Source organism: Arvicola amphibius, chromosome 1, assembly GCF_903992535.2.
Source record: "Arvicola amphibius chromosome 1, mArvAmp1.2, whole genome shotgun sequence".
NCBI lineage: Eukaryota > Metazoa > Chordata > Mammalia > Rodentia > Cricetidae > Arvicola > Arvicola amphibius.
In genome coordinates, this window is record NC_052047.1 from 192,721,758 (window position 1) to 192,793,173 (window position 71,416).

Here is a 71,416-nt window from a genome sequence, read left to right on the forward strand (position 1 = left end):
ACACCCACTATGAGATGCTGAGTGCAGGATACCAGGATGTGCCTACAGAATAGGCTTCCAGATGCCACCAAACCACAGGCCTGAGATTGCCTGACATCTTGTGGCCTTGGGTGACAAGGCTGTCATCCATGATATAATGTGATCACTACAACTCATAGAGCCGATCAGAGGTTCCCACAGACAGGCAGTCGGGTTCGACTCTGTGACCTCCTTTTGCCTTGCCTGGGGCCTCCTAGACCACTGGTGGCTTCTGTTACCTCTTGGTGTCAATGCCAGCTCTCCTATTTTGTAGGTAAAGAAAATGACATTCAGGAACATGCTATATTGGTCATAGTCGAATGCATAGATAGACCTTTGGGAGATCTACCAACTACTAAAATCCAGGCCTTCTGATTTCAGGATATGGTTCCTAGCATCCACAAGCTTCACGGATTAAACACATGGCTTCTTTGTGCAGAGGGTAGGATGGAAAGTGGAGTGTGTAGGGGCCTGGTCCCTAACATGTGCCACTGAGTGAGCAAGCCAGTAGCCTTCTCTGTAACACGTGCCACCGAGTGAGCAAGCCAATAGCCTTCTCTGTAACACGTGCCACCGAGTGAGCAAGCCAATAGCCTTCTCTGTAACACGTGCCACCGAGTGAGCAAGCCAATAGCCTTCTCTGTAACACGTGCCACCGAGTGAGCAAGCCAATAGCCTTCTCTGTAAATAGCAGCCTATCACTTCACAGCTCTCCTACTGAGGCAGCACAACCCACAGAAACAGAAAACCAGTTGGCTCTCTCTAGACAGTGGAGTCGTGAGGGAGATGAATTGTGTGCTAGTCAGTGGCGGGATGCTGAGACAGAGGGCTGTAAATGCCACTCCCGGGATGTGATAACGAAGGCTCTGCATGCACAACATGAGAGGCAATTATTCTGTTCTTCCTGGCACTGGCTCCTCCTGGCAGGAGAGCTGCCCACAAGCCTGGAAGAAGTTCAGCAGAAAGTTCACCAAGGAAGCCAGATGGAGAAAGAACAGAACTTGCTGTCGGGATCTGCCGTCCTCAAGCAGAGAGCTTGTCTGCACTCTCCTCATCCTGGAGGACGTGAGGAGGATGTGACAGGAGGAGGAGGAGGCCTCAGTTGTGACGGAGGGAAATCTAGGCTGCTTCCAGAAGGGTCTAGGGCTGCTGTCCTTCATGACTTCAGATGCCACTGAAATAGGGTGTGGAGGATAGACAAGCCACAGAACTATAACGGCAGCCCCTGGGAGGTTAGAGAAGAAAGTTACACGTTCAAAGCTAGCCTGGGCTACAGAGAAAAAGAAGAGGAAGAGGAAGAGAATAAAAGGGAAAATAGACAGGCAGACAGACACAGGCAGAGACAGACAGGCAGGCAAACAGGCAGGCATACAGACAGACAGGCAGGCAGACAGGCAGGCAGACAGACAGGCAGATAGAAATGAGCTACTGATAGTCATTTCAGGAAAGAGGTGGCCACCCAGTTGTGTCAAGAGCGATGGGGCGATGTGTGGTTATCACTTTGCAGATGTCTGCCTGTTCCCTTCCTGGTGGTCCCAACACCTTCCCAGGTTCCTGCAGGAGACTCTTCAACATTCCGGGAAAGAGGACTCTACCTCCTTCCTCTTCCAGCTAGGATCAGGTCTGCTAATGGATCCGTGCAGGCAAATCCTGTTTCCTCCATCCAGATCAGACGGAGTCAGGTTAAAATAGCGCAAGGTGGGCTGGGGAAGCAGTTCAGTGGGTAAGAGCACTTGGGGTGCAAGCACTTGGGGGGCCTAGTTGGAATCCCGAGCATTCATGTGAAAAGCTAAGCATGGCTGCATGTGCCTGTAACCCCAGCATTGGCTTGGGGGAGGTGAGCAGGGTAGAGAAACTGGGGAAATTGGTCCTGAGCTTGCTGGCCATGCTAGTAGAGATGATAAACTTCCAGTGGCCTTAGGATGAATTGGGGCAAGTCCTGGCAGTAGGAACACTGTCCCAGACCTCATGTAAGGACTGTAGTGACCTAGATAGTCCAGGCTAGGCTAGGAAGCTGACTGACTAGGCCCCAGCTAACACAGGCCAGGTGAGGATTGTGCCAGGGGCTGGAGGGGCTTGGCACGGGACACAGAAGTCATTCCATCCCTCAGCCTGTCTCTCAGGACCCCAGCTGCTTGGCTCCTTCTTGTCTCATGTTCCTCCTGTCGCTTGTCCCCCACACAGCAGACACTGACACCCAGGCAGGAGACTTCAGATTTACAGGCATAAGAACCACCTGGAAAGATTGTCAGAGGCAGCTCTTGGTCCCATTTTCTGAGGTCCTGATCTAGTGAGTTTGAGCAGGACGCCAGACAGAGTGTTTTGATCAGTCCTGGGAGATGCCCACACAGGTGGTTTTTAGACTTCACTGGGAGTGCGAATCTTGCTGTCACAGCTCAGTGTGTGGACTTCTGGAGCCAGAGCAGATTCCAAATATCCCAGCACTGACACTCAGCCACTGCAGGACCTCTAACCCTGTTTCCCCATCTCTGAAATGGCCATGGGACCACCCTCTTCCTCTTGTTGTAAGAATTAAATGAGGTTCAGCAGGGGCCCAGCAGGGGCCTGGGATTCAGCGGCTCCTCACAAGCCTTGGCAACCACTGCTGGAAGAGCCCCTGCACTAGCTGGCCGCTGCTCCCTGCTGGCCGCCACTCTAAGCCCCTCCCATACACACAGGAACTCAGCAGCCATATGTGACTTGGACTCAAAATTGACTTCACACATGCCAGGCAAGTGATCTGTCACCAAATTGTCGCTCTATCTCACCCTCCTCCTTTTAATTCCTTTAAAACCGCTACTGGGATTTGAACCTAGGGCCTTATACATATTACTTAAGCACTCTGCTGCTGATCAATATCCATCCCCAACAGTTTAATTTCATGAAGGGCCTTGGTTTCCCGACACTTGGTGTCACACACAGAAAGCCCCGGAGGAACAGCTCAGGGTTGCTCATGGGTGGCATTTGCTGTGGAGGAAGATATTTTTCTTCAGAAGAAAGGCTGTGTGGAGGGCCTGCTCCTCTTCTCCCTCTGTGTCTCAGGGAAATGACATAGAGCAGTAGTTCTCGGGAGAGTCCAGAGTTGTGTCAGCACTGGCAGACCTCCGGGCTGACTCAGATCCAGGACAGGCGCAGTCCCCTGAGAAGCTAGCTGCCCTTTCAGAGAAAACCCCCTGTGGGTGTGGGGAGAAGGGTAAGCGGTGCAAAGGGGAAATAGAAACTCACTTGATTTTCTTACCTAGAAACTCCAGGGTTTCTGCCCAATTCATTACCAGTTCTCTCTCCAGGCTGCGGGCTCCTTGAGTATTATCTGTTCCTACTGCCACTCTCTGTGCTCAGGGCTTACTGTGCATGTAAAATCACACAGAGGAAATGAGTGAATGGGTGGGTGGGTGGGTAGATGGATGGGTGGGTGGATGGGTGAATGGATGGGTGGATAGATGTACAGATAGAGAAATCTGATGTCTCCCAGGAGGAAGCCAGCCTCAGAAACCTGATACAGCCTGTTATTGGCTGGGAGAAGCCCTAGGATGTGGCCCTTGGGTGTGATCAGTCCCTAACCCCGGCACTTGAGAAACTGAGGCAAGAAGGTCACAAGCTCAAGCTAGCCTGGGCTACAACACAAGTACCAGCTCGGGTTACATACAGCTAGTCCCTGTCCCAGCTCACTCCTCCTAAAGCCGTGAATTTCAGAATATAGGGGCCATAGTTGTATTTTCTAGAGTTGTAGGAATATGAGGGTTATTCTCATTGTTTTTCTCTACACAAGGCAAAGAGAGGCCATGTGTGATCATGTGCCTGAAATCCCAGTGCTGAGGAGGCTAAGCAGAGAGATTTCAAACTCTAGGCTGGCATGAGAGGCTGCCTGAAAGAAAGAAATAAGAAATGAAGAAAAGAAGGAAGGGAAGATAGAAGAAAACAAAGAAAGATCAAGATAAGTAAATAAAGATGCCCGGAAGGAAGGAAGATCCTTTTCAACTGTTTTTGCTAGACAGTGAGTTTGAAGTCAACCCAGGCTACATGAGGTCCTACCAGCCAAAAGTAACGAATGTGCTTTTCTCATTCCTGCTCCGGGTCTGAATCTTGGTTTTGCTACATGCCAGCCCTGTCACCTTATGCAGTTACTTAGGCTCTCTCATTCAGCTTTGAGCTTCCTCCTCTTCATCTGAAAGTTATGTGATGGTTGGACACCAGGAAAGAACACACTTGGGTTGAGACCATTTGGAGTCCTGGCCTCCAGCTGCTCTTCCCTGCTAGAGACCTTTACTTTCCTTCTGATTTGAGTTACTGAAAGCTGTGTCAAAGTTGTTTACCAGCTCTGCTTCACGAGCACGTGTTGCCTTGCCTTGAGGATCAGAGGATAAGGTTTTCACCTGTTGGCCCACCTGACTGTTGGGTATATAAGCCTCTGTGGTGCTACTGAATAAAGGGCTTCTTACCAGTGACTAGAGGTCCGTGTCTCTGTCTCTCTGTCTGTGTGTCTTTGTGTGTTTCAATCTCCAGCCCCTTGCCCGAAGCTCACGAACTGTATGGTAGCACATAGAGCGCAGACAGGTGCTGTGTACTGCACACTTGGATGCTTAGCACAGAGCCTTGCACAGAGTATAGAAATGAGTGACAGCTGCACCATTGATGTGGGAGGGCCTCCTGTATATGTGTTGCTTTTATTGGTTAATGAATAAACTGCTTTGGCCTGTGATAGGGCAGAGTAGAGCTAGGTGGGAGGAAACTAAAACTAAACCCAATGCTGGGAAAAAGAAGGCAGAGTCAAAGAGAAGCCATGTAGCCCTGCCGGAGACAAGCTGGTGAGCCATAGCCATGTGGCAATACAGATTAATGGAGATGGGTTAGTTTAGGATATAAGAGTTAGCCAGAAATACACTTAAGTGATTGGCCAAGCAGTGATTTAAATAATATAGTTTCTGTGTGGTTATTTCAGGGCAGTAGGAACTTCCTACTACATACTGTCCTTATAAAAATGGCATCTGAACAATCAGTCATGAGTAAGGGCTGGCACTAGGAGTGGCCTTCAGCAGGGGCGGAACTTTTCACTGATGTGGCTAAAGGGAGCAGGAGCAGAAGAGAAACCATTGCTCCAGGAACGCCCAGCCATGTCTTTGGTTGCACCAGGAGGACCTACAGCAGGACTCAGGAGAGCCTCAGTGTCTCCCCTAGGAGACTGCAAAGGGCAAGATAGAGCAGAACCGGAGTTCCAGGGTGTTCTGCCAAGATCTGGAAAATCTTCTGAGAAGCCCCTTGCCCTCCACCACCACATCCCATAGCCATCTGCTACCTGTTAATGTACCACGAAGGCACCTCCCATTAGGAAGGGGTCTCCAAAGCTCCCCTTTATCACATGCTTAATCCCATTTCTTGATGGGGTTTGTTTTATTTATTTTTTCTGAAAGTGGGTTTCTTTGTGTAGCCCGGTTATTCTAGAACTCATTCTGTAGACCAGGCTGGTCTGGAACTCAGAGATCTGCCTACCTCTACCTCCTAAACTCTGGAATTAAAAGTGTGTGCCACCACTCTTCAGCTCCATGATGTTTCTTTTTTCAAAGATAGCACTGGGAAGCAAGCTCTTTAAAATTATTTATTTAACTAATATGTGTATCTGTGTGGGTGCATGCATGCCATTACATGCATGCGGGAATCAGATTATTTTTTTCCTTTCCACCTCTGGTTCCAGGATCAAACTCAGGTCATCAAACTTGGCAGCAAGTGCTTTACCTGCTGAGCCATCTCACCTGCTCAGAGCCAGGGCCAGATTTTTTAAGTCTTCTGTTTTGTATTCGTTGAATGCTACAGATTAACGGGACAGGAAGCAGCACTGGGGAGCTTGTTATCTACACAGGTCTCAGATGGAACGAGGTGACCTCATCCAAGGAGCAGGAGGGGATCTTCCAAGGTGGCAGGAGGACTGAGGTTACTGACCTGGTGTAGGAGGGCCTCTCTCTCCACTGCTAACCTGGATTTATGCATTTGAGAGCTGGTGACACCCCCCCAGGGGCAATCCCACTGCCCCTGCTCTGACCACGTGCCTGAGCAGGAACACAAACAACCCTTACATCCCTAGAATAAGTGCCAGCTGTCATTTCCCATGTGTTGGTGCATTTCTTTTTCACAGGGGTATATTACCTTTATTTTGCACATAAGAAAACTGAGGCATAAAGATCTTAAGGAAGTAGCCCAAGAGCGTGTAGTTAGTGGGATCTAGACCCTATGAGCCCAGCATGGCAAGTTGAGTGTTCATATAATTGGCCACTCTTCTGAGGGCCTGTGTGGCAAGAGACACTCATGTTAATGAAGTGGGCATAAAACATGAAGTTCCAGCATACACAAAAGCAACCATGGTAAGAACACCAGAGGTGCTGGGTAGTGTTGGCACGTGGCTTTGATCCCAGCACTCTCTGTGAGTTCAAGGCCAACCTAATCTACAAGAGCTAGTTTCCATGACAGGTTCCAAAGCTACAGAGAAACCCTGACTCGAAAAAAATGAAAAAAAAAAAAAAAAAAAAAAAACACCAGAGGCATTTGCTGAGCCTTAGTCTTAGTTGGTTTATCAACACTGTGATAGTGTTGGTACTACTGATATCATTGAGAAGAGCACCCACCATCCATCCATCTGTGACAGTTTGTCAACTTGACACAACCCAGAATCTCCTGGGGAAAAGAATCTCATGAGGGATTGTCTCCATGGGGTTGACCTGTGGGCGTGTCTGTGGTAGGCTTGCTTAAGTTAAATGATGTGGGAAGATCCAGCCCACTGTGGGAGGCACCATTCCCTAAGCAGGGGTCCCAAACTATATAAGCATGGAGAACTAGAGCTGAATACAAGCAGGTGAGCAGCGTGCACGCATTTCTTCTTTCCCTGCTCTTGATCGTAGATGGGATATGGCTAGTTATCTGAAGTGCCTGCCTTCGCTTCCCCATAATGATGAACTAGAACCTGGGACCACAACCTGAAATAGACCCCTTTAGCTCTGAATTGCTGTTTGTCAGGGTATTTTATCACAGCAACAGAAATGAAACTAGGACATGTCCAGGCAACCATCCACCCACCTACCCATCCATCCATCCACCTATCCATCATCCATATATCCATTTTCATCTATTATCTATCCATTTCTCCATCCATCTACCCACCTGCCACTTCTGGTGCTCACACAGAATGGTTCCTTCTGAACTATGGTCCAGATTCCCAGAAAAACCTGCTCTTCCTTGGCCCAAGTTTGTTAAAAAAAAAAAAAAAAAAAAGGACCTTCTGTTGGCCACTCATTGTAGGTGGCCTGAGTCAAAGTCCCTGGTGTACCTGTGAGCATGTCCTTCTCCATCCAAGCTCTTTCTAGGCTAACTATCCTCCCATTTCTGAGGTCCTCAGAGGAGACGTGTACAAGCCTGGTGAAGTCAGTCTGCAGAAAGAGAGAGCTGAAGATGGCGCATCCAGCTTTAAAGGCTGCCTAGTGCATGCACACAGGGGATTGGTATAGCTACGTCATACACAGATGACGGAGCTCACGCATGTGTACAAAGGCTTACATAGCTGTGTCATACGTAGGTGATACAACTATGCCACACGTAGGTCACGCAGGGCCTTTTAAGGTCCCCGGGGCGGCTAGGTATTTTGCCTGAGCACTTGTTCACACATGCGTGGCTGAGGAACCCGGAAGTGTCAGCCACGCTGTGTGGCTAGAATCATAACACTTAGGCTTTGGGCCAGGGCCAGAAATACGGCCTGAAGAGACTATCACCCCAGCAGCATCAGGGCTCCCATCACCCGGGCTCAGTGTCCCAGTGTCTGCCCAGGAAACTTGCCCTTACTCCCTGGGCAGCCTGGCCCTGATCAGGAGCATCCCACAGTGTGATTTCCGGCCAGCTTCATCTCATGACTGCGACACCATGGAACACCATCCTCCACTCCACTCCTGACCCTGACATCACTTCAAGGCCGCTTCCCTCCTGACCTTCCTGCTCGCTGAGAGCGGTCATTCCCACACAGCCCTTACTCTCCTTTCCTCCCTATCTCCTCTGTCCCTCCCACTCTCCGGAAAGGAAGCCAGGATCCGCGATTGATTAATAGCCTAGCTTCCACTGATAATTCCTCACCCAGGGCCCACAGCGCAAAGCTTTGAGTAAACATAGTGATTTGCTTTAAATAAACATCCTCCTCACACAGTGAGGCTGAACCCTCAGGCCGTCTGACCCAGAGACCAGTTTCACCTCTGTGTCCTGCTCCACGGCATGAGTGTGGGTAGAAACAGCCTGAGAGTCAGAATCCTCCATTCTTTCTGTCTCGCTGTGGCCGCCCTGTACCCCCTTTTCTGCCCGTAGAAGCTTCACTCTGACCTTGCCTGCCACCTATTACATCTCCTCAGTCCTCAGGACTCCTTTACACGGTCCCCACCCCCACCTCCAGCCCCCAGCCAAGGGCAGATCAGACCGGCCTCATGCTCCCCACTTTTGTCCTCTGCCCTCTGGTTGCCTCCATCCTTACTTCAACCCCATTATTTATTTGAACCCTCTTTCCTACCCTGACTCTTGTGTCTTCAGTTTGACAGCATCTCTCCCCTTCTGTGCCTGCCTCAGATGTGGAGTGGAGGCTTGGGAATCTGCAGCGGCACCATGTAGGAATCCATGCAGCCAATGTAGGGACATGGCTATTGAGTCATAGTACTGAAGAACAAGGTGACCCTGTGCTGTGACCCTGTGAGGGACCCTGAAGTCACACTGTCGTCCTGTGGCCTTGTGTTGATCCCATCACATCAGAAGCGGCATGGTAATTCACAAGGCAGGGTATTTTGAAACCTCTCTCTCTCTCTCTCTCTCTCTCTCTCTCTCTCTCTCTCTCTCTCTCTCTCTCTCTCTTCTCCTCTCTCTTTCTCTCTCTCTTCCCTCCATTTCCTCTCTCAGAGCAGAACTACTTTGAGAGCCTTGCTGGGTCTCAAAGATGAAGGACAAAGATGAAGGACAGGTTAGCGATCTGCAGAGCAGATAAACAGATTTACCAGGATGAACACAAACCTTAGGAGTGTGGGGGATGGGGACAGCTTCCCCAGCTCTACTCTGCTCTGAGATCAGCAAGCTCCCCTGGCAGTGGATGGAAAAGTCCCCAGCTGTTGTTCTCCAGACCCTACTTCCTGCATGGTATGTGCAGTCAGTGAGACCCAAGGAGTCACCCCACGGTACAGCGTTAGTGCAGGGGTCCTGGCTTTGAGAGATTCCAGCTCCAGAGGCAGAGACAAACCAGACAAGGACAGTGGCACCTCTGCACACATGGGTAGAGCCTGGTGGTGGTGATGGGGGGGGGCTAAGCTCAATCTTGGTTCAGTGTGCTGCCTTGGAGCATCTTGCAACCTTAAAAAGGACTGGAGATGGCTGACATTTCTACTTTACAGGGTTGGGACTCTGCTGTGGAGGCTGCTTCCAGGCCATCCAGACCCAAAATAATCACACAGAAACTGTATTATTTGTAGTCCAGGCAAGAGAAATTTCTTGACCAAATGGCTAACAAACTCCATAAGGAGCCTCTTGGATGCACATCTTCCTCTTGAAGTAGATTGGTGCTGCCAGGAGCAGATGTGTCTCATTGCCATGAAAAGTCCTAATTTCTTAAAACACTTTAATGCCATATTCTGTTAGTCTTTGAAAGGTTTGATGAATACTTAGCCATCTGAAATATATATCTGTACATCTAGAAAACCTAACATGACTACAAGCTTGACTGTTATAGACAACTATTTATTAACATGTATTTTTAATTATACATTCCATTTTTAAATGAGCTGCACAAACACAATACCTTAATCAAGAGTAGAAATATACATATAACAAAACTGACCTAAATTTGTATCAATAAACCAAGATCTTTACCAATGCAAAGTATTTTATCTCTGTATCCATCCCCCTTTAAATGTACACAAACATTTATAAGGAATATTTGGAAATCTGGGCGTAGTTCTTTCCAAACTGCTTTTTGTTGAGTGAGTAAAGTATTTTTGGGGTTTGCAGAGACCTTTTTTTTTGGGGGGGGGGTCTTGGTCCATCAAACCATTTTAGTCTGAAAGGAATCCATAGGTTCTCATCCTCTGTAGAAACAAAAGCAAACCTCTTTTCCAAAACAACATATCCTTAGACCCAAATTTTGAAGTAAAGATACCTTTACTGTATGTATGTTGGTTTAACCTAGTAGGCCATACAGTAAAATGTCTCTCTGTTCTTAGCTCCTTCACAGTCAAAAAATTCAAAGAAACCACAATAGTATACATAATAATACACAGATTCTCTGTGTAGTTTTCGTTTTTATGTGGCTTACTTTTCTTTACTCCTTTAATCTATCATTGTCTGTACTCTGTCTCTTTAAAGATTTTTTTTTACCATTTACTTCTTTTTATAACTGTCTATATTCTTTTTCTCCTATCTCTTAAGCCTATGTACATTTATCAACACTGTGATCCATTTAGAGATTTTTTTAAATTTGAATCTATCTTTATTGTATATCTATAATAATTTTCTGACCAGAAGTGCTTTAAAATGCAAAGCATCTTGGTCACAGCAGCCCTGGATGCTGGCTCCGCCTCTCTCAGGATTTCAATATGGCAGAGGTAGTTCACTGTCTGCTCTGGGACTGCTGGGTGGGAGCCCATCTCATCACCTCAGCTCTGGGTAGCACCACACAGCCTATAAACCCTTTTTATCTGAGTAAAAGCTAAATCTGCCATGCAGCGCACTGTGTGGCCTGTAAATATCTCTGTGTATGGTGGCGGGAATCCGCCATGCTCTCCTGCCTGTAAAGCAGAAGAGCCCTAACCTTGGGCTTCTGTGTGACCTTTGGTAGCAACACAGACCCCAGCTGCAGTAGGACCACGGACACACACATGATCCTCAGTAGCAGCCTGGGTCTGGATGTCAACACGGCCCCAGTGGTGGTGAAAACCACCCAGATCAGCCTGACCCCAGAGGGGCTTTAGTCTTAAAAAACAAAAAGAAAAAAAGCACACACACACTTGTAGTTGCCAGAGCTGAAGAATTCGCGTTCCATCTAGAGGCTTCCTCCCCAGGTTAATCACTGACTCCTGATGGAATCTGGCAATCTGGTTCAGGTGGTTCCTTCTCTTTAAGAGATGTCTGCAGAGGCATGAAAGCCCAGGCCCTGTGTGCAGCTAGTTCATCAACGTGACACAAGCTAGAGTCATCTGGAAGAGGGAACCTTAGATTGGCCTGAGGGGGGCATTTTCTTGATTGGTGACAGCTGCGGGAGGGCCCGCTGTGGGTGGTGCCACCCCAGGACTGGTGGTGCTATAAGAAAGCAGACTGAGCATGCCATGAGGAACAAGCCAGTCAACTGCACTGTCCTGTGGCCTCTGCTTCAGTTCCTGCTTGAGTTCTTGCCCTGATTTCCCTCAGTGATGGCGTGGGATCAGGACATGTGAGATGAAATAAATTTGCTCCACAAGGTGCTGCTGGTCATGGTGTTTATCACTGAACTAGCAACCCTAACTGAGGCACCCTGCCCTCACTCAGTGCTACTCTACCTCCACAAGGTTATTTTTTTGTATCTTTTGTAGATTTATGTATTTTTTTTTCTTTGCATTAAGATACAACTAATAGAAAACACCTGCTCCTTTGGTCCCCAGTTCGGTGTTTCAGCGTGTTTGCAACCTTGCGCAGCCATTGACTCTAGCTGCTTCCAGAGCAGGTTTTTCAGCCCCTAAGCAAACCCAAGACCATTAAGCAGTGACTCCTTTTCCTTCACCTGTAGACACTAGCCAGCACTCATCTGTTTTCCTAGGATTCGCCTATTCTGGGCATTTTTATATAAATGGAATCGTGCGAAGTATGGCCTTGTGAGTTTGACTTTGTAACCTTTAGCATCGTGTGTGTGTGTGTGTGTGTGTGTATAAAACATTTAGCAGTAGTTCTTTTAAATTTTAAAGTGTAACAGTATTATTATTATGAGATTAAACTACTTTAAAAGATAACCTAGCTATCACAATAGAAGAACAACCACCGCTTTCTGGGACGTGGCTGAGTGGTCAGGCACTCGCTCAGCTCATGCAAGGCTCTAGTTCTAGCCCCAGCACTGCAGGAAGAAAAAAGAGGAAGAAAAATAGTAAGTTCTTATTGAATAACAAGTTACTCTTTTTAAAGTAATTATTTATTTTTTAACATACCAATCCCAGGTCTCCCTTCCCCCTTTCCCACTCCACCTCCCAACTGTTCCTTAGAGAGGTTAAGGCCTCCCCAGGGAAGCCAACTATGACTGTTTCATCCCCTTACTGAGTCAGGACCAAAGTCCTTCCCTTCCCTGCCCCATGTCTAGGCTGAGCAAGGTGTTTTTCCATAAAGAATTGGCTCTACAAAGTCAGTTCATGCCTTAGAGTTAGATCCTGGTCCCACTGCCAGTGGCCACACCAGTGCCACCTGTATTCAGGGGGCCTAGTTCCGTTTATGCAGGTTTCCCAGTTGTCTGTCTGGAGTCAGTTATCATCTACAAATTCAGGTCAGCTGATTAACAAGTTTCTCTTCATTTATTTAGCAGGTGTTAATTTGTAGACAAATTAAACATCAAACTTAAGTTTACACATCCATTTCCCACCGTTTTACTTTTTATTTACTTATTTATTTTTATAAAGGTAACAACCAGTTTCATCGTATTTTTCTCTGTCCGTAGAGTTAGTGAGATTGTGAACAAGCAGTGTGCCATCGAACTCCATGGAAACTGCACCTAATTTTGGGCCCAGCATCTCGCTTGTTCATGTCTGGTTCTCTGGGCATCTGTCAGCACTATGCTTCCCCATGCATTTCTGCGTTCATTGTTCCCTAGATCCTACAGGCAGGGTGTACAGAAGACAGGACGTGGACAAGTCAATGTTCTTCTCAATGTTTGGAAGGATCTGCATTTCCAGGAATGACTTTGAGGTCCCCCTGTTTATCAGAGGAATCAGAAAACAGTTATCAGTATAGTTACCAGCTTCATTGAATACCCTGGGATCAACTATTTATGCATTTGTTGTTGTCTGTCTGTTGCCACAGTGTCTCAAGCAGCTCAGGCTGGCTGAACCTCTGATCTTCCCTCCTCTAAAACCCGTGTTGGGAAAGCAGTCTACAGATTCAATGCAATGCCCACCAAAATCCCAGCGTAATTCTTCACAGACCTTGAAATAACGGTAGTCAACTTCATATGGAAAAGCAAGAAACCCAAGATACCCAAAACAATCCCAGACAATAAAGGAACTTCTGGAGGCATCATCATCCCTGACTTCGAACTCCACTATAGATCTACAGTACTGAAAACAGAATGGCATTGGCGTAAAAACAGACAGGAGGACCAATGAAACCGAATCAAAGACCCGGATGTTAATCCACACACCTTCCAACATGTGATTTTTGACAAAGAAGCAAAAAATATCAAACGGAAAAAAGAAAGTATATTTAATGAGCAGTGCTGGCATAACTGGATATCAACATGTAGAAGAATGAAAATAGATCCATATCTATCACCATGCACAAAACTCAGGTCCAAATGGATCAATGGCCTCAACATAAAGCCAGCCACACTGAACCTTATAAAAGAGAAAGTGGGAAGTACACTTGAGTGCATTGGCACAGGAGACCACTTCCTAAATAAAACCCCAGTAGCACAGACACTGAGAGAACAATTAATAAATGGGACCTCCTGAAACTGAAAACCTTCTGTAAAGCAAAGGACACGGTCAACAAGACAAAACAACAGCCTACAGAATGGGAAAAGATCTTTACTAACCCCACATCAGACAGAGGTCTGATCTCCAAAATATACAAAGAACTCAGGAAATTGGTCATCAAAAGAACAAATAATCTAATAAAAAAAATGGAGTACAGACCTAAACAGAGAACTCTCAACAGAGGAATCTAAAATGGGCAAACAACACTTAAGGAAATGTTCAACATCTTTAGTCATCAGAGAAATGCAAATCAAAACAACTCTGAGATTCCATCTTACACCTATAAGAATGGCCAAGATCAAAAACACTGATGGCAACTTATGCTGGAGAGGATGTGGGGAAAAGGGAACATTGCTGGTGGGAATGCAAGCTGGTACAACCCCTTTGGATGTCAGTGTGGAGATTTCTCAGAAAATTAGGAAATAACCTTCCTCAAGACCCAGTAATACCACTTTTGGGTATATACCCAAAGGATGCTCAATTGTGCCACAAGGACATGTGCTCAACTATGTTCATAGCAGCTTTGTTTGTCATAGCCAGAACCTGGAAACAACCTAAATGCCCCTCCACCGAAGAATGGATAAGGAAAATATGGTACATTTACACAATGAAGTACTACACAGCAGAAAAAAATAACGACATCTTGAATTTTGCAGGCAAATGGATGGAGCTAGAAAACATCATTTTGAGTGAGGTAACTCAGACACAGAAAGACAATTATCACATGTACTCAGTCATAAGTGGTTTTTAAACATAAAACAAAGAAAACCAGCCCACAAACCACAATCCCAGAGAACCTGGACAACAATGAGGACCCTAAGCGAGACATACATAGATCTAATCTACATGGGAAATAGAAAAAGACAAGATCTCCTGAGTAAATTGGGACCATGGGGACCTTGGGAGAGGATTGAAGGGGAGGGGAGAGGCGGGGAGGAGAGCAGAGAAAAATGTAGAGCTCAATAATAATAATTAATAATAATAATAATAATAATAATAATAACTTCCCAATTGAAAAAAAATGTTTCAACATGTGCCACCACGCTGTATTTAAAATAAAGGTGTGTGTGTGTGTGTGTGTTTGTGTAACTTACAGAGCGTGGGTGAGAGGTTATAGAGAGGAACATGGCAACCACAGAGTGGCCACACTGGAAGGTCTGTCTGTAAGCAGCAGGAATGATGACTCCCCATTGACCTGTGCAGCGAGGTGGAGCCTCTTCCTTCTCCCCATCTAGATCTTCCAGCACTTTCCAGAGTCCCCAGGACCATGAGAAATTCGAGGAGAATTGCATATAGTTGATTGGGTTGGGGGCTGGGTACTCAGGTGAGGGTCTCTGCCCCCTCCTTCAACACAGCTGCGAGGATCTTCGAGGATCTTCGACAGGCAAGCCTGGCCAAACTTCTGCAATGGTGGCAGTTTGGCCCAGAGGCCAGTCCTGTACAGCCATCCTGAGCACCTGCTGACCCAGAGCTGGGGTGACAGGGACAACTGCCACTGGGCTTCCTGTGGGTGCCGGGAATACAAATGTTTGCAGCAGGCACGTTACCGGCAAAGCTTTCCCCTAGCCTTTTAAATGGAGCATCTTAAATTAAAGATTTCAGAAAAAAATCCTCATGGGTAAATCTGTTGATATTCCTAGTTCTGTTTAGTCTCAGTACTTATGTAAATAAATTAAAAGTGTAAAAAAGAGCCTAGTGCAGTTTACATGCATTCAGTGTCTAAATTGAATAAATAGCGATTTTAAAGGATTATACCTCATTTTTTCCATCAAAAAGAAAACACAATGCATTTGAATGTAAAGTCTTAAATCTTGTTTCTTTTCAGAGCCCTAATTCACTTGTAACTTTCTTTTCCTATTTTTTCAAACTTTCATTTTAAAAGGTACCACTCACAGCTGCTTCGTTTCTATGGCCACCAGCGTGTGTGAGAATTCCAGCGTCCCCACCTTTCCCAGCGTCTGTCAGTATCTGTCGTTGCTTCACCGGTGGGCTTGAATGTCACTGTGGTCCGGTTCAGATCTGTTCCATTGCCTGCCTCGTTTTACATACTTACTGACCATTTGTGTATCTTTGGAGAAATGTATATTTGAATTTCAGCCACTTCTAAGTTCGGGGTGTTTTTTTTTTTTATTGCACAGTTGTCTGTGTACGTGTTCCCCACACATACTATTTTACTGTTCAGTGATCCATTTTTGTAAGTCTGAGTTCCCTGTGCTACACTTTGGCCAAATGTGGGCAGAGCCCAGGTCTTACTAAACGCCCTCCTCTTTGGCCGGGCGCGCTGCCTGTGATGGCGCCTTGGCAAATGAGGGGGCTGGATACTGGGCTTTTGATGTTATCCTTGTGTTTTCCTCCGAGGCCTTTTTAAGCGCCCACGTTTCCCCATTACCTCTGTGTGGAGGCCCATTGTGCCTCTAAGGGGACTTTCCAATGAAATGGAGCCTGAGCCAAAAAGTTTGAATTCTAGAATATTCTGGAATCCCTCCCTTTCCCCTTCCCCAAGCACTCAGACTCCCCTCTCCTCTTCTCGGTGGGGCTGGGAGGGGCAGGGGCGTGGTTACTACATAGCAATGGTTGCTTTCAAGCCAAGGTGAACACAGCTCAGGAAGGGTTGGTGTCCATCTGCTTCTGGAGAAAGGCCAGATACTTTAACTTGTTTCTGCAGAAGCTGCCAAAAATATTGGTGTCCTCGCAGTACACGGCCACCACCTTGCGCGCAGCACTCTTGTTTGGCTTTGGTGGCTGTCAGGTGACCCAGAACACAGAGCTGGAATCTGCCCCTTTGCCACCTTCCCCAGTCATCATGACCTTCAAACATTCTTTTGTGTTCATACCTGGAATTGCTGGACCACACAGTAATTTCTATTTCATTCCTTTTCTTCCTTTCTTCCTTAAAGAAAAATACTATCATCTATATAGAGGTAGTCATTTTTTTCTCCCGCCAACGGTGCCCAGGGCATCCTACCAGCTCGTACTACCTTTTTTTTTTAAAGGGTAGCTTCTCTGATGGGTGTGAAGCATCTCATTGTGGGTTTGATTTGCATTTCTCCTGTGAGCCATGCATTGAGTTCATGCTTATTGGCCATCTTTATGACTTGTAGAGAAAAACATCAAGTCATTGCTTATGTTTGAGTTGGCTTGTTTTGGTTTCCATTGCTGATGGTGGTGGCGGCTGGTAGGAGTTCTTTGTATATCCTGGATATTAGTCCTTTATCAGATACACAACTTGTAAAGATTTTCTCTACTCTATGTGTGGCTTTGTTACTCCATGTATCACCTTTTAATGTACAAATTTGACATTTTAATGAAATATAGTTTATCTAATGGGATGACTTAAATATTGAAAAATAAAGCCTAAGAAAGATAGCGAAAGAAAAGAACAGCAACAAAGATGAATTCTGTGTTTGTCCCCTTGCGCTGATGAAACATCCTTTGCTCTGGGGAAGCCCCGCCCATGAAAGGGAGTAGCTGGGAACTAGAAACCACGAGAGCTATTTCGAGTCGCAGTAAGAAACCTACCGATACCAGCGCCCGGGTGTGGGTGTCCGGGGAACGGGGGCGGCACTGTGGCGCTGGGGTTTCCCTGAGATCTGTGAGGTGAGTGGGCTCAAAGGCAGGAAGTTCGCTATTGGGAAAGCCGTGGGTGCAGCCACCTGCCTCTCGGGGGCCTCCTTTGCCGTAGGTCTGCTTCCAGCCCCCAGAACAGGTTCCAAAGAACGGCTGCCTGGCTGCCCTTTGCTCCCTGTAAATCTTTCACCGCCTTTATTTTGTTTCATGAGATTATTTTTTCTTCCTGATTCTAAAAATAACTATGCTGATATCCAACTGACCAAAGTATGAGAAGAAAACATCAGCCATCAGTCCACCCCCGGGGTAGCAGTAGCAACAATGATCATTTATTAAACATGATTGTGTCAGAAACTGGGCTTCGTGTTTGCCTAGAGAACCAGCCACCCACAGCCCTCCATATCTGTGCCCAGCGACAACTCTGAGCTCTTTAGGGAAGGACTGGTAAAGAGCAGCTGGGCTCAGTTCAGATCTGTCTGATTTCAAAGCTCATTTCTACTCCGACCTCTATTCTGCAACTGTTAATCTCAGCAACAGTGAGACATACTATCTATGGGTTTGTTTTCTCATAAAATGATCTCATGGGTGCAAAAACCACAAGTTTTTGTTTTGTTTTTGCTTGTTTTTTTGAAACAGAGTTTCTCTGTGTGTAGTCCTGGCTGTCCTGGAACTTGCTCCATAGACCTGGCTGGCCTCAAACTCACAGAGACACGCCTGCCTCTGCCTCCAGAGTGCTGAGATTAGAGGTGTGTGTCACCACTGCCAGCTGCTACTGCCATGGTTTTAACCCATGCTGATGTGTTGGCACCTGCCTCACCCTGCCTGCCAGCCACCTTGGGTAGTCCTTCCACTTCCCAAACTTGTCTCAAGAGGGCTGCTCAGCCAAGTTTGGGGTTTTCAGTGCTTTCTAATGGCCAATAATAAAATGACAAGGGTTTTGTTCATAGCAACCCCCCTTTCCCATCATCTTCTAAAAAGGAATGACAAACAGCTTCCCTAGGGACTGCTAAGAGGCTACCCACTGCTGTACCACACTCCCATCTTCATCTCCAGACAACCCATCTACGCCTGCCTCAGTTCAGAACTAGTGTCCCTACTTGTTAGTCACCCCAGACTTGAGCTGAGAGGGCACTGAGATAGTTAACCTCAGTTGCCAACTTGGTGAGATCTGGGGTCACATGAGAGATACACGTCTGGGCACACATGTGGCATGTGGGAGGGCATCTTGGTTAGGTCACCTGAGATGGGAAGGCCTGCCCATTGTGGGTGGTGCCGCTCCCTGGGCTTGAACCATAAAAAGGGTAGAAAGGGAGCTGAGCACAGGCGTTTGTGGCTCTCTGCTTCCTGACTGCAGGTGTGACCTGCTGCTCCAAGCTCCTGTCGCTCTGACTTCCACACTTGAATGGAGTGCACCCTGCACCATGAGCAGACAAACCCTCCCTTCCTTAAACTGCTTTCCTTGAGTTGCTATCTCAGCAACAGGCAGGAACTGGGGTAGATACCTTGCCTCCAAGGCTAGGGATGAGATCCCATTTGTTCCCTTCCTACATAAATAGCACAGGTTCTGTATTAAAAGGTAAACTAAGATCCCTCCGCAACCCCCCGGCTCATGACCACTAATACTTGTGTTTTGTGACACTTATGCATGTATGTGTTTAAAAAATGAAACCATACCATGAGTGCCATTTTCTTACTTGCTTCTTTCCCTTAGCAAAGCTACTGGTTTCACTGCAGCCACTCGCTCTGTCACCTTGGCCAAATTAAACTCTCTGTGCCTCAGTTTCCTCTCACAGACAGTGGGGACGCTGTGAAGTTAAAGTGATTGGTGTGTGAAACACCCACACCTGAGCCTGCTACTTGTGCTTGCTATTTGGTTCTTATTTTTTATTCTTATTCATTCTCTTCGCTGTTTTTCTATCGCTGTGAAGAGACAGCATGACCAAGGCAACTTATCAAAGAAAGCATTTAATTGGGGCTTCGCTTACAGTTTCAGAGAGTGGATCCATTATCATCATAGCTGGGAGCACAGCAGGAAGCAAGCAATCACAGCACTGGAGCAGTGGCTAAGAGCTCACATCTGGTCCTAAAGTTCTTGGCAGAAAGAGAGAGAAAATGACTGCACCTGGCATGGACTCTTGAATTCTCAAAGCCCACCGGCAGTGACACACCTCCTCCAACGAGGCCACACCTCCTAATCCTTCCTTCAATAGTTCCACTAAGCATTCAAACCGCGAGCCTGTGGGAGCATTCTTATTCAAATCACCTCCCTCGTCATTCTTTCTGTTTTATCTTCATTTTGTTTTTAGATAGATAGGGTCTCAAACTGTAGTCCAGGCTAGCTTAGAACTCACGAACTACCCCAAGCTAGCCTTGAACTCAAAGCAAGCCTCCTGCCTCAGCCTCTTGAGTATTAGGTTACTGGTTTGAGCCAGCATAGCCAGCTCTAAACACTCTCTATCCCCAGACTCTAGCCATACACACCAGCGGCTCTGGTTCTCAGCCAAGTAATTTGTCCCGGAGTCATATGTGGGGACAGTTTTGGTTGTCCAGCAGGTAGGGAAGATGCTTAGGCTGCTAAGTATCCTACAAGGAACAGGCACAGCCCACAAACCCCCACAAACCCCACTGCTGAGACAGAGTGAACCTAGTGATTCTGTATTTCCTTAGCCAGCTCCCTGTGACATATCTTCTTTTTGTGGGGAGGGGGTGGCTCAAGACAGGGTTTCTCTGTATAATCTGGAACTTGCTGTATAGACTAGGCTGGCCTCACACTCACAAAGATCCACCTGCCTCTGCCTCCCGAATGCTGATATTTAAGGCGTGCGCCACCACCGCCCAGTTTGTCGGATTGAGAGTACACTATTCTGCACTGTGAGAGACACACCAGTGGAGATCTTAGGCAAGAACCAGACATGGCCCTGAACGGAGATCTGACAGCGCAGCGTGCATAGCAGACCAAGGTGCCGGGCAGAGAGGACTAGAATATGCACATGGCTGTCCCTATGTCAGCCCGGACAGTGGAGCAGGAAGGAGTCTAAGATTTGTGACCTTCAAGACATCTCCCACCTCCTGTGACCTTTTAGCAACTATAAACAAGGCTCCATTGTGTCACTGGTGGTAAAGTTCTCAGTTAAGGAGCCTGTGTGTTTGCCAGGGAGGAGACTTACTGTCATGCTGGCCCATAGATGTCTGGGTGAGATTAAAGGGTCCTTTATGTCACCCCTCTTCGGTGATCAGAGAGACAGTGGTAGTCTTTTCCAGTTTTGTCTCCAGACCATGAACTGAAAAAACCCTTGAGATTGACTGCTGACCTAAAAACACATTTTAATGACTGGCTTTGTTTACAAAAGGGAGCCGGGTTATCATGGAGAGTGGAGAGGGGTTTTCCATCCAGTTCCAGAGAGCATGTTCTTGCTGGTGAAGGAGGCACTTGTTGCTGGCAAGGGTGGGGAGTGGGGTTGTGCTACTCAGATGCCCCCACCATTGTTAACTACTTGCTGCATGCCTTCTGCAGGACATTGACCCTGCCTATGACATGGGATAGAGTGAGTGGCTGCAATGAAACCAGTAGCTTTGCTAAGGGAAGAAGCTGCTCTCCTGCAGCAGGCACTGAGACAAAGTAAGGAGGGAAAATAAGTAACAGACTCTAGATGTGGAAGTGAATCAGAAAGCCGTCTCCCACCCCACGAGCTCTGCAGCTAGTCAGAGCACAGATCTATCTACAGACCCGGAAACCCCTGAAGCCCAGCAAACCTGGGAGGCTCAGCCTGGCTCAGCTGCTGCAGGGGTCTGACTTGCCTTCCAGTCAAGTGTTCTGACTCTTGCTGTTAGATAGGCCTGCAGTCTTTTCTGTGGCTTCTATCCTGACTCTCTGCAGGACAAGCAGAGCCTTTGCTCTTTCCTCCATGACTGTCCGCAGTGAAACGGGAGGCTGTGCTGTGCTGTCTCAGCTCACTATGTGCTGGGGGGCTCAGATCTCCTAACAACATCCACACTGTGGTCCAGCATCCAAACGATAGACTCTCCCTGAATCTTACTAATGATTTTTCCCAAGAGGCAGGCAGTCTATGCCAGGGCTCTGGCAGTGAGCTGCTGAGGTGCCAGCCTCAGCGTAGAGTTTCCAGGTGTCTGTGAGCCTGGCAGAGTTTCCTGCCTTCTCTTTTAAACAGTGGAGATAGTAGCATCCTTGAGGTGTGCTAAGATCTGCTTCACAGTACTTGGCACGAAAGCAAGGAATGAATGTTGCTACTATTTCACAAGCCCCTGGAAAGTTAGCCTGAGTTCATCCACAGAGTACTGAGAGGAAATTGATTTTCTCAGTTTCCCTCAATGGAACGTGAGAGGAGAAAGGCATTTGGCATCGCTTTGTCCAGAAGCACAGCGATAGTGATGGGCAGGCAGCCTTGTTTGCAAAGCTGGACTCTGTGTGCTAAGAAGTGTGGCTGGGATCCCCGTAAGTCACAGCAGCAGTGGCTGAGGATGAAGTGGCGGAGCACAGCGAAACATTTGAAGATCTGAGGCGAGCGGTCACACACTTATGTCAGTGGAGCAGATCTAGAAGTCCAGTACAGGTGGCCAAGCCTCTCTCTGCTCGCCTTGTCATGGCTTTGGCATCCCGGTTGAGAGTATAAACTCCTCCACTTCCCTAGGCTGAGAAGACATACAGCCCTGCCTCAGCTGTGGGCAGCATGAGCCATGTCTCAGGCCTCTGACAGGGAGCCCCTCATTCTCCTCTTCGTCCCTGCACCCACCCCTGCCTCACTTCCTCCCAGACTCCAAGGCTCTGAAACACTTGGCGCTATTATTCTAACACTCCCCAGATTATAACAAGAGCACTGAGGAATCCTCAGACGCTCCGCTCCTCCGAGGTGATGTCCTAACTGTAGGGACACATCTGTGCTGAAAGCTGCTGTCTGGGAGTGGAGGGCAGAAATGTGACCAGTGATTTTATCTCTCAAAAAAAAAAAAAAGAAAAAGAAAAAGTGGCAGGTGCAACCCAGGGGTTTTGTGCTGCTTCCAAGAAGCTGGCAGCTTCTTCAGCTCTGAGAAGACAATGGACTTGTGGAAGGAGCTCACAGGGGCAAACAGACTCCCCCAGGTGGTGCTATTACCCATGATGAACTGGGAATTAACTAAAGGACAGCCTGAGTTCTGAGACAGGAAATCCCACCCTTAGGGTAGATAATAAGTGAGGCAATGGCCGGACTGTGGAAGGACTCAATTTGCCCATCTGTTTATTGGGCACACATTTGACACCCTGCCATCACGTTCCTGGGAGCGCTTCCTCTTCCCACCTCTGCTGTCTCGGCATACACATGGGTCTCACCACCAGCGCAATCCTTCCACGGCTCACATAAACACCACCATCAGATTACCACACTGTGCCAAAACAGACCCCTGGGTGGGGCTGGGGGGTGCAGCTCAGTGGGTAGAGCATTTGCCTAGCATGCAGGAAGCCCTAGATTTGAGCCCGACCACTAAGTAAACTGGGCAGGGTGATTATACACTTTGGAAGTGACGTCAGAAGTTCAAGGTCATCCTCAGCTACACAGCAAGTTCAACAAAACCTGGGCTGAACTACACAGCAAGTTCAACAAAACCTGGGCTGAACGAGACCGTTTCAGAAACAACAAACTGAAACAACCCCCCAGACTCTTGGAGATAGCTCTTCCCTTTCGCAAACCCCATAATGGACACAGACATATGAACGCACACAGATCAGTCCCACAGACGGCAGAAGAGTGGGTTCACAGACATGAGGGTTGCTCCTGACTTGCTCTCTCTTCCCCGCACAGCCTCCAGCTCTCTCTGCACTCCCAGTTCATTCTCAGCGGCTTCACATGGACCAGCCTAGGTATTCACACTCAGGCCCAGATCCTTCTGGAATGAGATGTTCTGACCCTCCCTGGCATCACCCACCCACCAACCCTGTACTGGCACAGGCTGCAGAAGCCTCAGGCTGCAGAAGCCTCAGAGAACAGGGTGGCCAGCTCATGTGGATGCGCCAGCATCCTGGAACCTCGTTAGTCCTCCTAAAACCCAGAGGTCAGTTACTCTCTGGGGAACTCATTTTGGCCCCCTGAGTCCCAGGAACACCCATCTATCAGCAGTGCACGCCCCCAGGCAGAAGTTTGCTGAGGTCCCCTGAGCAGGCACCCTGACGCCCTGGATGCTGTACTCAGCCGCTGGTCACCACCTCCTCTCTCATCCAGTTTTCTGCGGGAAGAGGATGGTGCTTAGGCCCTAAGGTAATGAATGGGTCCAGAGCTCTCAGCACAGAGCCCGAAGGCTGCGCAGAAAAACCAAGACAGCCAGAGCCTAGATTTCAGAAAACACTTACCCGTGCCTGCTCTCAAGGAAGGACCCCCTGTCTGAAAGACTGTCCCTCGCCAGCTGCTCCACCTTAGGGCTCCAGTGTGGGGGGGTTGACTTTAGCCATCGTGGGCCTTGTCAGACACCCCTCACCCCTGCCCACATCATTCAGTCCCATTCTTCTGATCTTACAAGAGTTGGGAAGCACTGGTCTGGGTCCGTCTGTGAAGGGGAGGACAAAGTCGGGAGCTCAGGAGATGTGGGCAGGAGGGATTCTCTCTGTCTGCAGCTCATCCCTTTCTCTCTGAGAGGACTCTGCCTGGAAGCTGCAGTGGTGACCAACATGGATCCCAGCTCCAGGCTTCCATTCTCAACTAAAGAAAGATATGCATGAAGCCAGCATCTGGAAGTGAGTCCCCTGTCATCTGGGCCAATTTAAGGACAGCTCAGCCCCTGTGCTGCGCCTGGAGCTAGAGATGGAGGAGGGGCACCATCCTCCTAGAGAAAGTAAGGCCCTCATGCTCATCAGAGGCCTGGAATGGACCCACAGCAGGAACGATGCCCCGGAAGCGCTTCAAAGTTGAACGAGTGAACAGATCTCTTGGGGTTCTTGTTATAATATATACTCAGTTTAATAATTCTTGGAGTCAGCTTTTAAAAAAATATACATTTGTTCATTTATTTGTTGGAGGTGGGGGGGGTGGCTGTGCATAAATGAGTGGAGGTCAAAGGGCAAATTCATCCACAGTCAGTTCTCTTCTTCTCTACCTTGTGGGTTCTGAAGGGATGGAACTCGGGGCATGGAATTAAACAGCAAGTGCCTTTACCCACTGGGCATCCCACCAGTCCCCAAGAATCAGAATGTTTCCACCTCTCCATGCTGACACTGCCCACTTGGAAACCACACCCAGGGCACCAAGCAAAGGTTTGACAACAGCTGATACCTCTTCCAGGTGTCTGTAGTGCTTGTGCAGGGAGGGCAAACTCAGCAACTGATGGGACCCAGTGTCCCAAAAGCCTTCCTGCACGCCAAGGCCAGCCGCTCCTCTTAGACGGCCCTCACTCCATTAGACGGCAGGCAGGACAACTGTTCTTCTCATTCCTGTTGTGCAGATGAGAAAATGGGGGCTCAAGTACCTTGTGTGGCTTTCCTGAGTCACCCAGCTGCTTTGAATGACAGTACAGGCGCAGACAGGACTACAACCCAGGTCCTCACCTGACCCTCTCCAGGCTTCTTTCTGGAAGCTTCTGAAGGTCTGCCCAGAGAGAAGAAAGAAGTATATCACCATGTATGGGCACACTTCCCCAGGGTCGGAAATTTCCAGGGTACAAAGTGGAAAGCTGCGTCATCAAGACCTCGTGACCTCCTGGGTGCTGTTTGAAAATCAAAGTCACAAAGGCCAAAGGTCATCTAACGCTCTACCTCCCACTGCTGCTGGGGCTGTTTTTAGCCTCTGTCTCTCGTTGGTTCACTCCTTCATGACCTCCCAGAGGCTGTTCAAGGTTACCCTCTCACCCAGGGTGGGGCCGTCACACCAGAACTGCAAGTAAGATAATGCGGGAACCGGTACCTCCTCAAGGGCTGGGCGCGACAGTTTGTCGTTTCCAGGAGGACTCCTTGGGGAAGGCATATGTGTATGACCTAAATGTGCTCCTGGCTTCTGGAGGCAGAACCCCACTTGCGATGGGTTAAATTAATTCATGGGCTGAAGTCCTAGTCCGCGCACCTCAGAATTCAGTCTTGCGTGGAAACCGGGTCTTTGCAGATGTGGTTGGGTGAGATGAAGAGAACAGGGCACTCATCCACTACGCCTGGCATCTCTGTAAAGAAAAACACAGGGGCACACACTCTGAGAACAGAGTGAAGACGGTGGCAGAGCAAGTACCTCATGGTTATGTTTCAACAGCAGAAATGAGCACACACAACCAGATGCTGGTCGGCCAGCAGAAGCAAGACAGCAGTGCACAATAGTCTCCCTCAGTGCCTCAGAGGGAGCCAGCCCTGGTGCCACCTTGCCCTCAGTCTCCCGACCTCCAGAGCTCTGAGACCATTCATGTCTGTTGTTCAACTCTTCCAGTCTTGTTTGCCCTTTAGGCAAACTTGCTTGGCTCACCCTTCATTTTGAAAGTCCTGCTGGACCAAGGGAGACTCTCACAGTTTGACACTTAATTCTTCCTCTAATTGTGCTGTTATGGTGATTGCGGTTTTCAGGTGCCTTGAGGGCTAGGCTATGCCTCTTGTTTTCTTTAGTCTGAGGAACCCAGACCTATTTACTAAGACAACAAACCTGCATTGGCCTGACCAAACTTCCGGTAAGTATTGATTAATGGCACACGTGGATTGATTTATTGCTGCACACCTACCAGAAGTACCCCGAGAGTACTCCAGGCAGCAGAACCCCTACCTTACACTGAAGTAATTGTACCTCAGAGCCAGCCCAGGAGAGCAGAGTTTCTAGAACTTTCCAGGAAATAAAAGTTCAGAAATTGGGTGAAGAAAGGTTTCCATCCATAGGTGAGGGAGGTTCTGAGTTATGAACAGTATGGGTTCAGTATGTAGTTCAGAAGGTAAGATTTGGGCCTTAGAAGCCCCCTCTTCTCCCCGTCTTTCTCTCTGGCCCAGATGACAGTTTCTGACTTGTTTACAAGTTGTGCCCTGAGAGTGGCTGTGCAGCCTGGGGAGGGTAATGAATCATCAGCTTCTCCGTGGGAAGCATCACAAAGGCCAGCCCAGCCCAGCCACTCCTAATGCATGGACCCCACCCTTGAGTACACACATCAGCTGGGCAGTCACACTGCCACTGAGCCTGGCCCAGGAAGAGGCCCTCTGAGATGACGTCCTGTGGGCACACGGAGCCTCGACCACTCCTACTTTGGCACCACGCTCCCCTCTTCCCATCAGTTCTCTGACTACAGTGTTCAGCATGCGGAGTCCGGGGCAGCAGTTGTCACCGACGGCAGTTCTGAGGTTCACACCCTAGAATCCTCACTGCTCCTCACTAGTACCCCGCCCCGGATCTGGGTCTCCCAGGCTGGCCCCAAACTCACTGTATAGCTGAGACTGACCTTAACCTTCTGGCCTTCCTCCCTCTGCTCACTGGGTGCTGGAACACAGCATGGGACATTGTGCACAGTAATGCAGTTCTGGGGACAAGTCTGGGACCCTGTGCATGCTAGGCAAGCATTCTGCCAGCTGAGCTGCAACGCCAATGCTCCACCTGCCCTCTTTTCCCATGCAGAACCAGATCTAGGTCTCCACCTGAGTCTGGCACTGCCTGCTGTGGCCTTTGCAAAGTTATTTTACCCTCTTTGGACCTCAAATTCCTTAGCTGTAAAAGAAGGCCAGCCATAAATACATACCCCGTCCTGTTGTGATGAAGTTTAAATGACACGGTTTACGTTGCCATGCTTGGCATAGTGAGCAGCTCTCTCAGCGCACATACCGTTGTTCTGTGACGGCAAGTGATGAACGTCCTGGGCTTGTATAGCGTGGCAGAGCGCTGATTCAGAAACCAGGATGCACATTCCAATCTATTGCAAAGCTAGGAGATATGACATCAGTTTTACCTGCTTTACTGAAATCTCACAGCCTGTGACTTTTTGCTGAGGAATTTGCACTGATACAAGGCAACTCATTCATCCTCCAAATATGTTCTGAGCACCTGCTAAGGAGGTGACGTGTTCTTGGCAGTTCTCAGAGCAGAACTGGAGGACGCGAAGGAGAAGAGTGACTGGCTGGCGCCCAAACTCAGGAAGTTTCCTTTTATGCTTTCCCCTAGGTCATGGCGGATTCTTCACCCACCTCTACAGATTGGCCTTAGCGTTGCCTCAGGAAATGGCCAAGGAGCTGAGGCAGGAGAGGTCTGTGCCAGGGTTTGGACCAGCCTTGGAGCTGGGATCCCAACTTTTTTTTTGGAAAGCCAATTATTCCCATGGAAACTCAGTTTCCTTTGTTAAATAATGTAATTCCTAGGTCAGACTTTCTAGGCTTTCAGCTCTGTAACTGCCTCTTAGTAAATGTTTTCTTCATTCATTCGTTTGTTCATTCATCTATTCACTCATTCATTCATCTATCCATTCATTCATTCATTCTCCACATACTCTCCTAACCACCCAGCGTTGTTGAGACTACTCTTTTGGAAGCTGTAGCAGGAGTTGAGGGGAATAAGGGAACATGAGAAATGCTGCCTCCAGGACCCCAGAATCCAACAGTGGAGAAACCTTAGTTTTCCTCACACCCTTCCATGTGCTGATGTGAATCCGGCAATCAGAGGCCGTGGGACTAGTTCCCAGCAGGGGCTGACCTGTTCTCAATCCAACCCAAAGGACAAGTGGCTCCTAGCATCCAGGCAACATGTAGCCTAGCCTCTGGGCAGGTGCTCAGGGTAGACATCCCCCCCTCTCTTGGACCACAGCCAATGGGAACCCAGCCCTTTTTACCTGAGCTCACCACCCTGTGTGTCCTGTCTCTCAGTAGGTTTAGGTTCTCAAAGAGGGCTGGGTGGGCTCCCCAGGGCAAACTCTCAGTTCAGACAGGAAGTAGGTGGGAGAGCTCCCAGCCATATCCCACCCTTTCCTTTGAAACAGCAGAGCTCTATAGCAGTCTCCCCCGGAGATCTCCGCTTACTGCTTTTTGGACAAGTGGCAACTCCTAGCTGCAAGGAAGCCTGGGGGGAAAAAAGAGAGAAGTATCTCATAACTGGCTTAGGTCAAAGGTCAGAAAACTTTTTTCCTGGAGATGGCTAAAATGTAAATATATTGTCTTCCACTGGATACATTGAGCGTGACATACATGTAGCAACTGCTCACCTCTGCCTCTGTGGGTTGGCAACAGCCATGTGTAAGCATGTGCTGCTGTGCTCTGGTGAAAGTGTTACATGCTTGCACACGCGCGAATGTCTGGTAGCTTCCACGTGTGAATACTAACTTTCTTCAAAAATTTAAAGTAATGTTAAAAATCTGTTTCCAGGAGCTAGAGAGTGGTTTCTTGGTTAAGAGCCGTGCCTCTCTTCTGGAAGACCTGAGTTTTATTCCCAGCACCCATCTGGTGGTCTACAAGCATCTGTAACTCCAGTGCCAGGGGATCTGATGTCCTCCACAGGGCACTGAACACTCACGATGCACATATGTACGTCTGGGCAAAACACTCATATGCATTTAAAAAGAAAATCTAAATATTTTGAAAATCTGTTTTCAGGGTCTGAGGCAGAGCTGGGTGGCTAAGCATGTTGCTCTAGCGTGCACAAGGACTTGAGTTCCACCCACGGTATCACATAAACTGGTGTGATGGCACAGCGTGCAATACTCAGCCACACAGGAATTTGAGGCCAACCTGGATTTAAAAAGGGACTGGTTTTTGAGTGGGGAGGGGCGCACAAAAGGAACACTGGGCTGTGGATGAGCGGATCTGCCTTTATGTCATGACTTGGGACTTAAATTCTTGCCAACTTCTGTCGTTCATCCTTAAGCGAGACTCTCCCTTCATAGCTCAGGCTTGCCTAGAGTCCTTCTCTTCTCTCACACCATCCATTGCATAGCTGGCCTGCCACAACTCCCAAATACACCAGCACTCTAGCGGGAGAGCCAGGCATCCCCACCCACACAACATTCCAGAAACACATCGCTCCCCATTCCCGAGAAGAACCCCCAAATTTCCCTGTGCATCCTGTTCACCTTGTCCCTTTCAATCTGGGTAATTAAACTCAGCACCTCGAAGGTGATTAAAAATTAATTTGACATTCAACAGGCCCGGAAATGAAGTTCAGGAGGAAGCATACATGGAGAGCTCGGCTAGAGGTAATTAGAAAATCGTCCTGGTGGGCAAGAAGAGTAACCAGGTCATTACCACAGCCTGGGAGAGGACAGTAGAGAAGGAGAGGGCAGTAGAGAAGCGAAAGGTGACTGCTGAGGTTACAGAGTAACTGCTCGCTTACTGTGTGTGGCTGTTGCTAATATTGTATGACAAAAGCTGGCGGTTGACAATAAGGAGTTGTCCCGGACTAGGGAGAATTCACAGGTGCGGCTTTGCCCCCAAGCCTGTGTGCCTCCCCCACTCTGCACGCCATGTGGTTCTGGTCTGCCCCACCCCCACCCCAGCAGCCTCTGCTTCTTCTTCTTTCCCACCTCATCAGCCTTCCCACGTGCACAGATCTCCCCTGCCCTCTTTGGAACCTGGGGCCATCCCAGCAGTCCCTCACCTTTTGCCCCGTGTCCAGCGTAGCCTGTGGTTCGTAGCCACTGGCCTCCAAGGATGGTTCCCCGTGTAGCCCCCCACCCTGTTCTGGGTGTTCTTTCATGTTCCTTGTCTCCCAGGCAACAGTCCTACTGCTTGAGATGCCAGCCTGGAAGCTGATATTCCAGGATGCTGCAAAAGGGCACTTCCTTTTCCCATCTCGGAAGCCACCAGGGGCCTTCACACCTCCAACACCATCCAACTTTCCCATCTGGTGTCTTTGAACACTGTGAGCAGCAGGAAATATCTAGTTAACCCTTGAGAACTGGAACATTTTTTTGGTGGCGCTTAGGAGCCTATTGGGAAAACTGTTCTACTCAAGGAGATCCCTGCACCCACTGCAAACCGCTTTGAATGAGATGATGTAACTCCCAGGTCTTTCTATGGCCTCCTAGAAGTCTAGGCTGTCTTTAGCTGAGTGTGGCTACTGCATTTAAATATAAATAGAATAAAACGAGAATCTCAGTTCCTAGGCTATATATGTGACCAGTGGTAACTGTACTAGGGAATGCAGATAAAACACATCTTCCTTCCAGAAAGTTCTCCTGGATGGTGCTCTCTTAGAGAATAAGTTTTTTTTTTCTTTTTTCTTTTTTTTTTCCCCTGAGGAACAATTTTATTTTTTGAAAGAATTAAAGCTTAAAAATCCTTTGCCAGGACTTTATAAAGAATATTGATGTAACTCCAAATGCAGCATCTACTTTGCAGAGAAGAAATACATTCTGGGCTGCGGTGGACCAGGCTTTCTCTTTTGGGCCACCAACCAGCTCCCAAATCATGACACAGACTTATTAGTTTTGAATGCTCAGCTGTTTCAGGCTAACTCTTGTAATTTAAATAAACTGTTTCTCTTTATTTACCCTTTGCCTCGGGGCTTATTACCTTCCTTCTGTAAATCTAACTTCATTGTTTCTATGTGTCTGGCTGCCATCTGCCTGGCTTCTTGCTTCAGGCATCTCCCTTGTTCTCTCCTCTCTTCTCTCTCATTCTTCCTTCTCTCTCAAACCTAGATTTCTCCTCCTGTTTAGTCTCTCTGCCTACCGGCCTCGCCTATCTTTTCTCCTGCCTAGCTATTGGACATTCAGCTTTTTATTAGACCAATCAGGTGCCTTGGGCCTATCCTTTTTTCCTGCCTAGCTATTGGACATTTTTATTAAAAGAGGATAAGTTTTAAGAGCATGGGCTTGGAAGTCTAAGGCCCTGGGCAACTCATTTAACTTCCCTGAAGCCTCTTCCTGGTTTCTCTGTCTGTAACTGTAGCTGTCCAGCTTTAACTGTAGCTGTCTGTCTGTAACTGTAGCTGTCCAGCTTTAACTGTAGCTGTCTGTCTATAACTGTAGCTGTCTAGCTTTAACTAGTAGTTATCCACCTATAACTACAGCTATCTGTCTATAACTATAGCTATCTCAGTGAGTCAGGAAAACCAGAGAAGGCGCTCAGAGAGTGCTCACTCTGCACAGTGTCGGTTAAAGACCTGGTAAGAGCATCTTTTGACCCTCCCTGGAGGAGCTGCAACATGGCAACACAGAAAGACAGGATGAAGGAGAACCACTCCATCTATCTCTGTGAGACATGCCTGAAGGCTGTAACATATTTAGCCTTACTTCTTTAAAAAAAATGAATGAATCAGCAAGAAATTGGGAGGAGATGAAGTGGAAAACCCTAAACAGATCCCTGCCCCCTCTGTCCTCTGCCCCCCACCCCACCTTAGTTGCAAGATTCAAGTGCCTAGTAAGCAACTCCAGGTAGATGCTCCTCAGTGTCCCAGAATCAAGAACCCCAAGTGCAATGGAGCATCTTACATCTTAAATCCACCTGCTCTTCCTTCGTGTCCTAGCTCAGGAGTAGTGCCTGGTTCCTAAGAAACTAGTAATTATATGTACTTGATCTCCAGAATTTATAATCCTGTAATTTACTGTTCTATAGACAAGGAAGCTAAGGTTCACAGAAATGAGGGTCATGAAGGACCGTGCTCCCTACCACCTCTACCTGCCACAAAGTAACTTCCCCATATGTTTCATTCCCCTCTCTCCAATTGTATACCCAGCACACTATTATGGCCACATCATCTCCTGTCTGGATCACAGTGAAATTTCTCCATTGTTCCCCAGTGTCCAGCCAGGCTCCTTCCCACATCCTTCCCAAGTCACAGTCCTCTGTAAAAGTTAGGCATTTAATGTCACCACTTTTCTGGTCAAAGTCCCCAAAAGTTTTGTTCACCTGTGTGTCTCTGAAACCTGGCACATAATGAACAATCCCCAAACATTCAGCTACATGAATGCAAGACTCTCTTGAAATACCCCAAACCAAGATACATCCAGAAGTCTGTGACAGAGGCGAATTGGGGACACCTAGACTTGAAACTTGGGTGCCACCTCTGAGTGAAGAGATGGAAGAGTTATTGTAACAGAGAAAACGTGGGTCGTTAAGTAATTCAGGCTTCCTCTGAGAAAGGATATTTCCATGAGGACAGCGGAAATGGGCTGTTGTGGAGGGTTCCTGGGAAGGAAGCCCAGCTGCAACACCTACCACGGTGCTCTCCCAGGTGTGTGGGCAAAGGCATGCCGAGTGCTTCCATGGAAGAAGAATCACCTACACCAGCCAGTTCCACAGCCACTTCCATCGAGTCAAGGATCCCAGTTTTCCACTTGGCCAGAGTTAAACAAGTTCAAGGTAGAAATCACTTCTGGGTCTCCTCATTCAGCAAAGCTGGTTTATGCTTCAGGGAACGTACCCTGATGTCTAGGCTCTTTCAGAGGATAGTGTTGATTCTCCACTTTCCTTATCCGCATGGCACCTTCCTTGGCTGCCAGCATAGGAGCCAGTCATAAGTCCTGGGTGCTCAGACAGGTCAGTTTTCCCTTCAGAGCACCGGGACTAGAAAACTCCTGTGTTTGTCTATTTTCTATAACTCTAAAGAAAAAAGGAAAGAAGAGAAAATGGGGGTGAAGGGACATGTTCTGCTGCACACCTTTAGTCCCAGCACCTAGGAAGCAGAGGCAGGAAAACTTCTGTGAGTTTGAGGCCAGACCAGTCTACAACAAAGCTCCAGGACAGACAGGACTCCATAGAGAGACCCTGTCTACAAACAAAACAGAACAACAACAACAACAACAGACTAAATTAAATTTTTTTATTTCTCTTTTGAGAAAAAAGAAAAAGAAAAAAAACCCTGAAGTGTGGGCAGTTTACAACTAGAAGTTGATTTACCTCATGGTTCTGGAGACTGGGTGTCCAAGACAACAGTGTGAGCTTGTCTCAGCATCCAGAGAGCATTGCTGCACCTAACACTGCAGAAAACCTCCCCAGGCGAGGCAGAGCTGCCATGCCAGCTTCTGTCTCATCCAATATCCATCCAATAAGGCTGCCGAGGTTGTCATGAGGGCCACACACACCGTGACCTCTAATTCACAGGTCTCCTCTCCCTGTGCACATGGCTGGGTCAGCTGTGGGCACCTGTTCAAGTCAGCACAGTCAGAGACGATGTGACTCTATCCCAAGTCTAAGCTTGAGGTCCTGTGGAGCCCCAAAAGCCAAATCCATGTGTCCTGATGCTGTTTGTGGAGACGACAGCCCCAGCCTGAACGTGTCTTCTTGTGGACCTGAGATCTCAAGAGAAATGATGTAATAGCACTATTTGCGCTCGAAATCCAGTTTTATGTAATATAAGAATATCACCTGGGTTTAGAGGTCACTTGAACCAAAAATCTCCATTTACTTTTTTGTTTGTTTCTATTTTCCTTTAAACCTGCTTGGGACAAAGGTTTCTTATGCTTGGGAGTGAAAAGTGTCATCCCTGGTTCAGAAAGTTTCCTGGAGATGTGGAGGAGGAGACCCACGATCATCGGAATCCAAGCCAGGGAGGGAGGTGCAAGGAGTGTCCATCCAGCCCAGTGCATTCTTAACATGGCCCTCCTCCCACCCCCAGCCACAGTGGCTCTTCAGTCATGGGGAGAAATGGTGCCAGCCTCACAGGCTTTGAAGTTCAAGATGGGGCCTCACTATCAGGAGATGGTGGCTCCCAACCTGTGATTGCCTATACCTCCATAGAGGAAGATAAGGCAGGGTTAACAGATGAGAAGTTCTGTCTGAACCCTTCACTGGGCTCTGGGTCTCTTCACTCTGTCTTCATAACAGACATGTAGGATGTTGGCATTGGGATTTAGAGAGGAGAAGGTAACCTGTCCAACATCACAGAGCCAACAAGCAGAGCTACAACCTACATCCAGGTTGTTCCAAACACATGTTTCTCCTACCACCGTGGCTACTCCCTGAGGACTGTTCTTCAGACCTCTGTCGGGAGCACAAAAGCTTGGGAGTAGGGGCAGCTGCCTGGCATACACAAATAAGGAAAGCAGTGTGTCTATGTAGAACGAGAGGCCAGCAAGACAGAGGTAAGACTCCAAGCGGCCAATTTCCCAAGATTCGGAGTCTAACATCTCACAAAGCCCTCCCTGGGAAGGGGACAGAGGGACAGAGGGTTGAAAAGTCACGAATCTGAGCCACCTGCAGAAGCTAGAGGAGGCCAGGGTCTTGGAGAGTCATCTGCATTATGGTAAACAAGCCATCCTTGCGCAATGTGCCTTACAGGGTAGGTTACACGGAGAGGCCAGCTAGGCACACGATGGAAGATGAGCGGGCATTCCTTCAGAGCAGAGGGAGGAGGAGGACCCTGAGATCTAGGCCTGCCTGTGGAGGAGGTTGTGTTGTGGTTTCTGTGAGCTTTTCTATCTCCTTTTAACTCCTCCCTGTCGATAATTGGTAGGACCTGCGCAGCCCACATCAGGTTGGCTCCTTTCTCTGACTCAGTGGAAAGTGTGGGGATATTCTAGAGAGCCTCTCATAGTAGGAGCTAGGCTCCTAGGGTGTCCCCACACCAAGCAGGTTTTTTCCTCTGTGCTTCTTATATGCTGTGAGTGTCTCTGAGCCACAGAGGTGTGTGGCCTTCTGCCATCAGGATAGGAGAACTGGCAAACCTGACCCAGGGGTAGCCCTTGAGTCTTGTCCCTACTTTCATGCACTCTGGTTCAGCTTCATTCCCAAGCAGGTGGGAAGTGTCCCTCCCATTTTATGGAGAAGGCCTGGGGAAGGAGTCAGAGTGCCCGTGTAGGGAGTAGGGAGTGGTCTGGGGTGTCTGAAATGAGCCCCAGGCTGAGGTTCTTTCAATGAAGTCCATTAATATGCCCGTGACTGTACCCGGGTGCTGCTGCCTGAGGTTTCTCAGCTAGCTCAACCCTTAGTCTCCCTGGCTCCCTCTGGAAGCCCCTTGGTCACTTGGCATGCCTCATGGCCAGGATGTTCTTGCTTCTACGCTTTACTCAAGTCCTCTGTGAACAAGGCAGCGGAGGCAGGGACCTTTGCCTCTTCCCCATGCCTGAGATGTTCTGCATCTAGAGACCTTGCTCAGGCCTGGGCGGCCTGCCCTTGTCACTGTGAAATGGCTATGTGCTCTCCACAGAAAGCCAGCACTCTTCCTCCTTACCTGAGTCCCATTTTGTAGTCGGGGTCCAGAGAAGCCCCTCAACTTTTCTTAGCACCTTCCTCTCTAAGGGAAGTGGAGGAAGGGGCCAGTATTTCCTGTCAGCCTGCCCCTGCTTACAAACCTGAGGTAAACGCCTTAACTCAGTTCTGACATGATTAAACTCTTGCTGTATACCCCTGTCCTGTAACTGGTCTCTCTCCACCTGCCAGGTCCCCAAAAAACCACTCTGAGGCTTAATATTAATTACTAACTGTTTGGCCTATTAGCTCAAGCGTATTACTAACTAGCTCTTAAAACTTAACCCATTTTTATTTTTCTAGATTTTACCACAAGGCTTGTGACTTGTTACCTCGCATCTTGCTTCCCTAGTGGCTGCTGGCATCTCTCTGACTCCACCTTCTTTTTCCTGGTATCTTTGCTTGGATTTTCCCCTGGCTCTATTCCATCTGGCTGCTGGTCAAATCAGCTTCTTTATTGACCATGGGTAATAAAACATAGTCACAGCACACACAGGGGCATCCCACATCAGTTCCCTGCATTCTCAGGGGTCAGATTAGGAGATGCCATTCACCTGCCTACAGTCATGGAGAGAAGAAAGCTTGGGAAAATGTCCGGTCAGTCATAGCCAAACTCGTCCTCCGTCCTGGTGAAGGCTGGGAAGCCTGCACCTTCTCAGTGAATCTGCCCCCCCCCCCCGGGGTGTGTGTGGAATGAGCCTGAGACACAGCAGTCCCTGGAGAAGAGCTGAAGTAAAAGGCTACAGAGAAAATAAGGTCTGGGTGACATTGTTCTCATTCCCTGATGAAGCTAAAACTAGCCACACCCCTTGGACTTCAGTTTCAAGGCCAACAAGTTCTGCTGTTGCGTTAAACAAGCAGACAGACAAACGGACACACAAAAAGGCATTCTTTCTGCTGCAAACCAACCTCTAGGCCTAGAGTGTAGATTTGGAACCCTCCCTTCCCTCCTACACACCCTGCCCTTTCACCAAACTTCCTCCTTAGAGGCCCATCCACCCACATGCAAATTAACTTGTAAATAGACACCCAGGGCCTTCCACAACTAGCCCACAAGCCTCTTTGTGTGGCAAGAGCTATGTGTACTATACAGAAAGTGTGTCCATGTTTGACTTAGGAGAGAAGAGGACAGAGATGAGAAAGGCAGTCAAGAAAGCAAGGCCCAACAGCAAATACCGGCGCCCTCCCATCCCCCATGCAAAATGATTCTGAGCCCCATATTCTGAGCCCCATATACTTCTAGGTCTCTGGAAAGATGGCGCCCACACCAAGCTCAACCAAGAAAGGCTTCCTTTTCTGGTTAATTTTCTGAAACCCTTCTTGTGCCAGTTGGAAGGGTAGCCTGGAAGAGGAGAGACCTCTGACCAAGTCGCTGTTTGTTTGATTGATTTTTTTTTTATTGACCCCTGGCCCAGGATAATTAATCATTGAGCTAAGAAGTCTCTTGCGCACCTTGGCTCACTTGTCTTTCTACTCCCTTTCTCTTTCTTAACAGGGTCTTGACGGGATGATTCAGCCCCCCAACCCCCCCCCCTCATTCCCCTCATTCCTGCCATGCTGTTCAGCTCTTCCCTCAGCTTGCGTGTTCTAAGGGCCCATATTACATACAGTCTAGGCTGTTCCCACAGCCAACTCAGCCAGTGTCCCCGGATTCACTGGGGAAGTAGACTGCTCAGTTCCTAGCATCTCCTGAAAGAGCCAGAGCCTCAGACTATAGCTGCTGGGGTTTATCCCTGACAGGCCGAAAAGGACCTCCCTGGGCCTCATAGTCCTCCCTGGGCATCAGCTTCATTTCTCTTTGCCCCAAAGAAGAGAAATTAAAATCGGAGAATGGCCACTGTCCATAGACCCCACTGAACTCTGAGTTCTGGGTGACACAGCCCATACTGTTTACAGCCCTGCTCCGAACTCCCTGCCACTGCTATGGAGAGCCCAGTCCCTCTTCTCTTCCTTTACCCAGTAAACTGTTTTCAAACCGGAGGCTACCAGACCACTAGCCAACCATAAATTCTTTGGTTCTTTCAGGTCTAAGGCAAGCTGTGCTCGGCGAGAGTCTCCCTCCCTCAGGCTTCCAGCCAGCCATATTTGGAAGCAGAGCAGGGAAGCCAGATAGGAAATGGTTACCTGTGCTTACAGGCCAGCCAAACAGCAAGAGCTGACTCAGCAATGCTGACTCACTGAGAGGGAGCACGGTGCACCCGCACCCCCAGGCTCCTGAGCAAGGGTGTGGGAAAGAGAATAAAATGGCAGGACTCTCTCAGAGGGCCCTGAAGCAGGCTGGGAGCCTCCACGAGATGGTCGTTCTCTCCCTGCATTATTGTTGTTGTGAGGTGTCCATAGTAGCCTTACTCTGAGGCTGCGGGTCAAGTCTGGAGGCATACTCTATTTTAAAATAAACAAAAACTAAGGGGCCGTGGGGGCCGTGAGGGACTGCAGGGAATGTTCTCTGGCAGGGAACTCCATGAGAAAGAGGCTTTTAGAGTCAAGTCATTCAGGCTGGGGACAGTGGCTGAGCAACGGACAAGGGGCCTCAGGCCTCCAGTGCAGAGTCTCCAGGGTATTAGTGGCGGAATCTGGACCACCCAAACCTCAGACAAATGAAGTCCAGCCCAATGGCTAGGTAATGTTTCTGTTGACTGAAGCTTGACCTGACCATGACCTTAGACCTTGTAGAACGGTTCTCAGCTCACAAGTCACTTGTGAGGTGATTTCTGACCCGTTACCTCACCAAACACCTGTGTACCCCAGGGTGCTATACCTTCTGGTATTTATTTGTTTCTTTATTACTAGTCCCCTGTACAAACCATAAACTAAATGAAGGCCAGAATAGGATCTTTTGGGTTCTATGCCGGATAGTAAGGAATTAACTGTGGACTTGAAGCTTGCACAGCCTGCTCTCTGGTCCCTGTTCCCTTACTCACGTGTCCCTTGACCTTAATCACGTGACTCCTTTTCCTTGGCTCTAAAAAGCAGAGATTAGAATTAATGACCACATCACATGGTTGGCACAGGAACAAACAAGACTGTACAGAACATGTAACATTGTCCTTGGCACATAGGAAATAGTTAATAGATATTAGAGGAAACCATCTCCCAAAAGGTAGTATCTGAAATCGAAACAAGAAATAAGCAAACAAACAGAAACCCTCATTTGTAACTAGGGTTGGGGATATGACTCAGCCCATAAAGCTTGCCTGGCAGGGGCAGGGATCTGAGTTCTGGTTCCTAGAATCCACATAAAAAGCCAGGTATAGGTGCACACCTGTAATCCCAGCAATGCGAGGTGGCACACAAAGACACATAGAGCCTGAAAGCTCACGGGCTAACCTGACCTGGCAAAGTTCCAGGCCAGTGAAAGCCCTTGTTCCTGAGTACCCACACCTGAGGCTAATGTCTGACCTCTGTATGCTTGCCCTGCCCGCATGTCCCTTTACCCACACACACAAAACAAACAAACTGTAATAACTTAGTTTTTCACAGTTCTATGGGTGATAACTAGGGTGACTCGTCTCTGCTCTAAGCAATTTAGGCTGAACTCACTCCAATATTTGGTCTATTGGCTCATCTGTGCGACTGTGGCCTCAGTCATTCAACTGGTCACTGGTTGAGGCTATCCCTTGTGACATCACCATGTGCATTCTCCATGTGCCTTCTCCAGCAGGCTAGCTAGGGCTTCTAGAAAGTCAAGTGTCACTTATACAGTGTTAGTCAAAGCAGGTGAGTCCAGAGACTAATGATGAAGAAATGAGGTAGTGTTTGTTAGAAGGCAGTACCAAAGCCGGGCGGTGGAGGCGCACGCCTTTAATCCCAGCACTCGGGAGGCAGAGGCAGGTGGATCTCTGTGAGTTCGAGGCCAGCCTGGTCTACAGGAGCTAGTTCCAGGCCAGGACAGGCTTCAAAGCCACAGAGAAACCCTGTCTCGAAAAATCCAAAAAAAAAAAAAAAGAAGGCAGCACCAAGACTTACTAGATGATATCACCACCATCGCCATCATCATGTGTGTTATAGTAGTGTGTGTACCTATGTCGTGTGTGTGTGTGTGTGTGTGTGTGTGTGTGTGTGTGTGTATGCGTGTCATACAGGAAACTTTTGAGAGCCCATCCATCGTAGGATCCAGAGGTACAACACAAAGTCATCAAATGGAAGTGGTAAGTGCTCTTACCTGCCCAGCCATCTCTCAGGTGCTATATGTGGATGCTTTTTTCCTTTTTAAAAAAATTTATTTCTAATTATATGTAGATATATGTGGATATGTGCTTCTCATTGCCAGTGTCTAGAGAGACCAAAAGAAAGTGTCATATTTTCTGTAATATGCCTGATGTGAGTGCTGAAAATTGAACCCCAATCCTCAGGAAGAGCAGCCAGTGCACTTAACCGCTGAGCCATCTCTCCAGCTTACATGGGTGCTTCTTTTTCTTTTGTCTTTCTGGTTTTTCAAGACAGACAGGGTTTCTCTGTGTAGCCTTGGCTGTCAGAGAACTCTCTCTGTAGACCAAGCTGGTCTTGAACTCACAGAGATCCGCCTGTCTCTGCCTCCCAAGTGCTGGGATTAAAGGCACGTGCCACTACCAGCATGGGTGTTTCTTTAGCCTTCCATAGGTGTTGTTCTCCTGTTTCTAGTACACACACACACAGGTGCCTGGCCTAGCGTGCATTCTATTTTCGTTGAAAAAAGTAAGTAAGCGCAGATGGATGTATAATCTTGTGAGATGGAGGCAGGAGGATCTCAAGTTCAAGGTCAAGGTGAACTCCTATCAAGAGGAAGTCTCAGAAAAATAATACAGGGTTAGGCATGTAATTTAGTTGTGGCAGATCTCTTTATAATATCCTAGATTTGATCCTTAGCTATGGAAAAGAAAATCATAGATAAGTAGAAAAATGGAGGAGAAACTAGAGACGAGAGAGAAGAATTGCCTTGTTCAAGGTCACATAGGAAGAAGTGGAAGAGTTAGGACCATAAGTTAGACTTCTCGATGTTCCCATCCCCTCTCCTCAGGGTGTTCACACCCCCTCTCCTCAGGGTGTTCCCATCTCCTCTCCTCAGGGTGTTCACACCCCCTCTTCTCAGGGTGTTCCCATCCCCTCTTCTCAGGGTGTTCACACCCCCTCTCCTCAGGGTGTTCACACCCCCTCTCCTCAGGGTGTTCCCATCCCCTCTCCTCAGGGTGTTCCCATCCCCTCTCCTCAGGGTGTTCACACCCCCTCTCCTCAGGGTGTTCCCATCCCCTCTCCTCAGGGTGTTCACACCCCCTCTCCTCAGGGTGTTCCCATCCCCTCTCCTCAGGGTGTTCACACCCCCTCTCCTCAGGGTGTTCCCATCCCCTCTTCTCAGGGTGTTCACATTCCCTCTCCTCAGGGTGTTCCCATCCCCTCTCCTCAGGGTGTTTCCATCCCCTCTCCTCAGGGTGTTCACACCGCCTCTTCTCAGGGTGTTCACACCCCCTCTCCTCAGGGTGTTCACACCACCCCTCCCCAGGGTGTTCACACCGCCTCTTCTCAGGGTGTTCACACCCCCTCTCCTCAGGGCACTAGCCTCACTGGACAGCTGCCCAGGTGAGGTGAGGCTCCATTCTCCAAACACTTCCCTTGCTCCTCAGCTTCTGTTGAGGTCCCAGAGAAATACCTGGCCCAAGACAGTGAGCACTGCTTTCTAGGGTCCAGCACGAAAAGGGAGTGTTCATTCCCCAAAGCACAGAACAGCCCAGAGCAGCAATAGCCCACAGCAGTCTCCACTGTGCATGGGTGGGAGACGGGAGGGAGAGCCGAGACCGAGGCAGTTCTCGGACTGGGCACTGCACAGCCTGCTCATGTCCTCAGCAGTCAGATCCATAGATACACATGGGCACTTTCATATGCACCCAGGTGCACACCGAGACATGCTCCCTCATCCCTCTCTTTAAGGCCTGAGAGAATGCTGTCATTTAGATGGTGGGCCACTCAGCTCTGAGTTGGCAAAGCAGAAACTACACAGTTTTGGAAGTCTTGGTTTGGGGAAGGGGAGCATGAGAAAGTCAGGCCACTGGCTCAGGAAATTGTGAAATGCAAGACATTTCTGTTATCAGTCCCTTCCTGTTGTAGTGGCACCTGGGGGGTAACCAGAGCCCTTGAGCACCCCACTTCCTCCTAGCAGAGGAACTCTTGGGCCTGCTGAGTCACCTGCTGAGGGAGCACACCTATTTTCAGCCTGATGTAAATTAACTAGACCACGTTCCCTTGAGATTTTTCCTCACATCTGGTTGTGCCTGGGTGTCTACCCTAAAGCAGAGGCTCCCCTCCCCCAAACACAGTACCCTCCCTCTTGTCATTTCCTTTTTTTGGAGTAGCTTTCTTTGCAAGGAATTCACTCCACGACCCCAGGAGAGAGTGTAGCAGAGCAACCATGGGTGGACTACTAAGGTGGGCGTGCAGTGGGAGCAGGCCCGCCCCTTGGCAATTAGCTTGTCATGACAATGATTCAACCGTGGAGACGTCACTCTAGTTAATTTACTATTATTGGCATTTTTCATGTAGACCATAGTCCTCTTATGCTGGGTGGGCCTTTTGCACCGTCCTGCCTTTGGAGGATGCCACTGTTTGGGAGCTAAGGCCATGGTTAAAGGTAGGCAGCCTGGTTAAAGGTAGACATAAAAACCATATAGTTAGTGAATGACTTGGGCTGGACTCTGAATTCCTCTAAGACATGGCCTCCTAGTTCTTGGGCTGTTACCCAGGTCTCAGAGGCAGGGCCATTGGTCCCTAGGATATCAACACAGGAGGTACAGCTGGATGTCATTAAGTCTGACCCCTGCTCCCACCCCACTTGATTGATCGGAAAATGGAAATGGAGTAAAGATCAGGGATTCACTTGGGGGTCGGGATGGAAACAGGGGGGAACAGGTGGAGGTGGTGTGGGGAGAGTACTGGGAGACGACCAGAACCAAGGGGCATTTCGGGGGCGAGTAGAAGCCTGGTGCAGTGGAAACTCCAGGGATCCACGAGGAGGACTCCAGGGAAAACTCATCTGTGGGGGACCCAGAGCCTGAGCTGCCCATCTTCTGTCACTAGGCAAGGCTTCCAATGCAGGGACTGGGACACCAGCCCAGCCACAAAGCCTTTGGTCTACAATTTGCCCTGCCTGCACGATGCCCTGAGGTGAAGCAGGTGCAGAACTTGTGGGAGGGGCCAGCCAATGGCTGGTCCAGCCTGAGATCCAAGCCATGAGATGGAGCCCATGCCTGACACTGCCTGTAGGGTCAGGACCCAGAGGTTAGACAGCCCAGAGACCTAGGGCAGAACAAAACATGTCTGGGAAAAAAAGGAAAGAAAGGAAGGAAAGGAAAAAAGAAAAGACAATGAAAGGACCCCTGATGATACTCTGCCATACTAAAGGACCCCTGATGATACTCTGCCATACTAAAGGACCCCTGATGATACTCTGCCATACTAAAGGACCCCTGATGATACTCTGCCATACTAAAGGACCCCTGATGATACTCTGCCATACTAAAGGACCCCTGATGATACTCTGCCATGCTAAAGGACCCCTGATGATACTCCTCTGCTATACTAAAGGACCCCTGATGATACTCTGCCATACTAAAGGACCCCTGATGATACTCTGCCATACTAAAGGACCCCTGATGATACTCTGCCATACTTACAGATTGGTGCCTGGCCCAGCTGTCAGCACAGAAGCTCATCCAGCAATTGATGGGAGAAGATGCAAAGACCCACAGCTAAATGGTAGGTGGAGCTCAGGGAATCCTGAGACAGGGAGAAAGAACTTTAGGTGCCAGGGGGTCAAGGACAGCACAACAAAATGTCCCACAGAATCAACTAAGCAGGGCTCACAGGGGCGCAGAAAAACTGAACCGGCAGCAATCAGGGAGCCTGCATGGGTCTGAGCTAGCTCCTCTGCAGCTGGGTTCTTGTGGGACTCCTGACCATGGGAGGAGGAGGGTTTCCAAAGGGGGACCTGGGAATATGATGCATGGAGCTGTTACAGAGCAGGTAAAGCTTCAGCACACAGCCCCGAATGGTGGAGATGGCAAACCAAGGGCTGCCTTAGAGGAGTAAGGACAATGAATGAAACCAGACCAGGAGGGAGGCCCTGAGGGTTCCAAGCCATAGAGGTCGTTGGGGTGGGGTGGTCTAAAACCTTGGTAGCACATATCACATCACTGGGCACCCCCAGTGTTGCATATTTGCCTTTTCTTTGGTCCCATTCTCCTTCTATGCTCCCTTTCCTCCTTTTTGGAGTGGGAGTGTTTATTCTATACCATTGCATTTTGGAAGTATATCAATTATTTATTATGATGATGGTGTTTGTTTGTTTTGAGTCTTTGGACTTAACTTTTGAACAATATTGCCATTGTTGACTTTGGAGATGTGCCAAATGCTTTTGAGTCATATAGTTGTTATGAGCTTTGTGGGGTATGGTCAGAAGTAGATGTTATGGCCACTATGAAATGTCCCCTATAGGCTCATGTGCTGAGTATCCTCAGTTGGAGGCACCTCTTTAGGGACTAGGGAGCCTAACAGGAGGAAGCAGGTCTTTAGGAGTATGTCTTTGGGGCAGTGTCATGTCCCAAGCCACTGCTGTCTCTCACACTTGGTCTCACTTTCACTCCTGTTCTCTGCGTCCTGTCAATCATGAGATAAAGGAACTCCTCTGCCATGGTTCTGCTACCATGATGCTCTGCCTAAGTGCATGGGGCTGAGCAAGCAAGGACTGGACCCTCGGAAACCACGAGTCAAAAATCAACCCTTCTTTCCTCAAGTTGCCTCAGGTATTTTGGTCACAATGACAATAAAACTGAAGGATGCAGTTTTCCTAGCCATCATAATCCACTAAGAAATGACCTAAAGTATACAGGAATGGTTCTGTTGGCCATAGACAAATATTAGGCCGTTTGTGGTGGTTTGAATAGGAATGGCCCCATAGACTCGTATGTTTTAAAGTTTGGCCCAAAGTGAGTGGCACTAGAGGAGGTGTTGGAGTAGGTGTGGCTTTGTTGGAGGAAGTGTATCACTGTGGGGGTGAGCTTTGAGGTCTTATATGCTCAAGCTACACCCACCATGGCTCATAGTCTCTCCCTGTTGCTTGTGGATCAAGATGTAGAACTCTCAGCTTCTTCTCCAGCACCATGTCTGCCTGCATGCTGCCATGTCCCACCATGATGATAAAGGACTAAATCTCTGAAATGTAAGCGAGCCTCAATGATATGTTTTCCTTTATACAGGTTGTTGTGGTCATGGTGTCTCCTCGCAGCAATAAAAATCCTAACTAGGACACCATTTTATACAAGGAACTTGGTTGGGCCTCTGTATTCTTTTTATCTTTGGCCCTGGTCAATCCCTTATAGACACAGAGGGATGGCTGTATTTATTTCTTACCCTAAGACCTTGGTGCCTACCTGATAGACCAGGAAGCTCCTAAAAGGCTTTGTTTAATTTGCCATGGTACTAAAACCAGGTCCTACCTTTTCCAGAGCAGGTCTGTAACCCTCTGTTTCCAGGGACTTCCCAAATAGACTAAGGAAACCTCTGCCTAGCCTGGTGGTGGTGGTGGTGCACAGCTTTAATCCCAGCACTTGAGAGGTGGAGGTAGATGGTTCTCTGTAAGTCTGAGGCCAACCTGGTCTGCAGGGCTAATTCCAGGACATCTAGGGCTACACAGAGAAACCCTGTATTGAAAAACAAAAATAAAACAAAAAGTTACTGTGATAGTTATAAAATTATGCGAGCAGGGTTTTCAAATGGCTCAGCAGGTAAAGGTACTTGCCTATAAGCCTGAGGGGCTGAGTTCCATCCCTGGGGTCCACATGAAAGAAGAGGAGAAACAAACACCTCCACAAGTTGTCCTCTGCTTCTGAATGAGAACTGCCCTGCCACATAAAGAGGCTCTCATATGCAAAATGAACATATTTAAAATAAGTAAACAAATAGAATGAAATAATAGATGGTTCTAGCTTGTGAAAATCAACATGGCTACTAATGGTACATGTTCAAGGCCAGCCTGGTCTACATAATGAGTTCCAGAACAGCCAGGACTGCAGAGAGAGAGCCCATTTCAACAAGAAAACAAAACAACAACAAAAAGAGAATTATATTTTAGTTAGACATGACAGGTCATGCCCGTAGTCCCAGCAGTTGCAAGAATGAGAAGTTCTCTGACAAAAGACAGGGGGCACACTTGCAAGAGGCCAGGACTTCTTTTAGTATGTCTGAGGTCAGGCAGAAGAATGAGTCCAGAAGTCTAAAGCATTCAGGGCAATGGTAACTAAAGTAGACTGAGCCCCACATTCCCAGTCAGACCATCCTAGAGGGTTGCTTACCAGGTTGGAGAGCAAGCTCAGATGGTGCTGGCCATTGGCAGAACATGGGTATGAATCTTGGTGACTATGTGCAAGCCCGACTAGGGGAAGGAGGACTAATTCTGGGTTTGTTTGGTTTCCACTTAAGCTGTTTAATTTCAGGAAAATAGTTAAGGTTTTTGTATTAGTTATTTCAGAGTTTCATACAACATGTTTTGATTCTATTCACCGCTCCTCCAACTCTTCCTCTAGTTACCTCCACTGTACCTACTCAATTTTGTGTCCTGTTCTTTCTTCCTTTTTTAATCCTTCGAGACCATTTTGTGCTATTCAAATATTCTTGTATGCCTGGATTGTCATTGGAGAGTAACCAACTTAAAAGGTCAACATTCTTAGAGAGATCTCAGCGAATTCTTACCTTGTGAAAATTACCTGAGTTCTTCAGTACTTTGAGATCCTCAAGACTCCAAGGGGGGAAAAGTATTATCAATTTTGGGATAATAAATGATGTAATTTCTGGGAAAGGAGAATAATTACCATCATGCCAATTTTGCCCTTGGATGGCAATATGTTGGAGTCTGTCCTGATCATCTTCTCCCAACCAGAACCAACTGGTTGAGTCAACCTAGGTCAAGGGGCACTGTCTACCCTAAGAAGGTGCCCAGTGTAGGTGTCTCAAGCCTCTTATGTCAACAGGTGATGGTCCACCTTGTCCAGGGAGCAGCCATCCCACCATGTGGGGACAGCTAGTGAGGACTCCTGCTGGAACCTTCATAACAAGTCTCGGTAAACCTAAGTCCTAGCTAGAATGGGTCCAAATACATCTGCAGGGAAAGTATTGAAGGGTCTTGTTAGCATCTCTCTCTCTCAGGAAGCTTCCTTCCCTCCCTCCCTCCCTTCCTTCTTTCCTTCCTTCCTTCCTTCCTCCCTCCCTCCCTCCCTCCCTCCCTCCCTCCCTTCCTTCCTTCCTTTCTTCTTTCCTTCCTTCCTTCTTTCCTGAGACAGACTTTCTCTGTGTATCCCTAGATGTCCTGGAACTCACTACGTAAACTAGGCTGGCCTCGAACTCAGAGACCTGCCTATCTCTGCCTCCTGAGTGCTAGGATTAAAGGCATGTGCCACCACGGCCAGCTAGGACATTTTCTTTAGGAGGGAGGTGGGAGAAGGCATAGAAAATGGCTTCAAGGTGCCTGAGCACCCTCCCACTCAGGAACACTGGCTTGTGTGCTCACTAAGTCAATTTTGTTTTGTGTAGAGTTTCTACACCTCCACTCCCTTTAAAATGGTACTTGCAAGAAGCTTTAAAAAACAAACAAAAACAATAGCCAGGCAGTGAGTTCGAGGCCAGCCTGGTCTATAAGAGCTAGTTTCTAGGACAGGTTCCAAAGCTACAGAGAAACCCTGTCTCAAAAAACAAACAAACAACTCCCCCCCCCCCAAAAAACATAAAAAAAAACACTCAAATCTCTTCTAATGTCTTTCACCAGGTCCCCGTCTCAAAGCAATTGCTTTTGTCACTTGTGGGGGGGGGGCTTCTTTCCAAAGATCCTGTTTGTGCTTGTAAGTACATTCATATGCATATGTGTCTCTCATAATTTTTTACATTCACATGAACATTTTATACACATTTTCCTGGCATTTTTGTTTTTCATTTACTACTGTATTTTGGAAACTGAATCACATTGGTAACCGAAACTTGTCTTTCTAGTATCTAGGGATAAGCCTCAGCTCAACATTTTCTCCCCGATTAATAGGTTGCTCCTCATTGACTGGCATTTAATGCCTCCATTCTTCAGTTTATTAGATGGACACCCTTGTGAATATGTCTGTTTTCACACTTCTCTTTTTGCTTTGTGAGATGCCCTGGGTGTGCCAGGGAAGGGTACTGAAAGGAGCTGCAGGGACAAAGGGGCTCACTCTGCACAGTGAAAGCCTGCTTCTCAAGCAGCTAAGAAAACCCTGCAGGACCCTGAGGGGGGGGGGGGATCTCTGTGAATAGTATTGCTGGATAGATGGTACTAGATGCTAGAGAGAGGAAGTGACAGAGTGGTTAAGTAAGATTCATTATTGAATTTATTTTAAAAAGTTTTATTCTGATTATAAAATAGTACAAACTCCTAGAAAATTTGGAAAACTAATATGTGAAAATGAAAGTCTCCTGGGGCCTGGGGCTGTAGCTCAGTTGGTAGAGTGCTTGCCTAGTATGCACAAAACCCTAGGTTTCATCCCCACCACGACATGAAACTGGGTATGGTAGCACATGCTATAATCCCAGCACTCAAAGTTCAAAGTCAGCTTTGGCTGTATGGCAAGTCTGATGCTATCCTGGGCTACATGACACCTTAGCTTTAAATATATATATCAGCTGAAATCTCATCATCCAGGGGGATCTACCAGTGATGTTTAGAACTTCTCCTGACAACACATTTTTCTAGATACAAAAGAGAAGGGTAAGTAGAGGCCAAGGGGACATGTAAAAATGTCATCTAGTAGGGGTCATCCCCAAGCAAAGGGAACTGCAGGGAGCTCTGGGTTCTGAGAATGGAGAGAGCGGTGCAGGACCGGAAGACAGGACCAGGCTCAGGGTAGGGTGAGTCACAAATGAGCCTGAGGGCAGCATGGATGCTTTTTGCCCCTTGGCCACAAGGTCCTGGAACCCACATCAGACTTCAAAGTTCAGGATGATAAGATCAGCCTCACAACAGATCTGAGGGGGACAGATTCAAGATTTTAGAGGAACACCTAAGAAAAAAGTCATGAAGCCTTTGGAAGAGCAAGACTGGAAGCCTGGAGGAGGCCATTCCTGAAAACAGTAACTTGAGAGTTGAGGACTAGTCAGGCTCGGTGGATGAAGGCTCTAGACACCAAGTCTGATGACCTGGGTTTGACCCTAGGATCCTGCATGGTAGAAGGAGAGAACCAATCTTGACAGTTATCCTCTGACCTCCACACGAATGCTGTGATACGCCACCTCCCAATGTATGCACAATAAATAAATCTAATTAAAGCATGAGATAGGAGTTTTTGGTGTGGGGACAATGCGGAAAAATATGTGGCTTTGGTCTAAGAGCACAGGTTTGCAACAGCAAGATTGGTCAAGTGTCTAAGACACCTCTGATCAACTGCAACTAGTACCTGGGTGTTCTTTATCCTTCTACAACTCCAGAGGACACCGATACAACACCAGTACAATCCGATACAGCAGGAACAGGGTGTCGGTGTGAGGATTTCTCAGGCAATGCAGCTAAGAGCCAAGCAAGGTGCCTGGTGCCCAGAGGACCCCTGGAATGTTTGGAGGAGACAGAAGGAGAACAAAGGCAGAGGGATAGGGCACAGAAGAAGGTGCTGAGAGGACCAGATGCCATGCACAGCTACAAAAGGGACCTGTGTCCTGCAGAGAAAGAGCAGGTATTGTTGTAGGCTGAGTCAAGAAGGACACCAGAATGAGGGCTTCTAACGCTGCCTGGGGCCAAGGAAGGGCTAAGAGCCAAGAAGGTCCCCTGTGAGTGACAACTTGAGAGTTGCCATGGTGATTTGGATGGAAGCCAGAGGCAGAGAGGTCATGAAGAGATGGGAGAGGAGGAGTCCAGGGGTGAGTTCACCAAGACTTTCAACAAGCTTGACAGGCAGAAGAAAGGGCCGCAGGGTATACAACATACATAAAGACAGAGGAAAAAGTCAAAGAGCTTCTCAGGCAAAGGAGGTGACCACCAGTGTGTCGACCTCTGTTAGATCATCTTCCTTCTTTAGGAATCAGAATGTGGGGGTGGGATGTAGCTCAGCAGTGGAGTGCTTGCCCAGCTCCACAAAGCCCTGGATTGGATCCCCAGCCCCACAGGAACTCAGCATAGTGGTGTGTGCCTGTAATCCCCATATTCTGCAGGGAGAAGCAGGAGGGTCAGAGTTCAAGGTCCTCCTCAGATTCTTAGTGAGTTTGTACACATTCCAGGATACGTGAGAACTGCCTGAAAACAAACAAACAAACAAACAAAAGCCCTTTGAGAGGGCATTTGTGTCCATCTGTCTTTCCCCCCTTTATTCTCTTCTTCCATCTGTCCACCCTTCATCTTATGACACATTCCCTTAGGCCTCTGGGCCTGTGCTGATTGCTAACAGGAAGGCTTTGGCAGAGTGAAAAGCAGAAGCGAGGGGAGCCCAACCTACCCCTACCTCTTTGGGGCCTGTTTTAACTGGAAGACAACCAAGTGACGAATGACATCACAAGATTTCAACAAGCTCACAAGAGGCTGAACATGAAATGTCCCCCACAGACTCATGTGTCTGACCGTTTGGTTCTCCAACTGGTGTGACTGCTTTGGGAGCCTGTGAAAATTTGGGGACACAGGACCTAGTGGTGGACAGAGGCCACTAGAGGCCAGCCCTGCTTCAGGTTCCCTGTCTGCTGCCTGATTTGCCAACATGTAATCAAGCCACACCGAGAGTCACCACCACCACAGGTGTGCAGCCATGGAGGCAAAATCACCGAAGCTGTTGCTGTACCTGTGCTATTTACTCTTCTGTTGCTGTGATAAAACACCTTGACCAAAGCCACTTAGAGAAGGAAGGCTTTATTGGGGGCTATCACTTCCCAAAAAGGCTCTGCCACAGCACAGCAGGGAGCACGGCCTCAGGCAAGCAGGCAGGCGTGGTAATGAAACCCATGACCCAGCAGCTGAGAGCTCACATCCACAAACAGGAAGCAGAGAGCACACTAGGAGAGGCATGTGCCTTTTATATATACCATTATGTTTTATTTTCTTTTTTATTATTGAAAATGGATTTTTTTTCTATACAATATAGTCTATCGATGATCTCCCCTCCCTCAGCCCCTCCCAGATCTTCCCCACCTCATCCACCCAAATCCTCTCTCATAAGAAACAAACAGCATTTAAAAACTAAAGTAAAATAAAAACCAAGGTAGGCCAAAACATACAAACCAACCAACAGAAAATAAAAGAGTCAAAGAAACAGCACAAGAAACACACACACAGGCACAGAGATACACACGCTCACACACACATAAATCGCATAAAAACACAAAATTGGAAACCGTAATATATAAGCAAAAGATCTGTAAGGGAACACAAAAACAAAAAACCCAACCAGGCAAAGTATAATGAGAACAAAGCAAACAAACAAAAAAAAACCTCCAATAATACCTTGGAGTTCATTCTGTGTTGATCACGTACTGCTGGACATGGGGCCGCCCTTGAGTGTGGTTTGTGCACCCAGTGAGACTCCCTTGGAGAGAACTAAGTTTTCCTGTAAGAGCAGCTATCATCTAGAGATAGCTCTGGGTTACAGATGGGGCTTTAGTCCACTTCCCTTCTCAGTGCTGGGACCTCAGCTGGCTTAGGGCTGTGCAGGCCCTGTGCGCGCTGCCACAGTCTCCGTGTGTGCTGTACTGTGCAGTCTCTGTGTGTGCTGCCGCAGTCTCTGTGCACGCAGCCGCAGTCTCTGTGCATGCTGTGCAGTCTCCGTGCACGCAGCCACAGTCTCTGTGCATGCTGCTGCAGTCTCTGAGCTCCCATCAGTCCTGCTGGGTCTAGAAGGCCTGTTTCCTTGGTTTCTTTCTTCCCCCTGGCTCTTAAAACCTTTCCACCTTCTCTTCGCAGGATTCCCTGAGTCCTGAGGGGATGGATTTGATGGAGACATCCCTTTCAGGGCCGTGTTCCAAGGTCTCTCATTGTCCAGTCGTGCATCTCTGTATTTGTTCCCAGCTGCTGCAGGAGAAGCTTCTCTGAGCTGGCAGGAGTCTTTTGAAACCCCAGAGCCACACCTCATCTAACAAAGCCACACTTCCCAATTCTTCCCAAACCAACCAGGACCAAGTATTCAAACTTAGGGGCCTCCGGGGGTCATTCTCATTTCAGCCCCCACAGCACCACGAAAGAACCAGGACAGCCATGACCACACAGCCCTAAGAAATAGCATTCTAACAGTTCCCCAACCCCTGCCTGCTTTGTCCCTGGTCTGACTGAGTCTCATAGTTTAAGTCTTATAGTTTCTATTGCTGTGATTAAAAATCATGACCAAAAGCAACTTGGGGAGGAAAGGGTTTATTTCAGCTTAGAGTTCCACAGCACTAAGGGAAATCTGGGCAGGACTCAAACAGGGCAGGAATCTGCAGGCAGGAGCTGATGCAGAGGCCATGGAGGGTGCTGCTTACTGGTTTGCTTTCAATGGTCTGCTCAGTCTGTCTTCCTCTCCTCCTCCTCTTCTTCTTTTTTTGTTTGTTTTTTTATTTTTTTGTGGGTTTTGTGTGTGTGTGTGTGTGTGTGTGTGTGTGTGTGTGTGTGTGATAGGGTTTCTCTGTGTAGTGCTGACTGTCCTGGAACTCACTCTGCAAACCCTGCGGTCCTCAAACTCAAAGACCTGCCTGCCTCTGTGTCCTTAGTATTGGGCCGCCTTCTTATGCTATCCAGGACCAGCACCCTGGAGGAGCACTACCCAGAGAGCTGGGCCTTCTCACATCTGTCATCAGTCCAGAAAATGCTCCATAATCTTCTCCAGAGCCCAGTCTGGTGGGGGCATTTTCTCTTTTGAGGTTTCCTCTTCCCAAATGATACCAGCCCCACAAGTTGACCCGACACCAGCCAGCTCAGCCTTTAGCAAGCCCTTGTTTAGCTGTTCCACCTAGTTCTCCATTCCCAGCCTTGTGAACAATCAGAGACTTGAAACTTAATGTCTACCCATCCTGAAACATCACAATGTATCCAACACTGGGAGACAAAAGCGAGGAAATCAGGTCCCTGTTCCCCTCCAGTAGCTGGGTTTGAGTTAGATGATCTTGGAAAGAAAATCCATAACATAAATATAAACATAAGATTTCATAATGCTAACAGTAGTTTTTCCACAGGCCAGGCTCGCTCAGAGACCTGTCTGAGGCAGGAACCCAGACCTGGCTCAAAGGCAGAGGGTAAAGGGAGAGGAGCTTGGTCAGGGGCAGAAGGACAGGCTCAGGCGTGGTGACTGAGGGTCAGCTTGCTCTAGACACAGCAGACACAGCCAGGAAAGGCCTTTTGACCAAGAGAAACCGTCCTCTTGGGAGCAGTGAGAGGTCCTGGAGCTCTTCAAACATAGAGGCAACGTGACTGGTTTTGGTTTCCCAGAATTCTCCTTGATGAGGCGAAGGAAGATCAGCGCACCAGTTTGAGCCGGTCACACAGCACTGCAGTTGTGTGACTGGTGTGGGAGCTGCTTTCCACCCTTTTTAAAAAGTGGGGATTATTTTTTTAGGTGTATTTGTTTTTATCTTATATGTATGGATGCTTTGCATGCATGTATGTCTGTGCATCACCTGTTCACCACGCCCAAGGAGGTCAGAGGGTGAGTTGGATCCCCTTGGAACTGGAGTTACAGAGGGTTCTTAGCCATTGTGTGGGTGCTGAGAATCAAACCTGGGTCCTCTGGAAGAGCATCCAGTGCTCTTAACCTCTGAGCCATCTACAGCCCCTTGGCATTTTTTTTTAAATAGCAAATTTGCTCTGGTTTTGCTATTACGAACACTGATACTACTACGCCCCCACTGTGTTGGGGGCGTAGCTCAGTTGGTAGGCTATTTGCTTGGCATACAAGCCCTTGGCATACATGGTGGTACAGCCTGTAATTCCAGATCTCAGCAGTCAGACATTCTAGGTCACCTCTGGGTACACAAAGCACACTAGGTCAACCTGAGATACATGAAATTCTGTCTCAAAAAATTATGGTTTATAAAGCCATTAAGGATTATTAACCTAAGGAACAGCTGAGGACACAGGCGGGAGGGTACAGTAAGGCCTGGGAGCTCCCGTCAGGGTGAACTGTACACAGACAAGTGCCACGGGGTAGAACTGGGCTTTGGGGCTGGTAAGCAGCATTTAATACATTGCCTCTGTCCCCTTGGAGGGTACATCTCTGTGTTTTCTCCAAGAGTCTGATCTTCCAAAATGTCTGAGGGAAGAGAGATGCTTAAAGGAGAAAACCAACCGGGTACAGTGGGAGCACCTCCCAGCCAGTCCCACCTCCCCCTCTGAGCAGCCTAGGCATGGCTGCCTCTCCCCAGGGAGTCCTGCTCTCAGTAGCTGCCAAGGGCTGAGACTATGGGGAGCGTTCTGTTGACAGTGCCCAGCAACCAGGGCTGGGTATCAGCAAGAGGCTGGAGTAGAGTCCCCAGGAGGCAGGTCCTGCCCAAGAAGAAGTCCCCAGACCTGTGGCTCAGAGGGAACGATGCTGGGAGCCTAGGGTTGAGTCTGTCCTTAGATCCAGCCCTTTAGCAGAATGTTCCCTTTCCATCCACACACAGCCAGGGAGACTGCCTTCCCCTCCAACAGCATGGAGCCTTGTAGGGCACTGACCTCCCAGTCTGCTGTTGAGCAGTCCTGGTGGGATGGAGGAGGAGAGTGGGATTCATGTGTATCCCCTTCCTGGATCCCTGGGCCAGCAATGGATTGTCCTCCAGGAAGGAAGCCAGTGCTCCTTAGAGGACCCGGATGAGTGGGAGGAGTTCAGCAAAGCCCAAGCTCTAGGTAGGGCAGGGCTTAGGCCCCTGGGCACGTTATCTTCTCCTCAGGCTCCCAAACAGATGGTGGGAGGACAGACAGATCTCAGATGTCGGAGGTCAGGGAAAGAAGAGTAAGGGAGGCTTGGGTATCTCACAGACCAAGTCTCTCACCCGGAACTGCCTCAGTACCCTCACTCAGGAAAGCGGGGTGATAGAGCCTCTGCCCTCACCAAGTCATGGGACTGGATGGGCTAACTGGCGAGCCTGCTGCATAGCTCCCTTCCCCCCATGACCTACTGCCTCTTCTCCACAGCCACCCACACCTTTCCTATGTCTAGAGATCCGGACCCCGGTGGCCAGGGAACAGTCTCTGAGTAGGTCACTTCCCTCTCTGAATTTCAGGTTCCTTGTTTTTCGAAACTGGGGACTCTATTTTAAGGTCAAAGGCAGCAGTTCAAGTCTCATGGGAGATGGTGCCTGACACAGACATGGGCAAGGACAATGGAGGCCAGAGGAAGGGTTGGGGATGCTGAGGAGGCCACAGAGGGTCATCTTCTGGAGGGCTAAACATCCCACAGTGGTTCTCAACTTTCCTAGTGCCTCCACCCTTTAGCACAATCATTCACGTTGTGGTGCCCCCACTATAAGGTTACATTCCTTGTTACTTCATAACTGCAATTTCGCTGCTGTTATGAATTGTAATGTAAATATTTCTAGATAGAGGTTTGGCAGAGCAGCCATGGCTCACAGGTTAGGAACCAGTGGGAGAGCTCTGTCAGAAGTAACTTCTGAACTGTTCCCCCTTATCTTCATGCTACAGAAATCTTTCTACGTCTCTGTTTAAAAACACCAGCACCAGCAGAACCTACACCCCAGAACCTAGGCACCCCAAGACAAGGGCCCTTGGTTAAAATGGAAAGCTCAGGCAGAAACAAATACAGCATGCTACAGAAGAGTTGAGACAAGTCTGTGGAACAGTTGGCTGCAGAAAGGCAAGCATGGTGTTGAAGGTCCTCTGTGATCTCACGTGTTACATGTTCTCACATATGTGTTCTACAAGCAAATGTTGTTGTTTTTTTTTTTTTTTGAGACAGGGTTTCTCTGCAGCTTTTTTAGAGCCTGGCCTGGAACTAGCTCTTGTAGACCAGGCTGGCCTCGAACTCACAGAGATCCGCCTGCCTCTGCCTCCCGAGTGCTGGGATTAAAGGCGTGCGCCACCACCGCCCGGCTTTTTTTGGTTTTTCGAGACACAGTTTCCCTATAGTTTCTAGAGCCTGTCCTGGAACTAGCTCTTGTAGACCAGGTTGGCCTCGAACTCAGAGATCCGCCTGCCTCTGCCTCTCGAGTGCTGGGATTAAAAGTGTGCCACCACCATGCAGCAAATCTTTATTTTTACTTAAAGAAAAACGAAATCCTGGAAAGATACATAGCCCTTGCTAAAAGTAATTTTCTCTAAGGTGGAAAACATATGTGAAATTTTATTTTTTACATTTCTGCATCCCTTGACTTTCTTTGATGTTGTGCATATTTTACCTGAATTAAAAGAGGCAAATGGTCTATTTTCTCCTCAGAGAAACAGGAAGACGGTGAAACTGGCAACGACAAAGATCCATGGTGTGGGTCGTGGCCCAGACGGGTAACCGTGAAGAGGGAGATGTGACCAGGATGACTAACCCCTTTCCCTAGTGTTCAGAGACTATCCTCATCGACAGCCATACCCTCCTGCACCCGGGTGAGGCCTGAGCATCTTCTGTACCAGGAGAAGATGGCCCAGATGCGCTGGACTCTCAGATGTGGACGGATGACTTCTTTGGAAGTCCTGAACACTTTGAGGTATTCTCATCATGCATTCTGGGATACTCACTAACGAAACCCCTATGAATAAAGTATCCTACACCATGCTGATGCTCAGACTGCCATATATCACACATCCTCTATTACCTGTGGCCTCTTGTTTTTACCTCAGCTGGCACTGTGGAGTAAGTGGCTCTGACCTTTGATTCTGCTTTGTAAATAAGGAAGCTGAGGCACCACGGGGGATATGCAACTTGCTGAAGGTCACACAGCCACAGAGGGCAGACGCTGGGTTCACACTACTCCCCCTGATTCTGGAATCTCCCCGAGAGCCACCATTTAGTGGTCTCCTGGGATATGTACAGCAAGGATATGCTAGCAATGTTTTTAGACCATAACTGCTCGCTGGGTTACCATTAGCCTGACCACAAATGCTTCTCAGGAAGAGGCCGAGGAGTTGGAGGTGAGGTCAGTGGTAAAGGGCTGGCAGCGTGCAGAGGTCCCTAGGTTCCATTCTTGGTACTGAGAAGGGTGGAAGAAGGAGAGGGAAAGATAAGAGAGGAAGAGAGTGGGAGAGGAACCGAGGAAGGAGTAAGGATAGGTGATCTCTGTGGAGTCAGCTGAGCCATTTGGGAATATACTGACCAGAGTGGCAACTGCCTAAAAAGATTTAATCAATTTTTTAAATGCTGTGTGTGTGTGTGTGTGTGTGTGTCCATGCCATAACACACATGTGGAGTTCAGAGACAACTTGCAGGAGTCAGTCCTTTCCTTTGACTATGTGGGTCTCAGACACTGAATTCAGGCTTGATAGCAAGTACCTTTACTCCATTGAGTCATGTCATGAACCTCACAATTGCCCAAATAAAAAGAAAAGGTAAAAAAAAATCCCAGTCTACCATGTAGCTCCCTTCACCATGGTTTGTGTGGTTCTAAAAGGTCAGCACAAGCCAAGCATGCTGGTGCCCGCCGCCCGTCATCCTTCTCCCCCCTTCTCCTCAGGAGTTGGAGGGGGAGGGTCAGGGTCAAATTTGAAGGTCAAGACCACTCTGTTACCTACGAAAACCTTCTCTAAAACAACAAACATCCCAAAGAGTTGAAAGTAGTTATTTCTGGAAAAGGATCAGTCATTCATGAATGACTTTGATCTATGCTCATAAGCAACTTTGATTCACATTGGAAATTAAACAAAATCCAAGTGAAAATCAAAAGAATTCTGGCTCCAGTCAGGGAGAAAGGGAGATGATTATGGTGGAAAGAACGGAGACCTAGGAAGAGGTCCGGCTTCCTTGTTTGCCACACAAAGAAAAGTTAGTAGGGCCTGCACCAGGAATTGACATTGGTGGTGAGTTCTTGGGCTGGCAATGTAGCTCGAAGGGTAGAGATCTGCCTAGTATTTACAAGATCCTCCTGGGATCAGTCCCTAGCATGGCATAACATTAGGCACGATAGCAAATGCCTTCATCCCAGCATTCGGAGTGTAGAGGAAAGGGGCTCAGGGTGTAAGGTCATCCTTGGATACATAGTAAGTTTGAGGCTAGCCTGGGCTACACGAGACTAATTCAAAAGAATAGAGGAAGGGGATCTAGGGAGATGGCTCAGTAGATAGAGAGCTTGTTACCCAGACACGAAGACCTGAATTCTGATCCACAGTACTCATATGAGAAGCTAGACTCAGCAACATGCTCCTGGGATCTCAGAGCTGGGGAGGTGAAAATCAGAGATCCCTGGGGCTAAACAACCAAACCAGTGAGCTCAGTGAGAAACTATGTCTCAAAAAATAAGACAAAGAGTAACTGGGGAAGACACCCAATATTAATGTCTAACCCCCACGAATGAATATGTACACTTGCGCGCGCGTGCGCGTGTACACACACACACACACACACACACACACACACACACACGGGCTTCCCTTGATACTGATGAGGAGCATAGAAATAGGGAGTGGGGAGCCAACTAGAAGAACCAATTGGAAAGCTCAAGAGAAGACCTGCTCATTCCAGAGGCAAGGACGTGCTTCCTTGAGTTCTGAATTGCCACGTGGGCCCTTGCACACGCAGATGTAAAAGAAAAGTGTGCGCTCCTCTCCAACGGCAGTCTCCACCATAAAACTGCACTATCGTTGAGCAAGGTCAGACCCACACTTTGGATACCTTGGGCATAGCTGGCTGGGGGGGAGGGGCAAGAGCATGGCCTCTGTCTGTTCTTGTGAGTGTGTATGTATTGAGGAGGGTGCGTGTGCACACACACATGCCACGGTGACTTTCGGGAGTCGGTCTTCTGCTATTGGTTCTGAGGATTAAACTCAGGTCGACAGTTTTGCATACTTTGCCCCCTGGGCCATTTTGCTAGCCCTGTAGGCCCTGGTTTTATACTAGACTTCTGCATTGGGCCCAATAGACCTGAGTAAAATAAAAACTGAATCATCCAGGCTGAATAAACTTCCATGTCCCACAAAACCCAACTGTTGTCCAACCTCCCAAGAAAGCAAGGGAATGGGAAAGCCAGATTCTCCCAGGGGCTGGCTGGCATGGCCAAGGAGCCTCCACTGCTGTGACCTTTTCATCCTTTAATCCTTACAAGATGCAGCCAGATGTCAACCGTCCAGTTCTCTGTCGTTCTGTCCTTCTGTCCCAGCCCTACAAGGAAGATGTCGTACAGATGAGCAAGCAGACATTTATTCTTTGTTTCTGCTTCTTCAGCCGTTCTGAAGCCAGCCTGCCAGTCCCGACAGAACCCTTACTCCAGTCTGTGGAATCAAGTGTCACCTGATTCTAGAATCCCCAAGGCAAGCCAGCAAAGGTCTTTAAAGTTGCTGCAGTCTTGTCCTTTGACAGCAGCATGTAGAGAAATTGGGCTTTCGATGCAGGCCTGAGGTGAGAAGGGTTGTCCCTGTCCTCACCATGTCATGTCCCCTCAGACAGGGGCTTCCAGAGCTCAGCACATTAGGAGACTCTACGTAAGGTGTAGCTGGTGAGCTCACCAGGAAGTGTTTCTGGCAGAGGAGAGGGTGTCCTGCTGTCGGAGGGGTAGGCTGTCCAGGCCCCATGCAGAGAGAGAGAGAGTTCATTTTTTTTCCTCCTACACAAATTTCTTCCTTGGCAGCTCTGGATTTAACTTGGATCTTGTGAGGAGAGAGGACAATTTCTGGGTGTTGAGTAGCAAGAGAGTCAGGGGAGGCCCAGGGCTCTGTCCTGGTGTGTGGTTAGCTCTTTGGTCCTCACAGGTCTAAGCAGCACACCCAATCTAGAAACCCTCTAGGAAGATAATACAGGAGCAATTCCTGGATTATATTTGCACTGGGCATGCCCCAAGGTCCTCTGGAGATGCCCCTTGTCTGGAGCCCAGGGTGCCTGAGTTCTTCCGGTCACAGTTACTCCCTTAATCGTCTCTGCTCTAAAGAGGAGGCTGGGATGGGTTTGGACAAGACACACATGAGATACTGATTCAGGATTGGTACCTTGAGGATGGAAAGGAACCAGAATCCCATCCACTGGACCATTTCAGGTAGAGAAGCAGATGCATCCATGTCTCTGGAAGCCCTGGAAGGCATCCATCCCCCTGCCTCCTCCTTCAGTTCAAATGCAGATGCCTTTGGGGAACTGAAACTCCTCATACCCAGGGCATATATTTTCTGTGACGCTCCTGTGTCTTGTAGCCAAGCCACTGAGATCTCCAGCTGGTGTGCCTATGGTCACATGGTATGCAGCACCCACCTACCCCCATTCTGATTCTGCGGCCTGGAGCTCACCAACCCTTTTTCCATCCTTCTTTTGGTTTTGTCTTTACAGCCACCTGGGGCAGATGATACTGGGGAGAATCAATGGTCACCATTTTAAAATGAGCAAACTGACCCAGAGGAGGGTGACTCACTGCTGTCTCCTGGTCTAGTCACCACCTAACTCAGCTTCCGCCGGATGTAGCCACAGCCTCCTGTCCCTAAACTCAGGTCAGCCTTCTTGTTTCCATGTTGGATTTTCCTGGCCATTTTCAATGGCCACTGAGCAAAGGAGCCAACCTTTCATGTGCCCCAACACACCCCACCCGCTGTCCCTACCACATTCCCCCCACTTCAGTGACTCCCCTCCCGCTGTGTCCCCAAGTTAGTTAGTCTCCTCAGGCTCTATGAACACTTCCAGAAACCCCAACCAGTGGAATGTCAACTTGGTCACTTTTCCCTGTGACCTTGGGGAACAACTTGACCTTTCCTGGATGTAGAGCTGGGGTGGCACCTGCTTTACCCGGCTGGATGAGGGTTAAGTAAAACACCTAACCCTATGTCTCAACTCCACACTGGGAGAATAATGAAGAGAGTGAGCGGAGCTGTTCGGGACCAGGTGTGGCTGGGTCTATTGAATCCAGGAAACTCAATGCTCCTCATTTTACCTCCTCCCCAAATTCCTAACACCCACCTAGAGAAATAAGATTATTGTTGTGTGTGTGTGCGTGGGTATGTGTCCTTGCCTGTCTGAAACTTCTGTTCTGCCTCTGCCTTCAGAGGTGGAGACTGCAGGTTTGTGCCACCAAGCCCAGCTTGCTGTGGAGCTTTATGGCAGTTAAGCCTTGAAGTCACAGGTAACCTGTTGCATCAGGTTCCCTTGGGCAGCTTGCTGAAATGCAGCTTGCTGAGCTCCACCCTAGACCTTCTGAATCAGGCTTCCAGCAACGAGGCCAAGGAAGCTGCATTTAAAAATGAGTCTTATTTATTGTATTTTATGTGGATGAGTATTTTGCCTGCAAGTATATATGTGCACCGTGCACATGCCTGGTGTCTTAAGAGGTCAGAGGAGGGCATTAGATCTCCTAAAGCTGGAGTTACAGGAGGTTGTGAGCCATCGTGCGGGTCCTGGGAACTGAACTCTGGTCCTTTGTGAAAGTAAGTGCTTGTATTTGCTGGACCAGCACAGGAACCTTCAATTTAAACAAGTCTGGAAGGAGGGAGCCGAGGCAACAACGCTAGCCACACTGGGCAGTCGGAACCACAGAAGGCAACTGGGATGGGAATAGGAGGGCCACGCCTTCCCCTGGGTGACCTTGGAGAGTGACAATGTCAACAAAGAGTTCCACTTCTGCTCCTCTTGCTCCCTGATGCCCGCTGAGCCTTGGCCTACGAGTGGATACAGAGCCAATCAGAAGCCAGACTGGCTACCAGATTCACTCCCGACTCTCTCTCCAGTCATTGATACTCAACAAATATTTGTTGAGACAACTGAACTCCAGAAGGGCCAGCTCTGACAGAAGACAGAGAACACAGCCAGCTGCCCTGGGTCTCAATACCTGCTTTTCCCTCTGGGTCTGGCTACACAGAGCCAGTGGGATTGCTTGACTATTCATGAGAGGGGAAGCAGGAAGAATGTACAGAAAAGCACTTTGGTCCTCAGCCCCGGGAGCCATGTTATGAAGACAAAAAAGCGGGGGACAGGAAAACATCTGAGGGACCCCCCTCTCCTGAACAGAGCTGGACATCAGCCGTCAAGGTTCACTGAACTGAGAACAGAGGGTCTCTTTCTGAACTCTGTGACAGCAGCTCAACCCCAGCCTCACATAGCTGAATATCTCAGGCTTGAACCCCCACCCCGAGCAATAGAGTTCAGATATCGGGGTGACAGTGAGACATCAGTATTTGCTTAAAGCAGCATGGAGACTCCGCTGTGTGACTGTAGCGGAAAGCTTGCCTGGTTGGCCCCATTTTTTTTTCTTTTGCCTCCTAATGCTTGCAGCCTGATGATCCCAGAAATTTAATCTCAACGATCACAGCTAATAATTAGTGAGGGCCTACACATCTGGCAGTGAATGCCCTGACTTCACCAAAGCCACAGGCTACTGGGGAAGATAGACTAGGAAACAAGTAATTATAATACATGGCATGGGAGCGCCTGGGAACAGCCCCCACCTCCGACCCTGCGGGTCAGCAGGAAAGGGAAGAGGCCCCTGGAGACGGGGAGTCTGAATGGAGGGCAGATGGACAGATGGAAGAGTAGGAGTGAGCCTGAGAAGTCATAGGAGGCAGGGGGAGGGGAGGAGGGGGAGATGAGGGGGAAGGGGGAAGCTTGAGATAGAAGAGAGTAAGCAGTCCTAGCACAGGGAAGGGGAAGTGAACACAGAGACCCATCCCTAACCAAAAAGCTCTTTGCAACTGACACCTGCCAAGAAAGGGGAAATCTGTCTTCTCCAATGGAGTATCACTGGATCTATGAACCCCAAACCAGGGCAGGCCCCACACCCAGGAGTATCAAACCAACACAAATATGGACTCCATATTTTTTTGTACACTTTTTGTTTTGATTTTGGTATTTTTTGTCTTCTTGGCCTATTTGTTTTTTAAATTTGTTTCATTTTCCTTATTGTTTGAGAGAGAGAGAGAGAGAGAGAGAGAGAGAGAGAGAGAGAGAGAGAAAGAGAGAGAGAGAGAGAGAGAACATGAATTTCGATGGGCAGAGGAAGTAGGGAGGATCTGGGAAGATTTGGGGGAAAGGAAAGAATATGATCAAAATATATTGTTTGGAAAAAAGAAAAGAAAAGCAAACAAGAACGAGTTGGATTTGTAGAAGGGGTAAAATAGCTTAGGGCTACCTGCCACGGGAGTGCGGGGGGTGGGGAGATCACATGAAAAAGCTTAGTGCTACCTGCCACAGGAGTTGGGGTATCACATGAAAAACCTTTATGATGGAAGAGGGGAGGGCTAGATGCAGGGTTTGCAATTTATGTAGAGGAGACCAGTGTTGATCTTAACATGTAGAAACATCCAGGGATAGATTGCTTGAGTGGGCCTTTAAGTTCATCTGCTGTCGGGTGAGTAACAGGGATGAGAGCAGAGGCAGAATCTAGTCAGGACTCTGTGGAAAGCCTCTAGATGGGAGATGAGGGTCACCTGAACTCGTGTGACACTGGAAGGACATGGATGGAGTCAAGAGACACAGGAAGTGGTGAGCACAGGACTTGGTGATTCACAGGATAAGGAGGAGAGCTGGCTGGGGTGTCCATTGTTATGGACTGAAGCTCGTCCCGTGTTAGTCAGGCTTCTGATTGTTATGACGAATGCCTGAGCAACAGCTTAAAGGGAGGAATCTGTTTGGTCTAGAGTTTTAGAGATCTAAGCCTGTTGCTGAGGGACTGTGATGGGGCAGACCATTGTGGTAGCAGCAGGAAAGCTTGGTGGACAGGAGAAAGAATATCAGAATGAACTGAAGGTGGGGTATATCTTTCCACAGCATGCCCCCGTGACCGACTTCCCCCACCCCCACCCCCTAAAAGTCCATTGATGTTTAAATCTATCTTTGGATTCACTGATGAAGATCAAGCCCAATCCAAAGCATTGCCCCTGAACCAAGCTTCAAAACAGGAGCCTTTATGGGGGGAGGGTACCTCATATCCAAGCCACAACACACACACCCAAATTCACAAACTGAGGTTCTAATCGGAGTACCCCCGAATACCACTGTATTTGCGAACAATGCTTTAAAGAGACAGGTCAATTAAAATGAGGCTGTTACTGGGCTCTAACCCAATCCACCTGATGTTCTTCTAGGTAGAAGTTTGAATGCAGAGAGACACCAGGCGTAGACGTGTGCAGAGAGAAAAACCACAAGGGCGCAGCAAGAAAGAGGCTGTCAAAAGCTGAGAAAGGAGCACCTGGACCTGGGACTTCCAGTCTCCCAAAGATGACACACGCTCCTGTTGTTTAAACCAACCAGTCTGTGGTCTCATCAAGGTTACGTTACCAGGCCTATTCCCTACATGCTGCCTGAGTGTCTGTTTGCACAGCCACTTGGGTGGGGGCCAGGTATTACGCCATGAAAATACATTGAAGGAGGAAAAGGATGGGCAGAGTTTGAGATTTGTTGAGTTGGAGAGGTTTGCCAGCTGCACAGGCTGTAGCTGTGTCCCACCTGACAGGGGCAGGCAGGGAGGAATCCCAATGAGATGTTGGGATGTGATGGTCCTTCCTTCAGCACTGTGTGGCCTTGGATCTGCCCTGTACCTTCACAAGTCCCTCTGGAACATAGGGCTGGCCTTCCAAGTCCCAGGGGCGGTTTACCTCAGAGGTTGAGTCCTACAAGGGTGCTCTTGGGACTGTGCCTCTGTGCCTAGGGGAAGGCACTGTTGTTCTTGGGCCTCCTGTCCAGGATGTTAACCAGGAAGGGGGCCTGGGCCACAGGGAGTTCATGAAGTGCAAACAACACAAGAGTTGGCAGTAGCGCCCTGCTCCTCCTGGAGGGCCTCCCTCTGAGAGTCAGGCTCCAACAGGGCCTCGCCTCAGACCCAAGACATCCTGAGAGCCCACTGCCAGGGCCTAGAAAGGCTGGCCAACCTCGGTAACATCAGTTCCTGGTCTTGGTTGGGCCTTCTCCTTCTCCACGCCCCCCCACCCCATCTTTCTTTCCTGCATGCCTGAGACAGGAATACCAGATTTAAGAGGAAAACAAGCTGGGTGGTAGTGACTCACAGCTTTAATCCCAGCACTAGAGGCAGAGGCAGGAGGATCTCTGTTGAGTTCAAGCCAGCCTGGTCTACAGAGCGAGTTCCAGGACAGCCAGAGAAACCCTGTCTCAAAAAGAAAAAAGAAAAAAACAAAAGAGGAAAACAAATAAATAGTTGGCTTTGAATTTCAGATTGACTATTTTTAAGGTAAGTATGTTCTATATAATATTTAGAGCAGACTTGTAATAATTCAGTATTTGTCTAAAATCCAAATGTATCAGGGAATTCTGTATTTTGTCTGTCAACCTTACCTGGACGAGACCCCAGGAACCAGCCAACTCTCCCAAAAGAAGGCAGAACTGGTTCCTCCACCCACACTGCTCTGTTTGCTCCCACCAGATGCTGAAGAGACCCTGCATTGCCCAATTCCCTGGCCAGCCGGAGCCTCGTCAGACATTGGTGCTGGCGTTGGAGCCATAGGATCTTTGGAAACGTGCTGCGTCTAATTAATCTAATAAGTAGGTTGTTCTCTCTGACCGGAAGCTGCAGAGGATTCACCCTGCCAGATGGGCAGGAGTGGGCCACACCTACTTCAGGCACCTGCCAACAAGCCGCTGGCTGCAGCCTGTGGATTGCTAATAGGGTGCTTTGGCTCCATATCAGATACATGACAAACAGAAGTCACAGCAACATCATATTAGCAGGGAAGAGCTGAGGTTTATGGCGCCCTTACCATACACCGCGCACTGAGCAAGTACTATCTCACTTAATCCCTATAACAACGCCAGCTGGCAGAAGCTGCTATCATCCCCATTTAACACACGGCAACACTGAGGCCTATGAGGCTGGATAAGCTGCCTAAGGTCACACAGCTAAAGAAGGTCAGAGATGAGGATTCAGTCTTCTGCACTCCAGAAGCTGTGCTTTCTGCTGAAAACCCTTGGTCCCTGCCTCTCACCCCACATCACCTCATCCTGCTGAATGACACAGATTCAGGAGATTGAAGGATGCCCCACGCATTCCATGAACTTTATCAAGTGTTTTCTGTATTTGGCACATACACCCGTCCCCCACAGACCTTGATCTTAGAGACATTATGACCTGGGGAGAGAAATTGGTATCAATAAATTATTGCTAAAGAACTCCGACGAAGGACTGATATAACTCAGTGGCAAAACTCTTAGCTGCATGTCCAGGCTCTGGGTTACGTCACCAATAAATCCCTCCTCCTCTTTCCCAAAGCACAGTGACAGCTATGGCATGATATTGCTGACAAGACAATAGAGCTCCCCGATCAAATGCTGGCTTCCCCGGCCTTCCTGTAGTGGGTACTAGATTTGAGGTGGATTACTTTGTTTCTCCATGCCTCTGTTTTTCAGTCCACAAAGTGAGACTATTACACATTTCATAATGTTGCAAGGATTAAATTAATTAATGCTTCAAAAGCACAGTAGCAAGATGGCTCAGGTAAAGGCACTGTAAGCCAGACAGCCTGAGCTAAATCACTGGAACCCATGGAAAAAGAAAACTGCCTCTGTAAGATTATCCTATGACTTCTGCAATCATGTTGAGGCAAATGCAAACCACACACACATACACACACAAACACAAACACACATACATACACACAAACACATACATACCTACACACAAACACAAACACAAATGCACGCATATACAAGCATACATACACACACATGCATGCACGTACATACACAAACACACATACACGCACATTAAATTTTAAAACACTTGAAAAGCATTCATGGTAAACATTTTATTTAACAAATACTTAGCAACTGCCAGCAATGTGCCAATCACTGATCCAGGCTGCTGGGATTATATTGGTTTTAAAAATTGACAAAAATACCTGCCCTTGTATCATTTGTGCTGTGGCTTATAATCTAATGATAGCAATTATTTTAAGGAAACTTACTATTACATAAGTAATGTTAGCTGTTGGTGTTTTAGAATTACAGTTGGCCTGCCTGATCGACAGAGTAAGACCCCGTCTCAATAGATAGATAGATAGATAGATAGATAGATAGATAGATAGATAGATAGATAGATGATAGATAGATGATAGATAGATAGATAGATAGATAGATAGATAGATAGATAGATGATAGATATATGGGTAGATAGATAGATAGATGATAGATAGATAGATAGATAGATAGATAGATAGATAGATAGATAGATAGAGAGACAGACAGATAGATAGATAGATGATAGATATATGGGTAGATAGATAACAGATAATGTTGTTAAAAATGATCAGCCATCGCTTACTCAATCATCTTGATCTAAAGGAGGCACAAAGCGGGGAGTATTTAACTTGAAATTGACCCGCAGATATTTCCTGTAGTTTTGGAGATGAGTGACTTTAAGTGCACACTGGGTTTAGGGGTGGCTTTTGATGCTCATGACAGCTTGGGATAACAGAAACAGACAAAGGCGGCATGGCCGTAGTCTGTGTCATCTTCAGACCTTGTGAGAAGATGTCATTTACTGAGATTCCTCTAAAAATCTGGTCTAGGAAAAAGCCTGGCCTTGAGTAACCAGCTGAAGGTTATAAGAGCAAAGCAGAACACAGACCTGACCCTGGGACAGGGACTGGAAGGGAAGCCAGCCAGCCACAGACCCATAACATCTCAAGGTCCTTTTAGGAACTCCACCAAGCCTTAGCCTTGTCCTGCAATGGGACACACTAGTTCAAGAAAGAATAACTTCTGCAGTTTTAGTTTGGTGTTTTGAGATAGGCTCTCATGTAACCCAGGCTGACCTCAAACGGGTAGCTGAGGGTGACTCAGAACTGTTGGTCCTTCTGCCTTTTCAAGTATGGGGCTTGCAGGTATGTACCACCACACCCAATTTATTCTGTGCTGGGAATCAAATGCAGGCTGCCACGCATCCTAGGAAAGCATTCCACCAACTGCTGCACCCCGACTTTTGATTTGTCACTTGCAATGCTGCCTACCCACAGCAGGGAATGGGGAGAGACCCGGACGTCCCATGAAAAAGACAGTGCTGTTGCAATGTTGATGGGAATAGAGAGAAAGGAGCAAATATCATCCCAGGAAGTATGGAAGGCAGAAGAGCAATTGCAGGACTCAAATGATTTCACTGTCCCATGGAAAACCAGCAATGGTTGAATGTAAGCGGAGTCAAGTGTCTAGCAGGGCCACCCTCCCACATGGGTTCAAGTTTAGGGTCTCCCGGTTCTGACTTCCGGTGTTTAGTTTTAATCACTGGGATCCAGGAAGTCTCCTGGGGATGAGAAAACACATTTAACCTTTCAGGGTCTTTGGGTCAGGGTATGAGATGAATGCTGGTCCAGCCCCATAAGCATCATCTGCCTTGACTCTCCAGTGCATGTGTGTCTGTCTCTGTCTTGGCATGCATGTCCGTGTCTGTGTGTGTGTGTGTGTCTGTGTGCTGTATGTGTGTCACATATCTGCACATATATGAATGTGACTTGTGTGTCTGTTGGGGTAGGCATGGGGGTAAACATTTCATAGAACAAGTGAGAAACTGTGAATTATCTGGGCTGATCTCCATAGGCTTCTTGGAGATGGCTCTCTTTGCTCTGTGAACCCCTGCTTCACAGTCTGATGGGCAGGCTGTACTGGCTGATCCTAGGGACTCTGAGAGAGTTGGTTTCTTGGTGCCTTGGCCTGGAGTCTAGAGAGGATCTGGAGCTCAGGGAGCCACAGCAGGAGCTAACTCATGACTAGCTAATTGGTCCCTTGGCACCACTCTGGGGCACCATCACCTTGGCACGGTGGTGACTGTCCCCTGCCATGCCCTCTCAGCTTATGTTGCAATGTGTACAGGAGTGCTCTTTTAATTCTAGAGGCCACCCTGTCCCCCAGCAGGCAGGTCAAAGAAGCAGTATGTTGTGCTCAGCCTGTCCACCAACTGCAGTGGTCCTTTCTGTTGGAGCCAGCCTGAGACTCCTTGATCTGAGGAATTTCTAAGAACCTGCGTGGGACAACTGCAAACTGGAAAGGGGCCCAAGGTGGTGGCCCCCCGAGTCTAGTCTTCTAATCAAGATCTGCAAAAGCAAGCAAGACAGTGTACAGCACTCACTCTTCTCTGCTCAGGTTTCTTCTGCCTGTATCTCCCCCTTCCATTTCCCACTGGAAAAGCTGGTGCATTGCTGCTGCTGCTGCTGCTGCTGCTGCTGCTGCTGCTGCTGCTGCTGCTGCTGCTGCTGCTGGACCTTTCTGTGATGATGGACACATTCAGTCTGTCTGTGTGGTAGCCATCAGCCACATGCAGGGACAACATACATGAATTATGCCTGAGGTGACTCTAGAACTGATGTTTAAATTGAATTTGTTTTCTCCAGGTCCCACTGAAGGGACTATCAATGATGGAGAGACATTTACTTGACACTCGGCAGGTGACGAAGTCTGTCTGTGTCCATGGCTCTCTGGGAGTTCATAGCAGCTCTTCCAGGACAGGGCAGGACAGGACCCAGTGCACAGCACACAGGCGGGTCCTCTAAGACACGCCCCCCCCCCCAGACAGCAGGGAGAGGAGCGGAGACTGCAGCCCAGGCCTCGAGACTCAGGTGGCCTTGACACACTTCCATCATCCTTTTCTCGGCCCTTAGCCTGGGAGCTCAGCAAAAGGCAGTGGCTGAAGCTTGGAATTTAGGTTCACGTTGTAGGGGTGAGTTATATAGACGTTAATGGGAGCCCAAAGTTGCTCACTCTGTAGGTAAAAAAAAGGACAATATGCTGACATGTGTGCATACATGTATACCAGGCAGTGTGTTGGGTCTTTCACAAATGGACTCTCATTCATCTTCATAGGGTTGAGTGTTATTCTTTGGTTTTTTTTTCTGAGATAGGGTCTATACACACACACACACACACACACACACACACACATACGTATAGAGAGAGAGAGAGAGACAGAGAGAGAGAGAGACAGAGAGAGAGAGCGAGAGAGAGAGAGAGAGGTTGGCCTTGTACTCACTATATAGTCCAAGCTGCCTTCAAACTTGAAATCGTCCTGCATCAGCTTCCAAAGGACTTTGCCACTATGCCCAACATGTAATTCTCCTTTAGAGATTAGTAAACAAAAGACCCAGAGAGTGGTTTGAGTGTCCCAGGTGACACAGCAAGCAAGGGGTGGAACTAGGGTTTGGATCAGGCACTTTGGCTATGAGGTTCTCTTCCTCCAAGTGGCTTGGGATGAAGAGCTGAGATAGAAATGGTAGCTGAGGGGCAGTGGGATGACTCAGCATGTAAGGGTGCTTGTCACATTAGCTTGGTGACCTGAGCTCCATGCGTGGACCCACATAAAAGTGGAAGAGAGCCAACTCCAGAAAGTTGTCCCCTGACCTCTACAGACACACTCTGACACATGCTCCTCTCTCTCATCATGCATAACACACACACACACACACACACACACACACACACGCACACGTGCACGCGTGCGCACATACACACATGCACATACACACACATGCATGCACACTCACACATGTGTGAACGCACACACAGACTAATTTTTTATAATATAGGACTGGCCAGAGGAGAGTGGTGAGACTGGCAGGGGTGAGCCAGAGGGGTCAACCACCCAGGAAGACTTTCTCAGCAAAGAGAAAAGCATTCTGGACGATGCTGCCTGCTATGGGTGCTTTCATTCACTGAGCGGCACCAAGGCCATTTTCCCTCTGTTTCAAACATCAACTGCTCCATTAAAACACCCCAAAACTTTGTGGCTGCAAGCACGTACGTGTTTGTGGTTCTACCATCGGCCCAGTGAGCTCCCCTCTGCTTCGTGCATGGACTGTCTGTCACCTGGGTGGTCTTCTGCTTCCTTCTTCTGGGGCCCTCAAGTGACTGCATGTGGCTGGCTGTAAGGCCAGCTCAGCCAGAGCTCAGCTGGAACACAGGCTGGACAGCTTCTGTCCCCTTCTATCAAGGCCACCCGCTCTGCATGTGGCCTTTGTTAGCAGAGGGACTGGACGGCTTGCCCAGATGCTCCGGACTTTGCAAGGACAGCGCAAGGCCTTCACGGTGAGGCCTGGAGAGAAAGGGTAGCATAGCGAATCTCAGGCAGCTTGGAAGGACACACAGCACGGATGTGTCTCTCAGGATCCAGCCACCCCTGTGACCACCTGCTAACCCTCATGCTACTGTATCTGAGATACCTACCTACAGGAGTGGGAGCCCCTTTTGCTATGCGAGAGGCACCCCGTCTTGGTTTCTGGAGTCTTCCCCTTCCTACCATGCTCCCTAGCCTCTCTGAACTGGCCCCCAGTCACAGTCCATGCCTCTGTGTCTTAGACCCTTATCCAGAATGCCCTTCCTATAGATGCTCATCTCGACAACATCTTCCATCTTCCTGACTCTCCCCAGAGCCGGCTTTCTCTGCCTTGTTCCTCAGCTCCTCACACACGCCATTGGCCTTCAGGGAGACAGGACACCAACGTGACAGGGTCTTTCTTACAGGGCATAAAAAGTAGCCTATTGGGATGGATGCATAACTGTGACAACGGGAGCCGGTGCTTTCCAATCACATGGGCTCAGGAAACAGGCTTTGTGCTTCTAATTCTCTTTATGGCCTCACTTTGGGGCATCGTGTTTTCTCTGGTGTAAGCAGTGTGTTGTGAGCACCCTGTGAGCACACTAGCTGGAAAGCGACCAGACCCAGGGATGCTCTTGCTGTTGATTCGTGCTCCTACTGGGGTAGAAGCCAGTGGTGGGGCATTTACCTAGTGTATGTGAGCATCAACAGGCTCCTCGTAAACTGAAACTATGGACACCTGATCTCCTATCTGATGCCCTGGCACTTGGGAGCCAGGGCAGGCTGACCAAGACCTTCAGCCCATGCTTCTCGCCTGCTCTTTCTGAGCCAGTCAGTCAGCGGCCCCGAGACCTTTGGGCCTCCACACGGTCCAGTGCATGTAGAGAGCATGAAAGGCAGCAGGTCGGAGATGCAGAGGGAGAACCAAAGTCAGTCAGCAGAAGGAGGAGGCTGGCCTGGGCCTGGCCTCATCTCTAGCCAGAGACTCTCTCTCTCTCTCTCTCTCTCTCTCTCTCTCTCTCTCTCTCTCCCCCATTTC

At 48.4% G+C, this 71,416-nt stretch overlaps 2 long non-coding RNA genes across 3 annotated transcripts; one reads left to right on the forward strand and one right to left on the reverse strand.

Annotated features, from left to right (window-relative positions):
* Positions 1-12,518: 12,518 nt before the first annotated feature.
* On the reverse strand, positions 12,519-25,852 carry LOC119826212. 2 transcript variants are annotated; one of them, XR_005287377.1, is made up of 6 exons: positions 25,715-25,852; positions 25,172-25,421; positions 24,817-24,974; positions 24,545-24,702; positions 23,629-23,822; positions 12,519-12,942 (listed from the first exon to the last, which is right to left on the reverse strand). It is a non-coding gene; the product is annotated as an uncharacterized LOC119826212 (long non-coding RNA). The 2 variants fall into 2 exon arrangements; XR_005287376.1 differs by having other exon boundaries at positions 25,172-25,842.
* LOC119826207 lies at positions 24,915-27,633 on the forward strand. The gene is made up of 3 exons (XR_005287371.2): positions 24,915-25,147; positions 25,813-25,913; positions 27,380-27,633. It is a non-coding gene; the product is annotated as an uncharacterized LOC119826207 (long non-coding RNA).
* The last annotated feature ends 43,783 nt before the right edge of the window (positions 27,634-71,416 follow it).